General features: G+C 54.0%; 1 protein-coding gene across 9 annotated transcripts; it reads right to left on the bottom strand.

The window, feature by feature from the left end:
• Positions 1-2,142: 2,142 nt before the first annotated feature.
• On the bottom strand, positions 2,143-53,485 carry BRD1 (bromodomain containing 1). Of its 9 annotated transcripts, XR_011235730.1 has the most exons (14): positions 53,108-53,485; positions 48,482-49,862; positions 30,983-31,139; positions 25,931-26,062; positions 25,422-25,550; positions 24,620-24,932; positions 21,445-21,702; positions 14,878-15,185; positions 14,691-14,795; positions 6,806-6,941; positions 5,914-6,041; positions 4,643-4,752; positions 4,332-4,486; positions 2,143-3,315 (listed from the first exon to the last, which is right to left on the bottom strand). XR_011235730.1 is itself a non-coding variant. In XM_069490741.1 (13 exons), the coding sequence occupies exons 2-13, from the start codon at positions 49,846-49,848 to the stop codon at positions 3,132-3,134; spliced, it is 3,543 nt and encodes a 1,180-aa protein (XP_069346842.1). In that variant the 5' UTR covers positions 49,849-49,862; positions 53,108-53,485; the 3' UTR covers positions 2,143-3,131. The 9 variants fall into 9 exon arrangements, 8 of the variants coding, with proteins under 8 accessions (XP_069346842.1, XP_069346840.1, XP_069346841.1 ...); XM_069490741.1 differs by having other exon boundaries at positions 14,691-15,185; positions 25,437-25,544; XM_069490739.1 differs by having other exon boundaries at positions 14,691-15,185; positions 25,422-25,544.
• Between the last annotated feature and the right edge of the window lie 17,489 nt (positions 53,486-70,974).

Genomic DNA, 70,974 nt, shown 5'->3' on the forward strand with positions numbered 1-70,974 from the left:
CCCACCCTCCTCGGCCCGGCACCTTCAGAGCCCACCCCACACACGCCCCAGTCTCTGGCGGTGGGTGTCAGCAAAGCCGTGTATTCTGCGGCGTGTATGCAGGCTGCCTCCTCACGAATACTGCGCACCTGACCCCCAGCACACGCGGAGCCCGGCCGCTGTGGATCCGTGGCAGCGAGGGGAGAGCGTGGCGGGTCTCGGGGGAAGGCGCCCTGCAAGGACGCCTGCCGGGGCAGGTCACGCAGGCTTCGCAAGCAGCCTCAGCGGGCTCCAGCGGCAACACTCCACACTGGGAGCCCAGAGAGACTCAGAGGTCCCACTTCTGTCTTCTGTGTGTCCGAGCCGAGTCCCATCCCCGGGGTCAGGGTCCTGCCCTTTCCCAGCTAACGCCCTCGCTTTCGCGTGAGGAACCCGAGTGGTTGGGTTTTGATTCCCAGCGATCGGAGCCCCAGAACTACAAGAAATAGGCGCGTTTAGGGCCCCGACTGGGGCTCTCTGGTTCTCAGATCTTGAACTGAGCTGCGAGGTGAAAGAGCTGGCCTTGCCGTTTTCTTCCCATGAGCACCCAGATCCCTCAGGAAGGTCCCACCTGCCACCAGGGCAAGTGCGACAGCTACCTGGGCTCCCAAGACACCTGCCTCCCGGGGCACACGGTCACGGCAGGGGAAGACTCAAGATGCCACCTCGAGCCACGAGCACTAGCATCCGGCTTCCCGCTGGCCAGGCGTCATGCACTGCGCTTGTGCCCAAGGTCACGACCGTCCCCACACTCTGTTTAAGGGTCTGCCCCCTGGGGCCAATGCACTGTCTCTCAGGGTGCAGCCCAGAGAAGACAACCACACAACCGTTCGACTGGGAAGTCGTCATAGCTGACTAGTCAGTGGTGGCTAAACCCTGACAGGGGCAGCAGAGAACCCCGACGGGTACTTAGTAACTTCCGGAAACAGGTCTGAGCCCTGGGGCCGAGGAAGCCCGAACCCGCAGGAGCTCGGCCCAGAGGAGGCCGAGACCCGGCCTTGAAGGCTGTGTCTGCGCAGGAGCCACTCGCCGGGGGCAGAACAACGGCAGAGGCTACACCTCGAAGACCACCCGGCGGGAAGCAGCAGCTCCTTCCTCCCGCTGTGGCCTGGCCGCCTGCCTCCAGCGGGCAAAGCCCACGGCTGCACCGGCCGCCGAGCGGACATGTCTGCAGGGCCCAGCCCCTGTGCCGCAGAGCAGGTGGACATGGAGTCCCCAGGACACAAAGTGAGGCAGGGACCCCCTTGCCGAGGTTCGCCCACAGGTACACCCGTGCCAGCCAGAGCCACAGCCGGCGACCGCGTGCCGAGCTGGAGGCCGGCGAGGAAACTTCCCCTCCCCCACCCATCCTGAGCATCTCCTGGGGAAGCCCCAGTGGGCGCCAGGCTGGCCAGGCTCTGGAATCCCCCAGAACACACCTGTGGTGGGGTCCAGGGCAGGGCCGAATCCAAGCCAGAGGTCAAGGGCCCGGTGACGGCCAGGACAACAGCCTCCAACCCCAGGCCAGCTGCCCCAGTGACCCTCCCAGAACCAGTGGGATCCCGCTGAGCTTCTCGCCTGCAGCCCCAGGCACCCCCCAAGCCACTCTGACCCCCGCAGCCCGTCCCAGGACATGACGCACTGGAAGTCAGAAATCAGCTGTAGCCCACGCCAGGAACAAGCAGCCCCACGCTGGACATCCCCCTCTGCTCAGACCCGGTCACGGCCGAGTCCTCCCACTGCAGCGCGACCCGCATCCTACCCACAGCCATGCTCAGCCGCAGCGGAGAGGTCCACCCCGCGCCTGCGGCCCGGCACCGCCAGTCCCTGCTCCCTCCTTCCCTGGGGACCAGGCCCAGCGTCAGCCAACCTGAGGCTGCCTCGGCCTCACCGGCCTTTCCCGGTGGGGAGAGGGCGGCGGGAAGGGGACCAGGGGACAGGAAGCGTCTGCCAAACACAGGACCAAACTACCAAAGGAAGACTTTATTTGCAGGTTTCTATGGAGATATTACAACAATGTAGTCTTAAAAGAAAAACATTTAAAATTTTTTGTGTGACTATAACTTTAAAATAAAAATACGATCAGGTGGAATAATAAATAATGCCACCGCACGACAGCTTCTGAGAGAAAGGCGTGTCCGCCGGTCAGGCGCCCCGTCCCCCGGGCCTTCTGGTGATGTAGGAATGAAATGGCCACACCGTCCAAATCTTCACTTTATTTTTAATATAAAAAATGCAAATTTGGAAACCCACCCTACTTTTCCCCCCTAACATAATGCTTTACCTCTTAAAAATAAAAATAAAGTACTAATTCTATATACATCACATGTACCATACAAAAATGTATCCAAAGTTTCTATTGCTACCAAAGTGTTCTAAATTAAAACGAGTTACAGAAAGCCCCTCATTGTAAACAAAAGATTACAAGTTACAAAATCAAAGGACGCACAGGCCGGGGCCACACACGGCGCAGCACGCCCGCCCCCCGAGCTGATCCGCAGGTGCCTGTATAAAAACGCGTATCGATATACCTTTGCAAGTTTATTTCTCATTATAAAGCAATGAATACACTTTCTACAATAAATAACCCGCTGGGGCGCCGTGGGCCTGGGGCGGGCGGGCCGCAGGCGTGAGGAGGCGCCGCCCGCCCGCCCGCACGGCGGTGTTTTTGGTGACCGGCAAGTGACGCACACAGCACAGGCTCACTCAGCTCCTTCCACAAAGTACCATCAAAATAATGTCATCTTCTTTCTTAAAATACACATTTGTCATTGTAAATGTACATCCCGTCTTATTAAATAAGTGGTACTCTGTGTAAAGAGTATGATTTACAAAATTATTAAACATTCAAAAGTCTTTTTAAAAAAAGCTACAAATCAAAGAAAGTGACACAGCAGCACCCCCTGTGGCGTGCGCCCCTCCGCGCGGCCGGACACAGCCACCCACTCGCACAGTGCGGAGACGAGACGGTCTCGTAGAAACTGGGAAATAACCTCCCCCCTCCCCCGGGGAAAAAGAATTAAAGAACTACGACTGAAAATCAGAATAAGTTAAGTTTGGAACCATATACAACTATGTACAGTTTATCCACACTATGGACAGGACCGAGGCCCGGGGCTGCTCCCAGACCCGCGTCAGTCAATGTCACTGAGGTCGCTGGCCGGCTCCCCGTGGACGCGGCTCAGGTGATTCATGGCACGGTCGAAGGCAACACGCACGGCCTTCCGGATGCTGGAGTTCCTCCCCTCCATCATCTTTAACTTGTCTATCGTTTCATCAATACCCAGGGGAACCATTTTGGACTTGGGAAGCCATTGCCTTTTAAAAAGGAAAAAAATGGGAAGTAAGAATCGCACATCATGCTTCAACACGGTCCACGTGATCATCACACGGACTGAGAGCTCCTCCTGGCGGGCGGAGCCCAGTGAGGCAGCACCGGGGCCAGTCGCAGGGGGGGGCTGGGGGGAGGGAGGCTCCTGCAGGGACAGACGGGAGGTGGACGACCCCCTCCCTGCACCTCTCCGGGCTCAGGTAAGGCACGAGCACCATCAATCCCTCCTCCTCCTCCTCCTCCTCCTCCTCCTCCAAAACATCTCCCCAGTGTCTGCCGAGTTCCAAGTCAGCCCCGCACATGAGCACAGGCACGTACGCACAGGCACAGACACACACCACACAGGGCCAGGGACGGTGGTCAGGGAGACCCTACAACAGGCCCTCGGGCGGTCAAGGCTGGTGTGAGCCCCTCAGGGCCTGACGAGGAGCAGCTGCCAAGTGGCCAGAGGTGTCGGGGTGAGGAAAAGAGACGGCAGGATGTCGGTGCCCACACCACCAGCCCTGCCTCGGGCACACCAAGAGCACCACCCCCGCCAGGCCCCAAGTGCACCAGGCAAAGGGCAAGTTCCAGGGACGGCAGCTCTGGGGACTGCGGCTCTGTGGGCAGCACAGCCAGGGGCCCCGTGGAGAGGCCGCACCCCAGCTGACAGCTCCTCCTGGCAGCACGGACTGCCACGCATGCCCCACACTCAGAGGGGCTGAACAGTAGCATACGGGGGTCCCCCGTGCTCTGGGCAAAAGCAGCCCCAATGGAGGTCTGAGCAGGCCTGGGTGGAGAAAAGGCAACCCCAGGTGACACCAGGCAGGGCACTCTGGGCAGGGACCTGAGGACTGCTGTGCACACAGCAAGGTAAGCAGCAGGGAGAAGAAACAGGGCGCAGCCACGAGCACCCTGCAAGGACCGGCAGACGCTGCTCGCCGAGAGGCCTTGCCACAGCTTCTACAGGCCACTCTCAGCCCCGCGCCTGCAGACCGCGCCCCTGACCCTGGACTCCACTCACCAACTTCGCTTATTATCAAAAAACAGAACGAGGAACAGCTTCTCGTCGGACTTGGTCTGCATGTGTTCTCCGATCTTCAGCACGTCCAGCGGCGGGGCTGGGATGGTGACTCCATTGTGGTGCCCAGGCACTCGTGGCATCTTGGGGTCGATGATCTGCCCAGGAAGGACATGCTCAGGTCACACGTGCATGCTCACACCCAGAGCCACTCGCCAAGCGTCCCCCGCCCCCGCCCCCTCCCGGCTGTACAGGCAGGCGCAGCCCCCTGGGCAGGGCACCTGCAGACCCCAGGCACGCACGCGGCCACTCACCAGTGCCGGGTAGGAGGGGTAGCCGCTGCACTTGGCCCACACCACCTTCAGGGGCTCCAGGACAGAGGCCGCCGCGTCGGTGGAAATCCACATGCTGTTCTGGCCCACCTCTGGGGAAGGAAGCGGCCGTCAGCAAGAGACCAGGCGTCCCAAGGCCCCTCGGCCACAGCATGGGGCTCCCGGGACTTCCTCCAACAGGACAGTCACATGCCCACCCACCCGAGGGCCTAGGAGGCAGAGAGCCACCTGCTGCCCCTCCCGTGGGGGTCCAGGACCTGTGCAGCCCCCCAGGCCCCACTTGCCTCTTGCTGACCTGCAGAATCTCACACCCTCCCCACTGGAAGGCCTCCGGCTCCAGGTCCCAACACCCGCCCACTTCTGAAGCCCCTCACTCCACAGACCCGGCTCCCCAGCATGTTCCTAACTCATTATTGAGTATGAAACTGACACCCCGCATTCAAAACCATAATCCTGGTTCCCCCCAGAGATACCAGCAGCTGTTCCCACCCATGCCCTGGCTCTCGGCCCACCCCTCCCTCTGCACACCCGGCCACAACACTCCTGGAAGCCACAGCTCTGTGGGGCCCCCAAGTCCAGACTGGCTGCTGGTGACAAGAGGTCCCCTTCAGCCCCGCACAGCAGCCACAGGCTCCCTCCAGGACACTCGTCAATCAGCCTGTCCCCACTGTGGCCCCCCTGGCCTGGCCTTGCCCCCCTGGCCTGGCCTCGCCCCCCACACCAGCCTCCCTGCTGCCCCTCAACCTTGGGGTTTCTGCCCTGAGGCCCCCCTCATGGCACAGCTGCCTTCCACACTGACCGGCCACACTGACCAGACCCCCAAAGTCCCCAGGGCTGGCAGGAACAGCCTGGCCAGTGCCAGCCCAGAGTGTCCCCTCCCCCTTCCCGGGGGGTCCGAAATCAGGGACCCACCACCCAGCAGCTGCAAATGACAAGTGAACCTAAACATTCCCAGGCAGCCTCCGAAAGACGCCACCTGCAGGACCTAGCCCGGCCTGTCCACGGCTCGGTGGGCCTGAGACCCCAGCCCCCCCCACCCCGGAGACGCAGCACCACCCCTCCCCAGGAGGGAGGCCCAGAAAGGGGCATAGGAAGAACGTGACCTTCACTCCACACACAACAGGGGCTCACAGCTCAGGGCCCGGTGCTACCTGGACAGGACTGTACTGTGGGAGCCCAGCCACCATGCACTACGTTCCAGAAACACTACCCGGGGCGTGGACACAACACGAGACGGAGCCCGAGAGACTCACCAGCCGCAATCCGGGCCGCCTTGGCGTAGTTCCCATTCTCAATGCAGGATATCAACTCGCTCCGGTCCTCCAGCGTGTGCCGGCGCACGAGGGCAGGCTTGCCGCGCCCACACTTGGGTGCGCTAAAACTGCAGGGGAGACCAAGGCGTCAACAGGCTGGAGTCAGGGCTCGATGCCCTGCCTGTCGATGGCCGCGCCCCGACCCAGGCGGTGTCCCACAGGGCCACTCGGGTCCTGCCTAACAACCCCGACAGCCCCAGGGCCAGGGCCAGGCCTGCCGTGCGGGGTCTGGGGGGAGCGAGCCTGTCTCGGCACTCGGGGCCGTCACGCGAGCTGTGCCCCCGCCATTCTGCTAAAGGCACACCTGTGAGGGAGAGACCCAGCGTGACGTTAACTGTAGATTCTACAATCGTGTCTGCAGGCAAGGACGGCGGGACCCCAGCACTGTGGGAGGCTGAGCCCAGGAGTTCAGGCCTGCAGTGACCTGTGACTGCGCCTCTGCACTCCAGCCTGGGCACAGAGCGAGACCTGCCTCTAAATAGACAGACGAGTACGAGTTCATCTTCACAGCCAGACACATACACAGACGTTCATCTTTCATGCAGTTTTCTTTCCTACTTCTGGTGAAACTATAAAGCAGATTATCATGTAACACAGGACACTGCCCCTCAAGGGCAGAAGGCAGCACACACACACACACACATGTGCACACACAGGCATATACGTGGGCACATGTGTGCACATGCATGCACACACACACGCACACCCCAGGGCAGCGCTCCTCACGAGGGCGCCGAGACGGGCGCAGTCTCCCGCTCCGTAAGGGCCAGGCAAGACACTGAGGGCGGGCAGGCGGGCGCCGGCTGCGGCTGGGACGGGGTCGGGTGCCCACCTAGAATCGCAGAGCGGGCTGTTGCTGGAGCAGATGCTGGACTCGGAGGCGCAGCGACGTCGGGGCGCGGCTTTCCTCCCGGGGCCGCTGCCCGGCTCCTGCTCGCTCCGCGCGCCCCCAAAGCCGTTGGTGAGACCTGGAACACAGGCAGGCAGGCCCTGAGCTCAGCTCCGCCAGAGCCGGTTGCGCCAACACGACTCACCCCAGCTTTACACGTGACTTTCTCCTTTAAACGCGGACCGTCTCACAAGGAGCACCTCGCGCTCGTGGCCAGACAGCGCCCTATTTTCACACCCACGTTCCTTAGCACCCAGCACAGTCCTCACAACACAGTAAACACAGGGGTCACTCGTCCAGTGAAATAAACATAAATCACAGTAAGTTCAAGTCGCAGTTTGATGAGCACTGTGTGAACAAGGTGCTTTTCTTAAAAAGTAAACGTCTTGATGTGGGGTCTCTGCAGGCAACGCACAGGGCGCTCCGCGCCAGGATTAGCCCATCAGACCTGCCGTGCGTGTGCGACCAAGGCCAGCGTGCACGCCTGGCCAGGACCCCTCGGAATCCCAGGCTAAGGGTGGGTCACCAGCAACACAAAGACACGTTCTCGCGAGCAGAGCTTCGAGGAGTAGTAAATGAAGTTAAAAACACCCACACGTAAAAATCTCGATCCAAAAGACAGGTGCTGACACAACCCTTGAACTGCAGACGAATACGCTAAAACTCACTGCGCTTCAGGTGCCCTAAATAGCTGAACAGAACACAACTGCATCATCTCGATATTTGGAAAGCTTTTTTAATAGAGCAAATCATCATATTTTTCTACTGAAAAAGGCTGACTGTGTCAGGAAACAGAAATCGCACTTGCCAAGGCCCCACCCACAAGGTCTCCCACAGGAGTCGGAACAAGAGCGGGTGGTGTCTCTGCCGGGTGCCCCCCCACCTCGCCCCGCGCCCTCTTGCTGTGACGGCTTTCCTGCCTACCTGATCCTCAAAAATTCAATTTAAAAATCTATTTCCAAAGGGAAATGTGTAAATCTGTAAACACAGCATTTCTTTAGAAGTCTGATGCTGCCCGGCAGTGGTGCCGTCGGGCTGGGCCACCGCACAGCACATCCAGACTCCAGCGCGTGCGGCCCCTGGCTGGGGGACGTCTTTCTGAGGGAGCGGCCACACTGCAGGGTTTCCGTCTGCTCGTGCACTTTCTCGTGTCCTCAGTGAGCACGACTCACTGTTAGATAAAGGCGGTGAGTCGCCCTGACAACAGCCAGGGGTGGCGACGCGGGGACTGAACCAGGTCTGCTGCTCCCGGCGGACCCAGCCCCAGGTGTCCCGTAAGTAACCTCACTGGACATGATGCTCCACTTTTGTTGGACTTAACAGTTACCACCAACTTTAAGAGAAGCTTAGTGTTTTTAATTTTAATCTAATTCACATGTATAAGCAGTAACTGCAAGTACTCAGGGGTGTTATAATCATCCTTGGCAGTTGGACATGTATAAGAATCTACAGGGCCGGGCGCGGTGGCTCACGCCTGTAATCCTGGCACTCTGGGAGGCCGAGGCGGGTGGATCGCTCGGGGTCAGGAGTTTGAGACCAGCCTGAGCAAGAGTGAGACCCCGTCTCTACTAAAAATAGAAAGAAATTATATGGACAACTAAAAATATATATATAGAAAAATTAGCCGGGCATAGTGGCGCATGCCTGTAGTCCCAGCTACTCGGGAGGCTGAGGCAGGAGGATCGCTTGAGCCCAGGAGTGTGAGGTTGCTGTGAGCTAGGCTGACGCCACGGCACTCACTCTAGCCTGGGCAACAAAGTGAGACTCTGTCTCAAAAAAAAAAAAAAAAAAAAAGAATCTACAGGACAGTCTTTAAAAAGTGGCCCCCAAAATGTGTGCTGAGCTAACAACGTGGGGCAAGTGGCCTCTTGTCCACCCCCAACATTCCTGGCAGAGGAGCCGGTGGCAGGTTAGGGGTCAGGGTCAGACCCCACGAACTCAAGCCCTGAAGGGTCTCAGGAGGGCGGAAAGCACCGCCCTGGCCCTTGGGGACGCCTGAGGAGCAGAGACCCCGCAGCCTCCCAGTCGAGGTCAGAGACGGCCCACCCAGCCGGGACGGACGGCTGGACGGACAGAGCCCAGTGCCCCAGGACACGGGTCTGAGAGGAGAGACTTCGAGCCAGGGCCATCTGCCATCACTGAGTCGCACGGGCCTGAGCGGGACCTGCTGATGTGACTCTACAGTCCTGAATGGGCAGGCCACTGTCACTGACAACGTCTAGCCAGAGAGCTTTGCGGCCACCACTGCCCACAGAAAGAAGCCCCAGGACATCACGGAGGGCGGCCAGCAACCCCAGGCCATTCGCTGACAGCACAGGGGACAAGGACACCGAGCCACAGGCCAGGTTCAAGTGAGAACCCGACGCTCCACCAGACCACGCCCCGTGACCAGGCACCTGCTGCACCGGCCGCACCCACCCCCCCACTCCCCAGGCGCAGGGCCCCTTCCAGGCAGACAGGGCTAAGCTCAGTGATCAGCTGGTCTCCCCACCTGTGCCACGTCCAGGGTCTGAGCTACGGCCAGCTAGTGCAGAGACCAGCACGGCCCTCCACAAAACCTGCCCGGCGATGCCGCCCGGGGGCCCGAGCACCTGAGCACAGCGGCGGCGGTGAGAGCTCCCTCGGCCGACCGGGTGTCTGCGGCCCCGGCACGGCAAAGCCGCACCTGCAACACTCCCAGCCTCAGCCCACAAGTCTGCCAGAGGGACGACTTGAGGCCCAGCCCTCAACTGACGCCTGAAGGGACAGGACTGGAACACAGGAAGAAGAGACTCCATCATCAAGTGCCCCCTCTTAATTGTCCTGAGCATTTAATTCGAGGACACATACCACCAAGGTGATACGTCATACGTACATACACTGGGAAACGCTGCCGAGCACCTGGGAAGCGGTGGGCAGTGCAGACACCTGGGACCCAGACGAGGCCGTGCACACAGGGAACAGGTGGCCTTCGCCTCAGGGGCACCAAGTGGCCAGGCCAGGCCCAGACACGTCCCAAGAGGCTGCTGCCTGGGGACGACAGAGCCCCATGGGAGTGGCTTCTCCAAGCACTGAGGCTGGCACAGCTCACCGGGGATCCCACCCTCAGCACCCCTGGGAGCACCTGAAACGACACTTGGCCCAGAAGGTTCTGGAGTCCCACGCCAGCCTCTGGGTGGTGCCAGCACGGGGAGCCCAAGGCCTGAGGTGCACAAAGACTGGCACCCTGCCCACGGGGCATCTGCAAACAGCAGGCGCTCACACAGGCCCAACCCTTTACATCACGTGGAGAGCAGGAGGGAACGTCCAGCAACTATTTCTGTACAAGTGTTTTTGCTAAATGACAAAGGTCAAGTCACTGACTATGAAACATGAGAGAGCAGAGGCTCTTGGGAAAGAGCTGCCACCCCCCAACCAGAGAGTCGGGGCCCCCACTGCTGCCCCACCCTTGAGTGGCCTTTATGACCTCCTAGGAGGCAGGAGAGAGACCAGACACGGAACCCGCACACCCTCCTCTGCCCGCTGGGCAGCGGCCCCCACCCCGGCCACTCTGATGACCCTGCGGCACCGAGGCTCTCCCTCCAGCCGGGCTTTTCCATGGCACACCCGGGGCTGCCCAGGGAGGGGGTCCGCAAAGGACCTCCTGAGACTGCCAGTCGCCTGTGGCTGGGAACCCCCTTCTCTGAACAGCCCCCACCTACGGGGCCTGCAGGAACCACAGGGCCGGTTCCTTTCTGGCCTCTGCCCTCCCAACCCACATGGATACCAAGAACCCTCCAGCTGCCCCTGCATGGGAACCCCAGGCTCCCCATCCCCAGGGCCAACGGCTGCCAGGACGTCTGAGGCCGGGGACAGGTACAGGCTCAGCCACGTGGGGTAGACACAAGCCCTCCTGTCCTGCGTCAGCACCCACATGGCCACCCTGCCTGCAGGCTCACAGGATGCTCGAGACATGTCCGCACACTGGGAAGTGAGCGCAGACAGCACGCAAGGGCGGCGGGTGGCGCCCAACATCCTCTGCTCATGTGATTTTCTACTGCCAAAAATATAGCGTTTCTGGTACATTTTTCAACTTTTCAGTAAAAACATCGCACATAGGAAGACCCCCATACCACGCTGCTCTTGCTGAGACCAGCTTGTGACAGGCCAAAGGCCCAGGCCAGATGCCCACCCGCACCCACGGCGCAGGGCCCATCCCCACGGTAGAACTTCTCAGGTGGCCACAGCAGGCGTTCAGGGTGGCGGCCAGCGAGACAGGCGACAATCTGCCGGCGACTGCCGGGAGGGAAGGAAAGCGAAGCAGAGGGAGACGGGAGATCGGGTAGAACACAAAGAAGAGGCGCTGCTGAGGCCACGTCTTCACATGGTGCCGTGCGTCCACCGCGAGGGCCACGCTGCGCCCCCGCGGGAGCCACAGGCCACATGGGCCAGCTCTGCGCATGCTCAGGGAGGGACTCGGTGTGGTCCGACGCTGTCAGCTGTGCTACCGCGAGCTCCCGGGCCAGGGCACCAGGCTCTCCTCTGCGTCCTCCATTAACCACCCACGCTCGGGAGGCCGACACGTCCTGCCAGCTCTCGGAGGCTCTGCCCTACAGAGGGTGGGCTGGGGGGCCGAGACCTCTCCAAGGGCCGGTGTTGTTTAGCGGCTGGACCGATGGTCGCAATGAGATCCGCGAGAACTAAGTGAATGCAAAGCGCAGGGGCCCTCTGTGTGCCGCGACGGCTCTCGGCACAGCTCCAGCCCGGCTGAGTTAAGGAACAGTGAGAGGGTCCAAAGAGTGAGCCACCCAGCACATTAGCAAAGTGAGAACTTGGGAAACAGTGAAAAGGCCATTTTGTCGGGCTGGAAGGGCAGAAGCAGCTCAGCTTCCCCCCAAACAGGCTGAGGACCAGCGCCCACGCGCTCACGCCCAGCACGCACGAGAATCTCGCAGCGGGAGTCTCAGGAGAGGAAGGACAGGTAAGCGCTGGCATGGCAGTCACTGCTGGACATAAATGAGCAGTCACAGAAGAAGGAAGCTATGAGCCAGGGATGGCGCCGAGGTGACGTCCAGAGAACTCAGCGCCCCTCGAGGCCTGGTGCACGCACGCCTGGCCCCAGGGGAGGAGTCTCAGAGCGAGCACATGTGTGCTCAAGCCAGCACGGCATGGTGCGGTGCACTGGAGAACACCAAGAACGCCCTGCAAGTTCAGAGCACGTGGAGGAATGTTTGGAAAAAATTCAGAAGGTTCCAAATATTTCAAGTCCTCAGACTGAAGAACTGCAAGTTGGAGCAAGAGATCCCAGGCGAGCGGCGGGACAGGGCAGGTGCAGAAGGCGCGGAGCCGGCAACAGACCAGGCCCGGCCCGCCCCGGCTGAGCAGGCGCAGCGGCAGACGCCCTGCGCTCCTGAGGGTCTGATCCCAGCGCTAAGGCTCTCGGCTGCCCAGGAGGGTGCTCAGGGGTTCACCACGCGGCCACTGAAATCTACTGCCACTCTGGAATAAGAAAGCAGAAATCTCCATTTCAGTCAGGGTCAAAGGGCACAAATATTCTTCAAGAGACGCGTGCTGTGGACCATGCTTACTAAAGGACTGTGGCAGGACTGCTTTAAGACTCACGGCTGCCACTGAACACCTGCGGATACTGCACTCAGACGTGGAAAAGTGGAACAGAGGGGACACATTATTTCCTGCAGAGGACATCTGACCGGCAAGTCTGAGAGGCTCCAAGCACCAGGAAAACCACACCCAGGGCTGGAGGCCCACAGGTGGCAAAGGCTTCAGTGGAGCCACCGGAGGAAAGCCACCAACTGAGCATCCGGAGAGGAGGGAGGGAGGCCGCTGCCTCTGACACCGGCCACTCGGCGGGGCCACTCGCACGGCACCCTGCACGGTGCCGCCAACAGACGCGAACCCCAGAGGAAACAGGGGCAAGGTCCGAGCTCCGCGTTCTGTGTGTGGTGTGGGCGCCCAAGACCAGGAGATCCTGCCGGCCGGGCCTGGCTCTGGGCACCCAGAGCACAGCGTGCGGACTCTGCTCATCACCACTGGGATTTGTCCGTGAGCTTTAGAAACCAGGTGAAAGTCTTCGTTAAATTTGGCTAAGAAAGGCCAAAGTATAGTTTTGGTTTCGTTCTTTTGAGACCAAGTCTTGCTCTGTCGCCCTGGAGTCGGGCTGGAGGTGCAGTGGTATGATCATAGCTCACTGCAGCCTTGAACTCCTGGGCTCGAGAGATCCTCCCGCCTCAGCCTCCTGAGTAGCTGAGACCACAGGCTGGTGCCACCACACCCAGCTAATTTTTCTTTCTTTTTTTTTTTTTTTAGAGAAGGGGTCTTGCTACGTTGCCCAGGCTGGTTTCAAACTCCTGGCCTCAAGCGATCCTCTTGCCTCAACCTCTCAAAGTGCTAGGATTACAGGTGTGAGCCGCCACGCCCTGCCAAAGTATAGTTAGGAGAAATTCTCAAGTACTGAGACAAGTTCGATCCATCTTTATCTGTATCATGTGAAACACTTAAATTGCCTCCTGTTACTTAAAAACTAAAAATAGGTTTTATCAAACTATTTTAAAAATCCCAATTTAACATCAGTCCATCAAAATAAACTTTCATGGGTAGATAATTTCTATTAAATTAATTTATGTGCAAAATTGTCATACAAATTAAAATGAAATATATAAGAAATGACTTTGGCAACAAGAGGCACCATCTGTCTGCAGGCCGGAAAGACCTAATGGAGTCTGGTCTCCTCAGGGACGCCGCAGAGCCGGGATGGAGGGGCTGGGCGCGGCCCTCGCAGGCAGGCCTCACCGCCGCCGCCCTGCTCCCTGCGCCAGCAAACAGCGCAATCCCCCCAGGCCACATTCCCACTGCCGAAATGTGTGAGATGTCACCCACACCCTGGCGCAGCCGAAAGAAAAAGCACTTCCCCTTACCCAGGTCTGACAGACAGACACACAGGAATCCAGCGCTGACTCAGGACACGGAACAAAAGGACAAACATGCCACAAACAGGGTCCAGATAGGAGATGCTGGAGATGTGACCTGGCACCGCCCAGGCACAGCCACCACTGAACGACAGTGGCTCTTCGTCTGTGGCTGTCCCCGAGGGGTCAGGGAGAGAGGCTGCCAGAGCAAAGGCCGAGTCCCTCCAGCCCCGCGGTCTCCCGAACACGCTATCCACGCTACTGACGCAACACACAGGGGACGTCTTGGGAAATTACTTAAGCAGACTGAAGTTACAAAAGCTGAGCAGTAAAGGAGAACCACGTCCAAGTGCTCTTTCAGCAGACAGTACCTCACCAAATACGCACTTAACAGAGTACAAAAAACTGAGGAAATATTAAAGTGCTTAAATCAACTGCAAAGTGGTGCATTTAGCATAAGGACAGACCCTGTCGGAGGCCCGGGACGAGCTGTCCTTAGGAAGGAAGGCCCGGGTTCTACTCCAGGGTCCAGCGAGCGCCAGGCACAGCCGCCCACGGCCACCGGTTTACCCAGATGTGCCCAGGCCAAGACGGCCAACTGCAGACTACACCCGGAGTCACTCCTGGTGCTGAGAAAACTCGGAGGGAAAGGGACGATGGGGCAGAGCAGGGAGCAGCCCTGGTCACGGCTCTGCAGGGCCCACCGGGAGGCCACACGGCCACTTGTGGCAGACGCCCCTCCAAGCCCCGAGAGGGCGCCAGCCTCAGATCTACAATCTGGGGCTTTTGAAAGAAAAACTGCACTGTCTTCTTCTCTGGAAATTAAGAGAATGCTGCAAAACACAAGCTCAGCACCTCACACGCTTCCTGCCCAGCTCCCTGGAGGTCGAACGCGTCTCAGCACAGTCGCGAGGGTGCTCTCGGCCAGCCACCGAGACATTTACCTGTGTCCAGGCGCTTTCCCGGGGACTCCTCCTCCACCTCGGAGTCTCCGCATGTGCTCCGCGACCTTTTCCTTGGCTGCAGAAGAGTCTCCAACCTCGGAAGGACTACAGACAAAAAGGTTTTGGTCCCTAGCTGAGGAGAAGTTGGCTGGGTTTCAGTGTTCGTGGCAGACTTTGGGGGGCTTACACTTTTCGGTTTGCAGAAGAGAACAGAAGTGCGTCTGTTTACATCGCTTGATGGCTCCGCCACCGCGGAGGCCGCCGCCGGCACATCGCCACTACTGGCGCGGGTGGGCTCTGGAGGGTGTCCGCTTACCAGTGCGCTCTGAGTGCAAGTGCTATGTGATTCATTATCAAATGTGACTCTTTTGAATAGTTTACTCTGCTCTGGGTTGAGTTCTACTGGTTTGAGGGTTGGTGGTTCTGAATTAGTCTCCGAGTTTGAAGGAAGAGGTAATGCATCTGATGGTTCAAGTTTAGGGGGAGATTTATCTCCTGAAAAAATTATAAATAAAGTGATTTTTGAAAACTGAAGATTATAAAATCTATTATAAAACTTACTATAAATGTGAAGTCCACCAAAATACTAATTCAATTAAGGAAACAAAGCATCCCAAATAACTGCCTGCTACGCAGGGAGCGGCCCCATGGGGCTCGGGCCACACTGTGTGCGCCTCCCTAAGGCCAAAGGCTGTGGGCCTGGCACCCTGGGCGCAGCGCCCGGTGCTCACTTACGTTCTGCAACAAACTGTGAAAGATTATTTCACAAAGGCCAATATCAAACACATCATTCACGTTCATGACAGTCTCTACAATCAACAGTTCACTTACCTTGAGGAAGAAAAGGTATTTCACATAACTAAGGGCCTTACACTGGCATTCCACAGAGCTCTACCCTGGACCACAACTTAGCAAACAAAAGGAGACAAACATTAACCTGAGCTCTGGTCAGGTTTGCTAAGTCAATGCCAAAAACCATGAGTGGTGAGTAGTTGTGCATGATTCTCAAGAAAAGCAATAAAAAAATCCCCACTCATCTCGGAACACACGACTTCTGTGCCGTATCTCTGAACACTGTTAACAGTAGTTTTTCCTTTTAAATCTCACTTCAAAAATAGAAACAGTCTTTGGAAGAAGACTATTTTAGTCTCTTTAAAACGGCTTTTGTAAAATTCCCAACGTAGCAATGAGAAGGCAGAGACCAGCGCTCGGGGCAGTGGGCGTGGCCGGGAGGCCACAGCGAGAGGCTCTGCCACGCTGGGCTGAGCCGAGCCACTGACGTTCCTTTCCAAGCAGGACTGATTTTAGCTACGGGAAGTGTAACGTAAAACCAAGAGTAACAATTTAAATAATCCTAAGTAGTATATATTATCAGTGGTGTAGTTTTTATTAAGCCTGCAAACTTTCCAAAAACCATTTGAAATACATACGGTTAATATTTTAATCAAAAAAGTCATTCTGAAAATGAAGCACTACACCACTTATAAGCTTCACTGACGTCTCTGAGCCACCAGATTAACTCAGACAAATGTTCAAGAAGGATACCAAAAAAGTCCTCCCCGAGACGGGGCAGCAAACCGCCGGTGCAGAGGGGCCGGCCCTGCTCTGGCACAGCCCGGCGGGGCTCTGGGCTACAGGCGCCTCCGTTGCCTCGGGGTTGCAGCCCTCACAGGGAGTCAAACACCAACGGGGAAAGTGTTACCTCAACAAAAAGCCTTTTGTTTAAAAAGGCCTTTTATTACAAAGTTTGAGAGGAAACAAGCTTATCTAGCACCTAAAACTGATGCCCCAGAGGCAGAAGCACCCATTTGGAGAGCAGGACACGGTGGCCCGCTCAGACTCCTGACAGGTCTCGGACAGATTTATAGAACACAGGGGACACTGGCTGGGTGGAAACTCAGTTGTCAATAACTGCTACGTCCTTGTCCCGAGCTTCCGCATTTCCCTCCAGCCTCCAGGGCCAGCAGGTGTCTGGGAGCACCGGCCGGAGGAGCCACAGGGACTCACCCTCACTCACTTCCTGCCTCCTCTTCCTCCTCGCCCTGTCCTTGCGCTGACCTTGCGCTGAGCTGCTCACTGTGATCCCTGTGGCCTGTGGGGCCGAAGCCAGCAGCCAGCCTCACTCAGTCTTGGCCTCGGCAGCACCGGGCAGTGGAAGATGGAACCTGAAGGAGCCTCATCCCAGCCGAGCACCGGGCACCCCCAGGGCCCTCCCCACGCCACCTCCGGCCACCTCTCCAAAGCTAGGGAACCTCAGACCCGCCTCCCAGTCCTGCCGGGCAGCAGCCACGCACAGGAGCCCTCCTCCACCAGGGTCCACACCCCTCCCACCTCGAGCTCTTGGCCCAACCAAGACGCCCCAAGCCAGACCCCCGACCGTCTCCGCACCACAGGGACGGCCTAATCTTACTGCCCAACCAGGAGTCGCCCCCGGTACTGCCTCGGCCAAGCACACTCGTCCCCAGCCTGTCCTGCGCCCGCCCCGCGCTCAGCCCTGTCCCCGCCCTTGCCTGGCCCGAGGGTTCCAGGCCCATCCCCACCCTGCGCTGAGCCCCGCGCATCCTGTCCCCAGCTGTCCCCGCCCTGCGGTCAGCTCCACGTACAGACCAGGCTGCTGGCCCCAGCACGAGGCTCACAGGACGCGCTCCCGAGGGCTGACCGAAGCACCCAGGAGGGCAGTGGTCAAAGGCAAAGGCCACTCAGACGTCCAGGGGCAAACCCACCCCCACCAGCCTGAACCCACACGCAGGCCACTGAACCTCCTGTGCCTCACTCTCCTCGCCCACAAAGAGAGAACACAGCGGCTGTGCCGGGCAGCGCGGCACCCCAGACCCGCCCCAGCGGAGCCAGCCTGACAGAGCAGCTGCCCAGCTCTGTCCCGTGAGCGGAAGTCGTTTTGCACGTTAACACGAAGCTATGAGAATTCCTTGAGGCAGCTCCTTGCCTACTAACCATTCTGTGTTTTATTAACTGCATATGAGAGATGCTCAGTTAACTTCCAGAACAATCTGTGTAACAATCAAATGTAAGACAGTCTCAGACCTTGCAAATATAAAAGTCAGTATCCTAGAGTTCCACTCATTGGTATTTATCACACCTACAAACAGCAAAAAGGTTAACCATACAGTGGTCTCCCACACAGGCTGCCGGATCTAAACTAGCTACTCTGCAAAACCCGAAAGGCCCAGGGAGCGTGCGGGACAGTTCCACGGTGTTTCCCCGCCAGGCCACCCGCCCACCACACAATCAAATGTTGCCTTACCAAAGCCACGCAGGCTTCGGAAAGTCACAATGCAGTGCACAGGGACACTTTCAGCACAGGACTAGCAACCTCACCGCCCCTACCGCCATCCTGCCTGGCAATTCTGAAGGGATAAAGCCACAGACACGGTACATTTTAAGAGCAAAAATACAAAATCCTTTCATGACCAACAGGACAGCGTGTTCTGCTGTGCACACAGCCGTGCCCCACGGAGCTGCACTCGACTACAGGGGACTCTCTGGAGCCTTAGGCAAGGGGGAGGCCTGTCCCCCGTGACTTGAGATCCCGACAACTTGACATGCAAGCCCCGCTCACCAGCACACCGTGGAGACTCTCCTCCCAGACACCTGCCTTCGAGACTGCGCACCTGTTAGTCCACTGAAGGCAAAGCTCGAGCACAGGGCGGACCAAGAGCTCAGCAAACCAACTCCTGCAACTCGCATCAGCGACTCCCCTTCGGCTCGGCCCTCGCCCTGCGCGTGCTCAGTCGCCAGGCGTCGGCAGGGCAGGGCCAGCTGATGAGAGCAGCCCGAACCCCGGCGCTAAGCAGACTGAGTCACAGCGACAGCACAGCCCTAGGGGTCCCGAGGACAGTGGGGACCACTGCCATCTGACAACCCAGGGACGTCTCCTTCCTTCAGAAACCAGAGCCTCGGGGCCAGGCTCCCACAGCTATCCTTGTTCAAGCTGCTTCAAATGGAACAACATAAATGCTACATAAGCATCGTTAAATCACAACTTTAGTGAGACTCTGTATTGGTCATTAAGGAATTATGACTTTTTTAGGTGTGATAATATTGTAGTTATGTTTTTTGTTTTTTTTTTTTAGACAGAGTCTCACGCTGTTGCCTGGGCTAGAGTGCTGTGGCGTCAGCCTAGCTCACAGCAACCTCAAACTCCTGGGCTTAAGCGATCCTCCTGCCTCAGCCTCCCAAGTAGCTGGGACTACAGGCATGCGCCACTATGCCCGGCTAATTTTTTTCTACTATATATATTTTTAGTTGGCCAGCTAATTTCTTTCTATTTTTAGTAGAGACGGGGTCTCACTCTTGCTCAGGCTGGTCTTGAACTCCTGACCTCAAGCGATCCACCCGCCTCGGCCTCCCAGAGTGCTAGGATTACAGGCGTGAGCCACCGAGCCCGGCCTGTAGTTATGTTTAAGAAAAAGAAAGGGGCCATATGGCTTAGGAGAACGTGCCAAAACATTTTTTAAATGTCTGATTCTTGGTTTTTATCCCATAATAAGGGTCACGAGCTGACATTTCTGTACAACTAGCCAACGTGTGTGTGGCTGTCCCTGCCCTTCTCCAAGGGGCCCTGCCACTCCTGCCCCCAGAAGGGCTCTCAGCCCACCTGCCTTCCCGTCCACCTGCCTTCCCGTCCACCTGCCTTCCCGTCCACCTGCCTTCCCGTCCACCTGCCTTCCCGTCCACCTGCCCATCAGTGAGGGGAACCTCACTGTAAGCACAGTGTCAAGCCACTCCTTGCCATCTTTTGTCTCAGATCTCACTTTGTGTATGCTTTAAAATGACCTCAGGGCTACTTCCAAGGGGCCCAGCTGCTCCTGCCCACAGGGAGGGTGTGAGGAACCCACTCTCGCAGGGGCAGGCGGCCCACAAAGGGTCCTCAGCCCTGACGCCAGGGCCGCGGAGGCGGTGCTGGAACAACTGACAGAGAAACCTGCTGCTCTGCAGCTAAGAGGGCAGGGCTGCGTGGGGGCAGCTTTCCGGGATAGGGCGTTTTGATGATGGTGAACTGAGGACAAACCTCTTCCCCAGCTCGCCGAGCAGGGCAAGCAGCACACGAGCACAGTCCGCCTGAGGGACGCCCGCGGGTCCGAGGACCACGCACGGCCAGAGGACAGCTCAGGAGGTGGGAAGAAGATCTGCCACGGGCCGGAGGAAAGCAAAGGCCATGAGAACCAGGTAATGATGCCACCTGGACCCCCTGGGCACAAAGCGGGCAGCCCCAGGTCCCGGGTAGGCCAGAGGGCCAAGGGCTCCTGCAAGCAAATGCTCCTCAGAGAAAACACACCAGGATCCGCAAAGGCAGAGCCAGGGTCACGGGCTGGTGATGAAGGCTTTTCAGAGAGCAGACAGCAAGGGTGTTGCGCAGTGAAAAATAAAGCCTTTATTCTCTGGCCCTACTACCATTTAGATTACCCAAAAGAGAAGGTCTAGAGTCTGGGTCTTATGCTAAGGTGACCTAAACAAAAGACTCATAAAACTGAAACAAAAATGGGTATAAATGAGTGAAAAAATGGTACATGATGAATTCTTAGCTGTATACACAGGAGGTAAATTTCTAAAAGAAACAAAAACTTCACGGTTCTAGTTCTAGTTCTAGTTGCCTAACACGACAACGGGACAAAAAGAAGTCACAGGACAGGAAACGGTGCTGAGTTCAGAGGGATCAGAGGCTGTCATGCCAGGACCCACAGCACTGGCCACCGTGGCGCCTCCGGACAGGACACCGCGTGTCGCTGCAAGGACCGAGGCAGAACTGCGCGTGTGGACACACATGTCCGCCAGAGGTGGCAGTTTTTATTAAATAGTAAGTTAAGGAACAACTGCATGTGTGTCTTGCTTTAACTCTGCTCTTCGTGTCTGGATGTGCGGTAAGTCGGGGTAAGTCTAAGTCGGGAAGGTAAACCACCTGCTGGCTGGGGGGGTGGGGGGGAGGTCTGGGGCTCCAGAGAGCAAAATAAACCGGGCATCACTCTTTGCCAACTTCTCCATGCTTAATGTGAGTTTTCAGAATTTTCACCTGAAGTTCCCTTTTACAAACACGGACCTGCCACCTCTGCCCTCCGGCCCAGCCAAGACACACACAGGCAACTCCTCAGGGAACCAGCTCACCACTCAGGGTTCACGTTCTGCACTGGACCCCACTGGCTTCCCAGTGGGACATGATTTCTTCTCCTGTTTACTTCCTGTCTCACAACCATCCTACTGCCCAGCTCCATCCCCAGACAGTCTTCAGTTACTATGACAACAAGCCACCACCCAGGGACAGCTGTCCAGAGCTGCAGGCCTCAGCAGAGCCTCCCCACCCTCCACAGGCCAGGGAAGAGCAGTTAAATGACAACAGTTTAAAACGGCCCTTAACAAAGCTGCCTCAGGTAACCTAGTGCATAAATGGCTCTCCCTCAATTTACAAAGTACAAGAATACTTCTTACTCTCATCTACAATTTAACTCTTTAACACAGTGTAAGACCTAAGTCATTCTTTTCAAACAGTTTTTCAGGCTCAAGTTGAGAGAAAAAATTTTATTCTGTGCCCCAAACTTTGTGAACTATTTAACTGAAAACCCCAGCACAGGCATCCCCGCTGTGCCGCCTTTCTAAAGGGGAGTATTGAGCCGTGCACTCCGTGAACTCCACGTGCCTAGCGGTGAGCACGCGTGGCACGCACGGGGGGCCTGGGACGCCAGTGTCTGCGCCTCAGCCCTGACTGGCAGGGGGCGGGCGGCCTCACGCAGCAGCGGCTTACCTTCCTCGCCCGTCTCCAGCCCCAGCGGAGCACCGTCCTCTTCAAAGCTGCCAGTACCTGACCCCGCGGGGGGCTGGCTGTGCTGCTGGCTCAGCTTGTTTCGGAGAAGAGCGATTTCTTTTTTGAGCAGCTTTGCCCGCTTGCTCCGCGAGCCGCTGGACTTCATGGCGCAGGTGAGGTCGAGCATGTCCAGCAGCTCTCTCAGCTGCTCCTCCAGGCCCATGTGGGCTCTATTGACAGGGTCCAGCAACCTGTCCACTGAACCAAAAGACATGAGCGTCAGTCATCAAACCCCTGCTGCACCCGAGAACACCTCGCTAGTCCCACCTTTGAAATCACCCTTGGCCAAGGCCCCAGAGTGGCTGCTGAAGAGACACAGGCCCTCCCCCTCGCTCTAACCCACGACGGGGCCGCTGCTACAGAGAGACGTCAGGATGCACCTGATGGAGAATTGCTAGGCCAGCTAGGGGCACTGTGCAGACAGTGTCACTGCAGCAGGGGCATCGTCCAGGTGACACCTGCAACCTGTCCTGAAACACGACTCAACCAAGTCCTCCTGTGAAAACATCCTGACTGTTCGAGTGAGGGTGCAACACAAAGATCACCAGACATGTGCTCCACCACCCGGCAAAGCTCGAGATGGACCTGTGCTGATTCTGCAAACACCTGGCGATTTGCAAACGTGTTAACCTGGGGCTGTCTGCACATCATAAATGCCGTCTTAGCTGAAGTCTTCAGAGGTAGATCACTGTGTGGCTTTATTAAAACTGGGCTGCAAAATTCACAGATCATTCTGCATTTCAGGCATGTTTACTACAAAGTCCCTCGCAATTTCAATAAAACACTAAAATTTGTAAAGCACAAATAACCTTAAATTAGTAGAGAAGATGGCCAAGAAGCTACTCTTTAGAGCTACTTAAAGATAACACCAGAGCAAGAGAAAAGAAGGAGAGAAAAAAAAGACTGTCCAGACATTAACGAATTCACTTCCCTCTAGAAACAAACGTGCTACAGACAGCCCCTGTCTTTCTCATGAAGGCACAAGGCGCCAGCAAAGAGAAGTAAATATTAACACCTAAAACATGATCGTCCAAGACTTGCACTCACAACATCACTCTGAACAAACTTCACAGACACAGTATTTTTTAGAGACAGGGTCTTGCTCTGTGGCCCAGGCTGGAGCACGGCGGTGCCTCACAGCTCTCTCCCACCTCGGCCGCCCAAGGTGCTGGACCGCAGGCGTGAACCACTGTGCCCAGCCAAACTTCACAGACAACACCTTGAAAACACTCAAACAGAATTCACATCATTCGAAGCCCCAAAGAAAAAGCCTCCTGACATCTGGGTTTTGTTAGGCAGCCCAGAAGCCCCTGTGTCTGTGCCATGGGGCGCCGTCACCAGGGCTCAGGCGCTGGGAGGGGTGCGGGGCACCCTGGGGAGCAGCCCCGTGGAGGCACAGGGTAGCCCACTGACTCATCTGTTTACACCCCCTGTTTATTTCTACTGAGGGAGAAATAAATTGGTACTTCTCATCCTTTTCTGCTTAGCAAAAAGCCTGGGTGTAGAAATTTACCTGCCATCCATTATCTGAAAGGTGTCAACAACCAGAGGCCCCCAAGTCCTTTCTGTTCAAAGGCAGAGTGGCAGGAGCCGAGGGAGGGGCTGGGGAGCCAGGGGGCACAGGACTCCCCACCGAGCCCAGGCAGGATGCACGCTGGGTCTTCCCGCCTTTAAGGGCCGGCAACCAGCAGCCATCCTGAGCGCAGCCACGGCGCCAGTCGGCCTCCGAGAGCTGCTGGCCAGCAAGAGGTCCACGCTAGGCAGCGGCTGCTGAAGGCAGGACACTCTGGGAAAGAGTGAGCACATGGAGGCCATGGCTCGCTGTGAGGGGCTCTCAGCCTTGCGCCACTCAGGACCCCTAGAGATGTCTCAGAAAAGCCGGCTCTGATTGGACCAGCCTGGGGAGCACAGACACAGGACCTACAGCTCTACCTGGGTTCACTGAGAGCTGCCAATGGGTTTTGGGCTTGCACTTGTTTTCCAAATTTTTCCAAGAACAAGTGTTAATCTTAAAATCAGAGACAAAAAATAAAAATATATTCCCATTCCTTAAAAAAAGAGTACAACCTACCCTGCATGCTCTAGATGCCTGAGCTCTGGAGGGAGACAGTCCCACTGTGCTGGGCACAGGAGGCGGGAACTGCTGCCTGTGGGGGGAGCAGAGGGACTCCCACGGCCCCCAGCTCAGCCAAACCCCACGACCCACGCACACGGAGGGAGGGGCGGTGCGTCACCGAAGCACGGCTCATCCGGAGGAAGGTCAGGCCAAGAAATCAAGGACATGAGACCTTCGGATACATGAACCAGACACACCAGGACTTGTGCAAACAACTTTAAACTCAGGAAAACCATGCTTTGAGGGGCTCTGTCAACCCATCTGGACAGTTCACGCAATTCGACAAATGCTACCGCCAGCTTGACAAGCGAGGCACGGTGAGAGACAGCCCTGGTTTGCGAGGATCTGTCTACAGAAGGGAGGAGGTGGGTGCTCAGACAGCCACGTGTGTGCCGGGGCAGCCGAGATACCCAGGCCCAGGCTGGAGTCTGGGAGGGCTGTGGGCACAGCGCACGGAGGCCCCTTCTGCAGCTGGTGCAAACCAGGAGTGGAGAGGCCACAGGCACAGCCAGACCTCCTCTGGCTGCAAGTGGACCAAGGCCCGCTCTGGGGGCAAATCCCCAACCAAACTGCTTTCTTGGGCTGTGTGATGGAGACCTGGGCTGCCCCAGGACAGCCACTGGGCACATGGTCTTTTAAGCAGGCATGTGCGCTGTGGCTGGTCTGAAATGAGATACGCCACGAGCCAGACACACAGCAGGCAGCAAAGAGGACGAACACCAACAAAGCACACCCGCGGTGACTGTGACGTTGCTCTCAGGTTGAAATCACAATGCTTTGGACATACTGAGTTAAATAAGATACATTATTAATATAAACTTCACCTGTTTCTTTTCATCTTTTAGTGACGCTACTAGGAAATTTTAAATGACACATGTGGTTGGTGTTGTTTCTCCTGGACTGTGCCGACGCAGAGCTGGCGACACAAAGCAGGACAGAGCCGTCCTGCAGGGAGGAGCATGCTCCCGTCTCTCCTCGGACCCGGCGCCCAGTTCTTACCGTCTTCCCAGGAGAAAGGCCGCCGGGGGGCCGCAACGGGCCGCTCAGGCAGGTGCATCCCCGAGGCCTCTTCCAAGCCGATGCTGTCCACCTGGCGCCGGGCCTGCCTCAGAACAACACCGCCCTGATCACGCAGCCTCACTGCGGCTCTATAGAACACGGTGTCCCTGGCATTGTACTTCATGCAGTTATCTACAATGAGATCAAAATCCTCCTCAAACTCATGGAGGTTTTTATACCCTTGAGCTTCTAACCGTTTCCTCATTGTGGCAAAGTCCATGGGATGTTTAATGTGATCCAAATAATCTGGTACCTAATTTTAGGGAGGAAAAATAATCATTTACAAACTAAAAAGGACACGTAGCGTATTCTATATTTATTACTCCATATAACCAATAACCCACCCCTCCTAGTTGAGAGCCACACACGCGCACGCTCACACACACCGTACAGACTATCTCTCACAGCTAACGAGAGGCAGCAAGGAGGCCGGTCGGACAGGAAACCCACGTCCCTGCAGGGCCCTCCTGACCTAGGCTCCTTCCCAAAAGCAGGTAGCGGGGCGCTGGCGGGACAGCTGCTGAGGGCCCCGGCTGAAGGGAGCCTCCAACCCCTTACACTTCCAATATTTTACAATGAAAGATATCACTTTTATAATTAAAAAAAAATTTATTAAATAAAAATGAGAATTAAAAATAGAAGTAACATACTCTACTTAGTTACAGATTTACTAATCAAACAGCAGCACAAATCCACACTATCATACGTGCGAAGGGACAGCTGGGCAGCCGTGAACACCCACCTCCTTCAGACTCACGGGCTGGGCGAATATCTTTGCGGGGTCCTTCTCCTGCAACTGGTCCAGGACCGAGCGCAGCAGCACGGTCAGCGGGGTGAGCCGCAGCTCCATGGCCACCTGCTCCAGCTTCACCTGTGAGGACAGAGGAAGTGCCCAGCTGTAAAGAGCTGCACGTGAGCAGGCGCTGTGGCCACACAGAAGCTCGTGTCTAAGCGCCCCAGCCTCCCACAGGCACCTGTGCTTCTTTCAAGGCAGAGGCACTGCCGGCCTCCACGAAGGCCTCGCAATCCAGGACAGACGGTCAATGCGACCCTGGCCTGGAGCAAGGCACTCCCATGGGGTCAACAGTGGGGCGGGGACACGCAGGGAGGTGGGCAGCACTGAGGCAGACAGAGGGCAATGGGCAGGGCTGCAGGTGCCTGAGGGCGCACCTGCTCTGCCGAGAGCTGCTCAGGGCATTTCTACCTCGTCTCGGAGACCAACGGAGGCCTCGGTGCCCTCCAGGGCCTCACCTGCTCACGCTTGAGCTTTTCCCGCTTGCGCAGGAGCTCGATCAGCAGGCGGGCACGCTCCAGGTCGTGCCGCAGCCGCTGCCAGTACTTCAGCTTCTCTTTGGCGGCTTGCATCTCCTCATCGTTTTCTCTCTGAGAAAATTAATTGAAAGCTTTCCTCAGTCAAACCGAGAGGCTCTCCCTACAAAGGGCCTCAGATACCTGCACAGGTGAGAGAGACCCCGGGAGTCTGTGCATGTCGGAGCATCGCAGCATGGGGTCCCACAGGCCTACCCTGGAGAGGACATGGACTGCCCCTCAACAGACGTCCCCCAAGACAGCACCGTGGCGGAGGGGACGGAGAGGAAAGCTGGGAGCTGGCCCCAGGGCACAGGATTCGCCCTCCAGAGCAGGAGACTCTGCAAGCAGGGAGGGGCGGGGCCAGGTCAGGAGAGTGGGGCAGGACTGGGGGCGGGGCCAGGTCAGGAGGGCGGGGCCAGGTCAGGAGAGCGGGGCCGAGACACGAGGAAGCTAGGATGGACCTCTAGGATCCTGAATGAAGGGAGCAGCCGGGAAGACGCCAGGGCTGAGCCCACCGTGGCGTGGACGGCGCTGGCGGGCCAGTCTGAGTCCCTCGCCCCTGAGCGGCGGACGTGGCTGTCACAATCGGCAGCACGTTTTTCCCTTCCGCGGGGTCAGAGAGCATGCCCCACAGCACAGGCCCCGCCCCACAGCCCGCAACCAGCCACTTCCACTACAAAGAAAACCTAGCCCTGTGACCACACGGAAGGTGGTGGGAGGCGGCCAGGGCTGCAGGACCGATCGGTCCCGCCTTGGCCCACCCCCGCTCCCGCGCCTCCCAGGACCTGGGCGGGTCGAGGAACCTGCCCCACAATGCGGGACCATTCCTGCCCCAGGCGTCCCTCTCCATGTCCCCTCACAACCTCGGGAAACACGCTGGCCATCTGCAGCCCTGGCCCAGCCACTGCCAGGGGTTTCCTAAACACCCTCCACACTCCAGACTGCTCTGCCCCGGGGGGTCCCACCCGCCCCTGCCCCAGGCCGCAGCAGCCGTCTAGGGCCCAGGCCGCAGGTGTGCTTTGAAAGATTGAGACTCCGAAAGCAGAGTCGCTGTCGCGGAGCCTCACACAGCAATGAGAGGAGCACAGATGACGGAGGAGAGGGAGGCACAGGGGCTAAAAAGGGCCTGGGGAGCCGAGCCCTGCGTCCCCACCTCCCCAGATCGGGCTTCACCACGCCAGGCGGCTGCAGCATCCACTGCAGTACAAATCGCCCAGCTGATCTTAAACGTTACTGAGAACTCAGGCACGAAATCTGGGCTAACAGTAGTATCATCCACACACACAGCAGTAAATACATAAAAAGGTGGATTCAAAAACCAAATTCCCAGGCAGGGTGCAGGGGCTCACATCTGTAGTCCCAGCACTTTGGGAGGCTGAAGCAGGAGGATCTCTTGAGCCCAGGAGTGTGAGCTGCAGGGAGCCGAGATGCTGCTGCTGCTCTCCAGCCTGGGGGACAGAGCAAGACCCCGTCTGTTTAAAAAAAAAAATGCCCTGGAACATGTGAAAATCACTTTGTCCATCTGTTTGAAATAGACGCTTCTGAAAACATCCACCAGAAGGTGTCTGGCCTGGGAATCTCGTGGGAAGTGGAAGAAACCTGGTAACACCAACAAGCCGCCTTTGCTGACAGCAAACTTGCTGCTCCCTGACCTGGCTGCAGGGGCCCCGCACTCCTCCTCCCGCACGTGGCTGCTCCGTGACAAAAGGACCCCAGAAACAGGCAGCCTCATCCACTCGAAAGCACCAGGTTTCCTTCCTCTGCCCTGGAGTGCTCGTTATTTCCCACATAAACATCAGTTCTGGAAGATTCCTACAGCAGGACAGAGGTGAAGTGATCTCTAAGAAGGGAAAGCGCAGAAGCGGTCGCCCAACGCCAGGAATAAACGCGAGCGCCATGGTGCTTCTGCTCCACACACACAGGGAGGAGACGCAGTGCTGGGATGAGGGTGGTCAGAATTCTGCAGTCAGATGAGACCCCCTGTGCGGCAGGGACAGGCCACTCGGGGTGAGGGCTCTCAGGGTGCCCACTCGGGTCCTGGGACGCTGCCAAGAGCATAACACCCCAAGGGCAGCAGGTCCAGCACCCCCAGCCCCAGGCCTCCCAGCAACAGGGCCAGGCTCCTCTGCTGAGCCCAGTGCCATCTGCAGGAGTGCCGGACGGGCAGAGGCCGTACAAGCCGCACAGCAGCACCCCACACTGCTCCAAGGACAGACACCCCAAAAGCGAGCTGGGGGATACACTCCCAGGACAGGAAGGCAGGACGAAGGCAGCAGGCACGGGAGAGGTGCCACCCTGCGTGTGCAGGCAGACACACCGCCACACGCCCAGAGCTCGTGCCACACCCCCACGGTGCACCCGCAGTGCCCGCCACATGCAGCGGCGCGAAGGCCCTAGGAAAGAGCCTGCCTTCACCGACTCAGAGCCTGTGGAGACCCTGCCCACACAGCCAGGACAGAGTGCTGCCGGGGGTGGCACCTGCCTACCCCCAGTCACCAGGGGAAGGGGCCTTGCTTGTCCTCTTCAGGGCTTGGCTGAGGGTGACGCGCGCGCGCACACACACACACACACACACACACACACGTGAATCAAATGCTGACATCACGTATTTCTAAAGTTTAAAAACCTTGAAACCACACCAAGCCTTGAAAGTCCCTCGCTGGGCTGATGGAAAAGCATAGTCTCTCCCCTCCCCCGACGCCCCTGCCAACCCAGGGGCACCTTCGGGGCCCGTGGGCTCAGCCGTCTTTGCGAGGCCCTCGCCCTCTGCAAGGCAAGCTGCCCCTGCTCCCTGCTCTCACGCCCCTGTGTGCGGCTGCAGCTCCCGGCTGCTGCAAGGCCCTCAGGCTGGGTCTGCTCAGCGCCCGGCCCTCACAGCCATGCCCACTGGCCCAAGAACTCTGCTGCAGAAGACCTTGGCCTGCACTGCTCCAGTGAGCCCCCCAGATGGACAACCCCTGTAGGGCCACTGTCACTTTACACAGACTCTGCCTTTTGTGGCTCATCCCATGGCATCAGCCCCAGGCGAGCTGAGGTCTGGATTCTCCATTCCTCCCAGCACAGCCCTCTCTTCCACTTCCCACCACTGCAGTGAAGACTAAAGCCCCCAGCCCACCATGCCCCCTCCCCCCACACTGCTCATCACGTCCAAACCTCACGTCTTAAAGCCCCTTTTCCCATGTGCCTGAGGCCCTGGGGGGCTGCAGTGTGAAAGGGATGGCAGAGAGATGACCAGCGACCGACGTCTCACACCATGGGATGCAAAACGTAGCTGACTCATTCAACCACAAAGTATTCACCCAAGCCTCTACTCTGCGCCAGGCACTTTTAAACAAAGCCTTCTCACTCAGTAGGGGCCGATCTACAAACCTGAGCAGCCTCCCAAGCAGTAGATTCCCCCGGACAGACGTGCCACGGTCAGCCCCGCAGAACACAGTGGAGAGGTGACCTAGGGGCTGGACGCCCGGGAGGCCCCAGAACACTCCATGGCCAAACACTTGTGGCACTGAGAAGTCACTGCCCCAAGGTCCCTGTGGGAAATGAGGACTCCACCACCAGAATGGGACCCACAAGCTGCACCCTGCTGGACCCAGACAGCAGCCCACAGTTCACTCACGACTGCTAGAGAGCAGGCCTGGTGACCCCACGGAGGACAGCAGCGGCCCCAGGGGCTTAACCGAGCTCACTTCGGGCACCAGAACCCGGTGCTGGTTCTGCAGCAGCGCCTCTGAGACAGAAGCCCCGGCAGCCACACGGGATCCAACTGTGAACACTGCAGGCCGCGGCTTCTCTCAGAACGAGAGTCACCGTTCTGTAGCAGTTTGCCAAATCTGTTTTGTGCCCAAGGTTGTAGTAAAAACGGAGTCCACAGGCTCTGCCGAGTCCTCCCAGTCCCCAGACCCCAGATCCTGGAGGTGCCCCCCGCAGTGCACTGCAGGGGAGGGAGGCCACAGGACCAGCCATTCCCTACAAAAACCAGTGAGCAGTGTGAAAAAGACCCACTTTTGTTTTCAATTTATTTTTGTGACATCTCATAGTAGCCAATTCTTTCCTTTCTGAATCCACCCTTTCAGAACTGTTTTACCGTATCAGGTGATTCTGTAAACCCAAATTGACTACTCAGACTACTAAAATGTGCGGTTGTTTGGGTTTGTTGTTTTAAAAAGGAAGATTCCAGGCCGGACACAGTGGCTCATGCCTGTAATCCCAGCACTCTGGGAGGCCAAGGCAGGTGGATTGTTTGAGCTCAGGAGTTTGAAACCAGCCTGAGCAAGAGCAAGACCCCCGTCTCTTCTAAAAATAGAAAGAAATTAGCTGAACAACTAAAAATATATAGAAAAAATTAGCCGGGCATGGTGGCGCATGCCTGTAATCCCAGCTACTGGGGAGGCTGAGGCAGGAGGATCGCTTGAGCCCAGGAGTTGGAGGTTGTTGTGAGCTAGGCTGACACCACGGCACTCTAGCCCAGGCAACAGAATGAGACTCTGTCTCAAAAAAAAAAGGAAGATTCCAGCTCCTCCTTGTCCATCTCGGCTCTCACGGCCCCTCCCTACCCACTGTTTCAAGGCTCAACCAGCCCTCAGGGTAAGGCCCTAAAAATAAATCATTCCTTGTGGTTCCAAAACCCAAACCCTGGGTCTGGCACACAGACCCCGCCCATCAGACCCCACCTCCTGCTGGCCCCAGCCTGAATGACCAAAGTGGCAGTGGCATCCATGGGCATCCCCTCTGTCCCCAGAGCTGGCACAGTGCCAGGCACAGGGAGGAAGGACCCAGCCCCAGGCAGTGAGCACAGCTCAGAGGCCTGCACAGCGTAGTTCACAGCCAGGCCACATGAACCACTCCTGCAATTCTGGGCCCTGGGCCCAGGTGTCAGGGCCCATCGGCCTGCCCCAGGCACCCTCTCCCTGGAGGTGCCACGTCGGGTCAGTGGGTCAGGAGGATGTCGGGAGGGCGAGAGATGGAGAGGTCTACGGAGGCCGCGCCACATACCTGCTGCGTGTTTCTCTGGGACTGCAGGCTGGACTGGAGCCGCCGCAGCAGGGGGGCGCCATTCCTAGACAGCCTTTTGAGCAACCAGTAGCTGTGGGCTCGCTCCACAAACTGCTTCTTCCGCTGAATGGACACCTGATTCGCAATCCTATTTAATCTAAAACATGGAAAAACTCAGAGTTTAGCTATGAAGCAGTATGTTAAAATGTTTTCATCATGGAAACGAGAAATAACAGTGTTACTTTTAACAAAACCATGTGTTCACTTTATTTTTCTCCCTAAGCCATGACACATAATTTCTATTATCCCTGGTACTGCTGAAACAAAGTTCACAATCTCCAATTATTTAAAGATTTCATCCGCTTTTAAGTCACTAAAACATTTATCAGATAAATATGTAGAAAGAAAGTATGCTGAGCAAAGCTTTAAATATTTTTTTAATTCCTTCCGCGTCATCCTACCTGCACAGCTGACCTCCACTGTCTAACAAGAGCTCCCTCGGCTCCAGCGTGACCAAATCCCAGACCACTGCCCACCCTCGGGAGGGACAGAGAAGTGGGCACTGGTTCCCCTCGTCACCTCCAAGACGAAAAGAGACAACTCGGGGCAGAGGCAGCAACGGGGCAGAGCGGAGGCGAGAGCGGCTGATCCGCAAGTCTCACCATCCTTTTGGGGACTACAAAGTGCAAAGTGGTAAAAACATTTGCATGAGGGGAAAAGATGACAATTTTAAAACCCTTCAAGACTAATCAGAAACCTTTCGTGTCACTGTTATTGTCCTTCCTGCTGAAACAAAAAATGATTCATCACCTTGCCTCACAAGGACACTGAAAATTAACACAAATTCGATCATAAACCAAAACTTTAAGAGAACAAAAACACAAAATGCAAGAACGAGTCATTGCTTCTTTTGCACCAAATTTCAAAATTTCAGAACAAAAATTAAGGGATTTTAAGATCAAATTTTTAAAAGAATGCCAATCAGAAGTTTTACAGAATAATCAATGAACAAAAACGCCAGCCCTGACAATTCCAGCTTGTCCCCAAGATTTGCTCCAAACAAGGGGCTGTCAGCTCCTGGCTGAGTTCTTCTGCAGGAGATGCTGCCCTCAGGGGCACATGGAGCCTGCCTGGGGCCACCAAGACGTGGGCCTGCAGGTCTGCATGCTCGAGGCCAGACACCTGCCCACGAGGCCACCTCCCAATGGCCAACCGATGACGGAGGGGCGCAGGGCGGGCTCCAGCAGAAACAAGCTGGGCACACCCGGCTGTGACCAAAGCCCCCGCACAAGGCTGCTCCTCTGCAGGTCAGGCTGGCTGGACCTGATTATCTCTGGGGCTGCTGGTTTTGGAGTGCAGCGTAACTCATGGGCAGTAAACTACACAAACCTTTACACATACGGTTCCGTACATTTTAACAAGAATACAGATTCTTTTCATGCTTATGTACACACTCCGGGTTATTTCAATGATCAAATGAGGCAACACAGATATAACTATCTTCTAACAATTTGAAAATCCAAAGAAATGCTATGGCAATAAGCTTATAGAGAAAGACTCTGACCTCATAAAAGAAGACACCTTCTTTCCCAGAGTCAGAATTTCTGGACATGTGAACAGCCCACAGATTATAAGCAACAAGGCTCTGATAAAAATACTTTAAAAATTTAGAGCCAGGCACAGTGGTGCAGGCCTACAGTCCCAGCTACTCAACAGGCTAAGGCATAAGGATCGCTTGAGCCCAGGAGCTCGAGACCAGCCTGGGCAACACAGCAAGACCTCATCTCAAAAAAAACAAAAACAAAAACAAATGGTAGTGCCAAGAGTATATTGAAGATTTGCTCAAGCCTTTCTGAATACATGTAATAAACAAGGTACATTCAAAGATTCATAGGCACAACTGAAATACACATGGTAAGATTTGGTGACAAATCCTTTGGAGATACATCAGACATGGAAACACCAAATCACTGGCAATGCCAGGTTATTCTATCAGGTCATTAAATACGACATGTCCGATTTCGAATCAGAAGTGTAGTTTATTAAATCTCAAACAAGAAGCAGTACAGTTAATCAAAGTATGCGCCTAAACTAATAACACAGTTTTGCCTTCTTAACAGTAGCTTGTTAATGCCAGCAGTGAAGAAGCCTGGAGAGCGAGTGGTGATGAAATCATGAAAGGCGTTTTCCACAGCTTGTGGAGAACTGAATACTTTTCCTTGCAAGAAGTGGTCCAAAGCCTGGAAGAAGTGGTGGTCAGCTGGTGCAAGGTCTGGTGAACACGGTGGATGACAGAGAGTTTCCAAGTGCAGCTTCTTTGGTTTGAGCAGTGTTTGTGTGACATGTGTTGAGTGTTGTCTTGCAAGAGGATTGGCCTGTCTCTATGGACCAATCTCAGCTGATTAATCACAAGCATCCTCATCATTTCATCCAACTGGTTGCAGTAAACATCCCCTGTAATTGACTGACCAGGTTTCATGAAGCTGTAGTGGGTAATACCAGCGCTGGACCACCAGACAGACACCAGTAGCTTTTTTTGATGAATATTTGGTTTTGGACTGTGTTCCAGCACTTCATCTTTATCCAACCATTGTGCCCAACATTTGTGATTGTCAAAAAGAATCCATTTTTCATCACATGTAACAATACAGTGTAGAAATGGTTTGCCTTTATGTCGTGACAGCAAAGAAAAGCAAGCTTCGAGATGACACTTGTTTAATTGACGCGAAACCCATCTATCCAGCTTCTTTACCTTGCCCAGTTGTTTCCAATGGTCCAATATTGTCAGAATAGTAACGTCAAACCTTGCTGCTAATTCAGGTGTAAGCTGAGATGGATTCGCTTCCATGACAGCTTTCAGCTCGTCATTATCACCTTGGTCTCAGGTCACCTACGTGGCTCATTTTCAAAATCAAAATCACCAGAACAGAACTTCTCAAACCATCAACGTCCTGTGCATTCATTAGCCACATCCTTCCCAGACACTTCGTTATTTTGAGTTGTCTGCACAGCACTGCTTCCATGACACAACTAATATTCAAAAATAATACAAATTTTTTATTTCATTTATCCATGGTTTTACAAAAACTGCTCTGAAAAAATTTTTGAAAGGTAATTACAAGCCAAAACATGCATTTAAAAGACTGAGGAAGCACCTTCACAATAAACATAAAACAAGACGTGCCAAACTGAAATGTCAGAGATATCAACTGTCCAACTTAGCACTTAAGAAAACTGGACATTTCATACTTAATAACCTAATAACTTTTCTACAAGCCTGAGACTGCCCATTTTTAGCTTCCGGCAAAATTTAAGGAGGATCAAGCTGGAGATCAGATGATAAACATGAGTTTGGGATTTTTGGTATAACTTGGAAGGAAATTTAAAAATTGAATACATTGTTACAACAAAACTGCTTACACAGTCTACTTACATATGTAATGAACTTTCCAGAATTTAGGCCTAAAATTCTAAAAATGTTATTAGAAAACATAGGGCCAGGTGTGGTGGCTCACGCCTGTAATCTCAGCACTCTGGAAGGCCGAGGCAGGAGGATCCCCCAAGGTCAGGAGTTCAAGACCAGATGCAGCAAGAACAAGCCTCCATCTCTACAAAAAATAGAAAACTTAGTGGGGCATGGTGGCACACGCCTATAGTCCCAGCTACTCAGGAGTCCAAGGCAGGAGGATCACGTGGGCCCAGGAGTTGGAGGTTGCAGTGAGCTATAATGATGCCACTGCACTACAGCCAGAGCAACAGAGTGAGACTCTGTCTCAAAAAAAAAGACAGTATCAGCAAAATAAAAGGCAACCCACAAAATAAGAGAAAATATTTGCAATCATGTATCTGATAAGGGATTAATGTCCAGAATATACAGAGAACAACTAAAACTTAACAAAAAATAAACCCAATTCAAAAACGGGCAGAAGACCTGAACAATTCTCCAAAGACGACATATAAATAGTAAATAAACACATGAAAATACGGTCAACATCAATAATCATTAGAGAAATGCAAATCAAAACCATGAGATACCACCTACACTCATCAGGATAGCTACTATCAAAAAGTAAAACAAAGACAGTAACTGCTGGCCAGGACGTGGAAAACGGGAACCCGGTGCCCTGGTGGTGGGACTGTGACGGGGTGCGGCCACCATGGGCAACAGTATGGTGGCTCCTCAGAAAATTAAGCTAGAACGGCCATCATGATCCAGCAACTCTACTTCGGGGTGCACACCCAAAAGAAATGAGAACAGGAAAGCAAACAGGTACTTACACACCCGTGTTCATAACACCAGTATTCACGATAGCTAAAACGGGAAGCAACCCACATGCCCATCGGTGGACGGATGGAAAAGCAAATGTGATGGATGCAATGGACTAGTATTCAGCCTTGAAAGGGAAGGAAATTCCAGTACATGCTACAACATGGGTAAATCCTAAAAAAGTGCTCAGGGAAATAAGCCAGTTGCAAAAGGACACTGTTTATTCCAGGTACACTAGGGACCTGCAGTGACCAAATTCACAGAAACAGAATGTGGCATGGGGGAGGGGAAGCGGGGAGTTGGTGTTCAGTTGGGACAGTCTGTTTGAGGTTATGAGGAAGTTCTGGGGACGGACGGTGGTGACGGTTGCACAACTGTGTGATGAATATGCTTAATGCCAGTGGACCGTGCAGTTAAAAATGGTTAAGATGGTAAATGTTACACATATTTTACAATAAAATATTGAAAAATTTTGAAACTAAAAAGTTTAAATGGAATGTATACCTTCCAAATCAGTAAAAGAGGAAAAATGTCCCTACTCCAGAAAAGAAAAAACATCTGAAACAATACATCAGGAAAAAAAAGAGTTATAGAAATAAATCCAAATATATCAGTAGTCTGGTAAAAGTTAATGGATAAACTCGCTAATTAAGAGAATTTGTCAAATTGAAAACAATTCATTTTACCAGACCACAGAAAAGCTGAAGCGGACGGGGAGACGCCGGGTGTGTGGGAGCAGAGGTCCGTGTGTCCCACCGTCCCACCGACTGAGCAGGAGCTGAGCCAGGGCAGCCTCGTCACCAAGTCCAGAGGGTCCCTACACAGTGACAGAGGAATTCACCAAATTCCAAATTTTTATGGACCATCCAATAGGAAATCTTCAAGACATCAGATGTAAAACCTCGAGGAACTACAATGAGAATTGTTAAACCCACAACTCTAATGAAACCCATAAGCAAAAAATAAATTAAGGGCCAGGCGCGGTGACTCACGCCTGTAATTCTAGCACTCTGGGAGGCCAAGGCGGGAGGATCACTCAAGGTCACCAGTTTGAGACCAGCTGAGCAAGAGCGAGACCCTGTCTCTACTAAAAATCAAAAGAAATGATCTGGACAGCTAAAAATATATATAGAAAAAAATTAGCCAGGCATGGTGGCACGTGCCTGTAGTCCTAGGTGTTCGGGAGGCTGAGGCAGTAGGATTGCTTGAGCCCAGGAGTTTGAGGTTGCTGTGAGCTAGGCTGACGCCACGGCACTCCAGCCCGGGCAACAGAGCGAGACTCTGTCTCAAAAAAAAAGATTAATATCACAAGTATCTTTATACTAATAAATCTGAAAACTTAAGATGTAAAACAAATCTATAGAAAGATATAATTTACCAAAATTGAGAAACAGAATCAATACTTTAAATTCTACGCCCACCCCCAAAAGAACAATGAAAGAGATGACTCTGTAGAGGAGGGTGACCATGAGACGTCTGTCAGCCCAGACTCACACCCACAGCTGCACAGACAGGGGAGACGCAGCCCAGCTCCTGGTGAAGCCAGTGTCCCACCCCGTGGGGAGAGGGTGGCATGCACGCAGGGCTTGTGAGACCAAGTGATCAGGACACACCTGACCAAGGGGACCAGGAACACAGCGTGGTCTCAATACTGCACAGTCTGTGAACAGACCTCTGCACCTCAAACTGTGAGGACAAAGGAGCAGGGGAAGGGTCCCAGAGAAGCTTCTTGAGACTGCAGGGGCATTCTACCAATGTGCCAACAGACGGAGAAGTGACAACACTACCGAATGACAATAAAGAGAGTCCAAGTGGAGACACTTAGATTGAAACAGTGTTAGAGAAAGACAAAATATTGTAAATACATAAATTATCTCAAATTCGTCTGTAGAGTCCATGGAATTTCCAAATTCCCAAGAGAGTTTGTCAAGAAAGTTGACAAGATGACTCCAAAATTCGTAACTAAGAGCCCCGGTCCACACCTGCCACACACGTGGCAGGACTCGCCCTAGCAGACGCGGACACGGCTCAGATGCGCAGTGCAGAGCGGCAGTGTCGGGCCTGCGTGGACACAGAGCCACCCACACGGGGAACTGAGAGGTTAGGGGTCTCCAGGGAGCAGAGAAACTGCTCAGTGAATGACACTAGAACAAATGGCAAGCCACAGTAAAAAAAATAAAACTGTCCTCTTCCTCGTGACAATCCTGCCCCGCTACGGGGACTGAAGACTTGAATGTGAGCAATTTCCACCAACAGTGACTACTGGGCACTTCCGATGGCAGGACTGGGCGTGAGGCACCGCGACCCTTCCAGGAGCAAGCAGAGACCCCAGCCCAGGGGGCTTCCCCTCCACTGGGGAGCAGCCACGGCAAGGACTCCAGGGACCAGATGGTCAGCAAGGCGGGGGTGGGGGGGGGGCAGAGCCCAGGGGAGGGAGGGGCCAAACAAAAGCTTTAGCAGAAAATCTTCAGGCCCTCAAAGAAGGATTAAACAAGATATGACAAGCACTAACCATAAAATAAAACACCAGCAATCAGACTGAAATTTTAAATTGTCTTTGAAAGACAGAACCCTAACAAGACGGTGGAAGACGACATTAGCGGCACCCAGTGTCCAACGGGCAAGCGTGATCCTCGAGCAGCCGTCCTTCAGTTGCACCTCACACCGCCCAGGAGGGTGCCACCGTGACCTCCACGCACAGACAGGGACACTGAGGCCCAAAACGGTCACAGAGCAGGAAAGCAGCCAGACCAGGAGTCCAACCCGGCTGTCTGGCTCCGGCCACGACCCACGTCACAGCCAGGCTGGCTCAGAGGAAAGACAGCCACCCGGCAGAAACCACAGGACACCAACAGCCGGTGAATACACGAAAAGCTGTGCGTCCTTTCTGCATCCCGGGAAATGCTGTTTAAGACCACAGTGAAACGCCACTGTAGCCCCACCAGGTTAGCAAACTTGAAAGTCTGACGACACACAGCACTGGCAAGGCCACGGGGCCTCAGGAGCACGGCCTGGCGGGGGTGTGGGCGGCACAACATGTGGCCGAGGAGAAGGCAGGTGCTCCTACTGCCAGCTGTGCCCAACACTCACACCATGAAAACACAAAGTTGCTCCTCATGAGGACAGGAAGGAAGTGGTGTGCGTTCAGACAGATGAGGCTCTGCGAGCCTGGGAGAGCCCCGGCACGACTTGCTGCCAAACCTCAACGCTCCGGGGAAGTGCACAAGTGCCCATTAAATGACCTGGGTTGGGCAAAGCCTTCTTAGACGTGACACAAGCACGACCACGCAGAGGGACAGATGAACTGGACTCCAGCAGAACTAAGAGCTTCTGTGCTTCAAAGGGCACCACACATCAGATGAAAAGACAAGCCACAGAATGGGTGGAAATATCTGCAAATCACATGTCTTATTAGTGAGTCCAGGAGCCAGAAAATATAATGAACTCTTATAACAGCAAGAAGTAGTCAGATAATAATGAAAAAATGAAAAAGGCTCTGAATAGACTTTTCTCCAAAGAAGATACACAAACAGCCAGGACAATGTGCACAAAGATGCTCAACATCTCGGCTATCAGGGAACCTCAAATCAAAACCACACGAGTTATCGCTCTGCAGCACAGGGCGGCCACGGGAGATGCAACATGGCGCAGCTGCCCTGGCAAACACAGAGCTGCCCTTCGGCCCAGCAGCTCCACTCCTAGGAATGTGTCCAAGAGAACCGAAAACACACATTCGCCTAAAACTGTTACACCAGTGCTCAGAGCAGCGTTATGCAGTAATAGCCAAAAAGCAGAGACAGCCCAAACATCCACCAACAGAAGAGTAGATTTGTTTAAATGGGGTCCACCCTACGAAGGAATCTCATTCGGCCATAACAAGGCACGAAGCGCTGACAAACGCCACGCCACGCCACGGATGGACCTTGAAACCATGCTGCACTAAAGACATCAGTACAAACAAACGTTGCACGATTCCATCCACATGAATGCCCAGACCAGGCAAATCCACGGGGACAGAAAGCAGATCAGTGGCTGCCAGGGGCAGGAGAGTGAGAAGGTGGGAGGTCAGGGGGCAGTGGTTATGGGGTATGTGGTGTCTTTCCGGGATGATGGAAATGTTCTAAAATTGGTTGTGGTGATAAACGCACAGCTCTGTGAACACACTAAAATCCACTGACGTGTACACTCCACATGGTAAATTTTACGGCGTGTGGATTACAGCAGTCTCTCCAACCAAGGGCGAGGTCCATTCCAAGCCCCCCAGGGGATGCCTGAAACCTTGGTACCAAACACTAGCAGGGTTGTCGGAACTGGCAACTAAGTGACTTGCAGGCAGGGAGCGTCTACACCCCTGGACGGGGGGTGACCCACATCCCAGGCATGCAGGACGACTTCAGAGTTCCTCACACTACTCAGAACAGTATGCAATTTAAAACTTACCAATTGCTTATTCCTGAAAGTCTCCATTTAATATTTTCAGACCACAACTGACCACAGGTAACTGAGAACTCAGAAAGCAAAACCGTGGGCTAGGGGGAGGGCACAACTTCGTATCTTAGAAAAGCTGTTACACAAACGAAAAAACCTACGAAATTCTCCCACTGGCAGCTAGAGTGGGGGCCGGACGGGGCCCGCAGGCACAGCAGGGTGCTGGGTCTCCTACTCTGAGGTTGTGGGTGGGCCGTGGGTGCCACTTGGTATCATTATTTACATCCATGGTGCACACATTATTTGGTGTGTATCAACCTATCAGTTTTGAAATATGTTAAAACCTACCATGTTAATGTATTAAAAATTCCTCTCAAAAACACAGATTATTCAAAAAATGTAAAATACATTAATATTAAAAACTACTGGAGAGACAGAAATAAGAGCCTTTACAAAATCCTACACAAGCAGCACGCTGAGCTCTGAAGCCCAGTGGCGATCCCTCAAATCGCCAGGACCAAGGCAAGGATGTCGCCGTCACCCTCCAGATGAACCCCGGCCAGCAGGCCCAGTCTGAGCTCAGTTTTGAGAAGAAAAACAGAAAGATTTAAAAAGTCCACCCAAACTGTCATTTTTCACAGATACTGTGCTCAAAAATCCAAGAGAATCCTACAATGTATTATGCACTCTGAAACAAGAACAAAAACTTGTATCTATATAAACAGCTAAAAAAAAAAGGTCGATTTTTTGAAAGATTAATTTAACAAAATAAGTTACCTAGAAATAAATCTTTAACAAAATAAGTTACCTAGAAATAAATCTTTAACAAAATAAGTTACCTAGAAATAAATCTAATAAATTGTTATGGAGAAAATCATGACTTTTATTGCAACACTGCAGACGTCTCTGCGTGCGCCTGGAGGCTGAGGCAGGAGGCTGCAGTGCACACGCCGGGAAACCCCAAACCCCGCAGTGCGCAGAGCGCCAAGCCACTGCCCACCCTGCAGAGAAGCCAGGACAACTGCAGAGCCAGGCACTGCCCTGCCACAGACTTAGGCTCGCTCAGGGCAGCCACCGTGTGGCCCTGAGCAGGTGGCCAGAGGTCCAGGGATGGGCCACCCACCAGGCAGCCCGATGGTCAGGGCTGGCCCTGCAAGCAGCACAAACTGTGTGACGTGCGTAGGGGCTCATGAGGTCAGACCCAGCTCACGCACCCACGGTCAACGCCAGGAGGACGAAGGACCGGGGGAGCGCGAGGGAAGCTCTATGAGCTCAGGGGAGGGCGGGTGTCTTAAACCAGACCCAAGATGTACACAACGTAGGTAACCTGGTAACCCTGACTAGTTCACCGGACGCTATAAAACTGTGGTTGTTTTTAAGACTCTTTATACACTGCCACATTTATGGACAGAATTGCATGATGGGGACTCGCTTCAAACAAGGAAAGGCAGGAGCAGGTGAAGGAAGACCGGCCAGGTGGCTTCTCTCTATTTTAAAGATTTCTGATCCAAAAAAGAATTTTTTAAAGATATCAGGAAAAAGGAAACAATAAGCCAACCCGAGGGAACAAGCTGCACCGAGCACAAGGCCAGCAGGCGGGAGGAGGCACCCAGAGTGCCCGCAGCGCACGACACACACAAACTCATGCCAGGCTGGACCCGTCACTCCAGCCGACCGTGCAAAGTCCCCCTGACTTCCACCTGGGGACTCCCACGCTAGAGGCAGGGGCGCCACCCACCCATCACCAGGGACACCCGCTTTCTGCACACGCTGGGCTCACAGATGCCAGAACAAGCTAGAGCCGCAGAGCCAGCGACAAGAAGTGTGCCGCGGAGGGAGCTGCCGTGCGTGTGCACACGCAGAAGAACCGGAGGGACGTGGGTGCGATGACCCCGGCCCAAATGTGTGAGGACACAGTGGGCTCCTGAGCTGGAAGGTCCAACAGTGAGGTGGGGTTCGATTATCACTGTTCCTTTAAACAAAACTGTTACATTTGGTAACTCTGAGTAGGTCAATCTCTAGTTTATTTTAAAGCTTCTTATATAAAAATCATGAAAAATAGAAAAACGCCATTAAAAAACATTTCTACCTACACATGTGCACGGACTGGAAGAAAGCTCCCATAATGTCCCCAGAAGTCACTTCTAGGTGGTGGGACCTCAGAAAAGGTCCTCCTTCCTTTCTAGGGCTTCCCGCGCTGTCTGGTCGTTGTACCGGACAGGACTCACTTCCGACCTCTCAGGTCATATATGCACCAGTCTTGTCCCACAGGACGTCACGTCTTACCCTCGGAGCCTGAAAAGCCCGGAGTGTGCGCCAGACCACACGCTCACTTCTGGTCCACAGAGACGTCCACGTGGTCCTCGGCATCACCACGGTAGCCATGCTCACCACGAGGTGGCGGGCAGGTTCAGCGCCCCCACCAGCTGTCTTGGGGCTCTTGCCACAGGTAACTGACCAGGAGCCGGGACAGAGGGGGACAGCCCAGCCTGGCAGAGTGCAAACAGCATAAATCCTACTGCACTGAGGGCCTGGACCTCTCCCTGCAAGCTGGTGAGAAGCGACTGGTCCAGACCCCCAGACCTCCCCGCCTGCCCGTGCCCTGCTGCGGTGACAACTCTCAAAAGCAGGCCTTCCTGGCCTACACCACTGACGGACAGACCCACACAAGGGTAGGACAAGGGACAGACCCCAGACAGAAAAGCTGGAGATGGTCACTGCTCTTCTAAACCTTTCCGGAAAGCCTGACAAAGCAGGAAGCACCCACCACAGTCTGGGCCGACTCTGAGCAGCAGGGACCGCGGTCCTGAGTCTCCAAGGCCACCGGAACGCGAACAGCGGAGACACCCGCAACATGGTCAACGCCAGCAAGGGCGGCTGTCGCGAGCTTCCAGGAGCCCAGGTGAGTGAGGGAGACACACGGCGCCCACCCCACACCCACGCAACCTCAGTGAGCCGCAAGGAAACACCAGACAAGCCAAAACAAAGGACAATACATAGCAAAGAGGAGGAAGGGCTGTCTCCTTCTCAATCACTAGCGTCACAGCAGACAAAGCTCCAGAAACATCCAGATGTGAGAAGCTCAAGAACAAAACGGGACAGTCACCAGCAACAGGAGGCCTGGGTCCCAGGCGGGAAGAAGGGAAGGCTACAGAGGGTGCCCTGGTCCCTCCTGCTCGCTGCCAGGGTGCCGTGCCTGTGACTGGGCACATGCCCCGACACGTGTCAGCAAGGGCCACATGCGTGTGCTGAATACACAAGTGGGATAAAACGTCAGTGACAGGTGATTCGATAAAGAGTCGCTTGCGTGTTCTGTGTTCTCCTATTTTTGCAACACTGCATAAATTTGAAGTTATTTCCAACTAAAAACTTACAATCAAGCTCCCTGCCACCCACGCTGGGTCTCAGCACGTGCCCACAGAGGTGTCCCTGGAGGTGCTCTCAAGACACCCACAGCCTCAGCAGCTCTGGAAACAGCCTCTGCCCCCCGGTCACTCCAGGTGCAAGCACAGGGCGTGCAGCAGGGACGCTGTGTGCGGTGACAATCTGCACAGTCAAGTTCAAATAATGTTCAGCTCGACCTCTGCCAAACGTAAGTACGGTGACAGTGAACAGAAACAGTAAAAGTCAGCTACGCTGGCAGAGTCTCCCCACTCCTAAGGGCCTGCTCTGCGCACCTGGGATGCTCCAGGGCAGAGACCCCGGCCCAGGGGACGGCACCCTGGAAGCCGGGGGTGAGGGTGAGGGGGTGGGGTGTCCAAGGTGGCAGAGCTGTGCAGACGTCCCACAGCGCGGCACTCTGAACACTGATTTGGTTTGATCAATGCACACACCCTGTAGGAGAGTCCGAGAGCGCACGGAACACCACGCTGACTACGCAGTGAGGCATCCGCCCTGTGGGCACCCAGATTTTCTTCCCAGCACTATTTTTATTTGCTTCAGCTCCTTCAATCCAAACCGATCCGCTCCCCAGATGTAGTGCGCCCCGCCTCACGAGAGGAGGGTCCTTCCCGGCCGTGGAGCCCGGAGCACAGGCGCCTGTCCTGTGCCAGGAAGGGCTCCACGCCGAGGAGCCCACTCATCCCGTGCCACGGCCTCACTAAAACAGAGAAACCCCCACAGGCTCAGGGGGCAGGACAGAGTGGCACGTCAGGTAGCACTCAGGGTGGTCTCTCTAAAGGCGGCTTCGGTCACGTGTCCAAGTGACGGAGACAAGAATCTGGCAGGAGGCACAGCACTGGCCCTGCCTTTCCACGTGACAGCATTTCGAAACCTGCAGTTTTTACTTTTCAATCTGTCCTGGTGCCTCCTTCCAAAGTAGCCGCTATTTTGGACCCAACACAGGTGCTTCTGCGGCCGAGCACAGGCAGAGCTGCCGCCGCGGAGCTCCCGAGACGCTGTCCAGCCCGTCCATAGGAGCAAGCCCACGGACCACGCCCATCGAGGAGCCCAGGGCAAGACTCCCACCCAGGAGGACCCAGCCAGTACCTCCCGTTTTGCCAATCCATGGCAGATGAAAACTTTTATAAAATAGTAAAATTAACTGCCAGAAACATAGAGAAAAAGATATAAAACACAAGCCAGAACTTTTTATTGTTATAGTCAACAAACATAAAAGCACTCTTTCCAGTGGGATGGCTACTAGGCACCCCACTCCATTTCAGAGCCTCCCTGGTGGCCGGACAGAGGCCCCCACTGCTGACAGCACTGCCCTTGGGGACTCCACCCCATGGCTTCCCAGGCAACCCCCGCTACTCAGGCAGCTGCACCGCACACCCTACACCTCAGCCACCACGCCACCACCTTGCTGCGTCAGAGGTCGCCCCCCAAGCAAGCGCACGACGGCCCATGAGCAGACCGGACGCGGTGGGAACCTGGATCTGAAGGGGCCAGAAACATAAATGCAACTGCACACACTAAAGGTTGACTTTTCTTGGAAGGAAAAAAAAGGCGGGAAAGGAAATTTTCTTTCTTCTTTAGACTTTCTTTCACATAACTTCCTCAATTTTTTTTTTTCTTTTTTTCTCTTCTCCCCTCCCTACCAGAAAACTTCCTCAATTTTAAACGTGCTATTTCTCTGTTGGAAAACTTTTTTCTCAGAAGTATGTAAGGGAAAGAAGACGGAAATGAATGGGCCCTGCTCTGAGACACGGGAACCGTGTGGGACAGGCCGAGCAGACCACGTCGGGGCCGTGGCGAGGGCCCCAGGGAAACAGCGCCCTGCACTGCCTGGGGAGCTCCCTAGTCAGCCTGCACCACACGCCACAGCAGAGCCCCTGGCAGTGACCCCAGAGAGAGTTCCAGAATGCCCACTTCTCTACTCCACAGCCCGTCACTCAGAGAAATAAAAAGCAATCTTTAGGGTTTAAAAATACTAAATACTAAAAAGTTAAACATACTGCCCCCCTCTCTCATTAAGAACAGATTATGCCCTTAGAATTGTCTTTTTCACTTGAAAACCTAAGTTCTTAAACCACTCAAATTATAAAAGCAGTCACAGTCCCTGAAAGCAGATTTTGTTCTCTCCACAGGGAGTGAGGGGGTCCTCTCTTTCTCAATCTCCAAAATAATTGTTCAGATGGGCCCGTGTCCCTCCTCCAGTGTAACCGGCCGGCTCCCGAGCTGGCCTGGAGCGTCCTGTTGTGGCAGATGGCCGAGAAGGTCCACAGGCCGGGGTCAGTGCACAGCCTGAACAACTGCACGTCCAGCATCCCCACCAAGGGTTGAGCAGCCAGAAGCTTCACTCCAATCTACACGCAATTCAGACACCCTCTGCAGGCACCCAAGGGTGGTGCCCTGGGCCTAAGCGTGGGGCTGCCGGGTCAGCTGCATCTAGGGCCACAGCAGGACTGTGAACCAGCTTCTGGCAGCAGCCAGTGAGCCCTGGCCTCTGACCACACCCAGCACACTAAAGAGCCTGCCCCTCACAACAGCTCCGCGAGGTGGGACCAACACCACGCAGCCCGCAGGCCAAGGGTTGTGGGAGCTCTTTCCCGGTGGCAAACACCGGGGTCTTTCAGAGACTGTGGGAAGCCCTCAGTGTAAAGACTGGGGCCAAGAACACCTGTCCAGGAGTGCTTCTTTCATCTCTACTCAAAGCTGAAATAACAGTTTATTCCTAAATTAGAAAAAGAAAAAAATGAACATAGGCCAGACTATACCTTTAGTAAGTGGTTTAGCTACATCACCTGCTTTGAAATATTTAGGCCCAAAGCACAAGTCTTCTCAGTCACCCCTGGCCACCGCTCGCCGCTCCAATGCCTGTGTTTTCCACAGGCAAATGCCTCCTCGGCAAACAGTGCTGCCACCAACACCGGGAACCACAGATGGGGCACGGGATCCCAGCCAGGCCCTGCCCTCACCTAGAGCAGGTGCTCACCCGGTGCTGGCCACAGAGAAGGGAGTACTTTATTTAGATTTTTGGCTTTTCCATTTGTTAGATCACATTTTTTGTTTAATTTGCTTCAATTTCAGTAAAGCTGAAATTTTTAGGCCTCTTAGAAGCTTTTGATACAAATCCCACACTTTTTGATTCATAGGTAGCAATCCAAGTGAAACCATCTTTTAAAAGTCAGGTCGGGCACGGCGCGGTGGCTCACGCCTACAGTCCCAGCACTCTGGGAGGCCAAGGCAGGAGGATCGCTTGAGCCCAGGAGTTGGAGGTTGCAGCGAGCTACGATGACTCCACTGCACTCCAGCCAGGGCGACTGAGTGAGACCCTGTCTCAAAAAAAAAAAACAAACCAATTTTTGGTCAGGTTGATTTGCAAAGACAGACACCTTAGTTTTGACAGAGGCTTTTCTGTTTTCTGTGAATGAGGAAAATTCTGAGCACTTTTTGTTCATTTTCTCTGAGTTTACTAATTCTGTAATGAATACGTGTAAAGAAACTAGATTTCATTTTGAGGAAAAAAGCAAAATAAAATAACATTTACAGAAATCATTTTAAACTTCTAATTCTTAATACAAAGTCCGTGCTCACTCCTCTTCGGATAAAACCCATCTTCTAAGTGGCGGACCTCGCCATGCTCACAGCTGGCCAGCGAGCTTGCTGTAAACTTGTGACACATTAAGACCCAACTCTATCATCTAATCACGTGTCTGGAAGTATGAATCATTCCAAGTCACAAATATACAGTCCCCAATGTAATGATGGCTCAATTTAATTTTTTGACTTTATGATGGTACAAAAGCCATAGAAGTTCAGTAGAAACTGTACTTTAAGTACCCATACAACCATTCTCTTTCTCACTTTCAGTATTCAATAAATTATGTGAGATATTCAACACTTTATTATAAAGGAAGTTTTGTGTTAGATGGTTTGCCCAACTGTGGGCTAATGAAGGTAAGTGTTCTGAGCACATCTAAGGTGGGCTGGGCTGAGCAATGATGTTCAGAAGGGCAGGTGCATTAAACTCATTTTCAACTTAGGATATTTTCAACTTACAATGGGTGGGTTTATCGGGCTCTAACCCCATCATAAATCAAGGAGCTTCTGTACAGGGAAATGATACAAAAGGCTAGTATCCAATATGTTGAAGATAATTTTTACTCTTTTTTTTTGACACAGGGTCTCACTGTTGCCCCAGCTGGAGTGCAGTGGCGTCATCACAGCCCACTGCAACCTCCAATTCCTGGCCTCAAGTGATCCTCCCACCTCAGCCTCCCAGAGTGCTAGGATAACTGGTGTGCGCCACCACGCCTGGCAATTTTTACTCTTTAATAATAAAAATATCCTGAAAGTCTGTCATCTACTTAATTCATAAAACAAGTACAGTCTTATTAATAAGCGAATCACTTCAAATTACAAAATAATCCCTATAACAACGATACCGCACAAACTGGACTCGGGGCAGACGCCCATTCCATCTTCACCTCGTCTCGAGGCTTCACTTACTTGACGAAACTGTTTTAAAGTTCCACATCCCACATGTAAAGTGTGTCAGTCTCTCAAACATTAAGGAAGGGTCCCGTGGACAGAAGAGGAGCTGGTTAACCTGGAAAAGGAGTGTTTACTCGGCACTCACAGGCCCTGGTGTGAAAATTCATCGTCATTTACCTCAGAGTCTTAAAAAGGCAAGGAGTATTTTCAAAGATAATAAAACAAAAGAGCAAGTCAGTGGTTAAAAGGAACAGGCCAACAAGAGGACAAGGGTTAAGGGATGGGAACAGACCCAAGGTGGCTCAATAACCCACAGCAGCACCCACTCGCGCCACTCCTGACACAGGCTGGGTCCGAGGGCCTTACGCACACAGGCAGCGCCTGCGCGACTAAGGAGACCATCAGAAAAACGAGAAGGGCTGCAACAGGGCAGGAAGGAGGTCACACCTCCCTCCCCGAGGCTCCCACCTTAGCTTCTCTTACTGAGCCACAGGAGTTCAGTTTTCCAAATTACTTTTTAAAAATCCTACAAGGTTCCAAAACTTGGTTGGGAGGCAAGGCAAGGAAGAGCATTTTATCGTGTTAAAGATGGCAACAAAACCGGGACGCTGAGCCCTGGAGACCCCGGTTAAGTGAGCACTCGTGTGGCTGCAGTGACCCTGACAGTGTCTGGCCTACCCTGGGAGGCCGAGGTAGGCATTGAGGAAACCATAAATTGTCACAATCTGTAGACTAAAACCTTTTACAATGCTGTGCCCCCAAGAGATGTGGAGACAAACAGGACCACATCTTGGGGAACGTCAGGAGCTGCATGAACAGGAAACGCAGTGAGGACCTAGCGTGACTCCCTGCAGGCAGGCCCCGTCCTCCCCGTGTCCCTCGCTCCGCCTGGTCCTCCACCCCCGCCTGCACACGCTGCTTACCTCTGCGGAGGAATGTACGGAGCACACACGGCCGGCAGGACGGCGCACGGCTCGGCCAGCGCTTTCTTAGCCTTTTTTGCTTTCTTCCTGACCTTGGATGCGGACCTGACTGCTTTGACTGAGCTCTCTTTCCGACAAACACCGTTTTTCATCTCAACGTCCCCGTAAATGTTCAGCGGCCTCCGGGTGCAGCCCGGAGGCGTGTGCACGTCACAGTAGGCGGTCTTCCTGACAGAGAAGGTGGTGCTGCCACCACTCAGCTCCTTCACGGGCTCCATCTTCATGTAGAGGCCGGCCCTCTGGGCGCACGTCACGTGGAAGGCTGTGTAGCAGTTGGCCTTGTGGCACTGGATGCAGGCGCCCACGCCCTTCTGCTTACAGAGGTAGCACGTCAGTTTCCACCGGGCGGGGGGGATGTTCCTCACACCGTCAATGGGCTCGATGAAGACCGTGTTGGCAAAGCCAACCTCCGGGATCCACAGGGCACACACCACATGGCCCCAGCGGTCATCGTCTGTCTTTTTGAAGGCACCGCCCTTGTTGGGGCACAGCACGCAGTCCGCCGGCCGGGCCCGGGACTGCAGGCAATGGCGGCAGAGCCACTGGCCCTCAGGGATGTAGGGCACCCCATAGCACTCCTGGTGCACGGCCAGGTTGCACATGTCGCAGAAGAGGATCACATTGCTGTTCTGACACTCCCCGTCCATGCAGATGCAGCACACGGCGTCCTCATCGATCAGGGACTGCTGCTCACCCTGCTTCTGGTTCTCACAGTACGACTCCTTCTCAAAGCGGTCCATCAGGAACTCAAACATGCTCTGCGACACCGCAGAGACACAGTCGCCTTTGCGCTTTTCGTTGACGATCTCGAGCCAGGCGTAGTCCTCCTCGTCCATGTCATACTCCACCTCATTGTCCAGCTCCTCGGCCGACTTCTCGATGAATTTGTAATACATCGGGGGCCTCCTGGGGGCGGAGGGAGGGCTGTACTCCACGATGCGCACCTTGGGCTCGGGGAGGGCACTGGCTGAGGCCGGCGTGCCATGGGCACTGGGGAGAGCTTCATTTTTCTTTTTGACTCTGTTGTTTTTGTGACGCTTAGTTCTTAAGCAAACAGGTGGCCTCTCACTATTTTCCTTATTGCTGTTGCATTCACTCATTTCTTGAGCAGTGAGGTCATCTTCTAATATGATCTCCAGGGGATCAAAAATACTGATCCTATGCAAGCGCCCTTCAATTTCTATCTCAACCATCCTCTGAGCTTGAGCGTACGTTAATGTTTCTCGAGTGGGGGAGTGTTTAACACTGCACGGGGAAGAGGGGTGCCTTGCTGCAGAGCCTCGATGACATCGTCCTTTCCTCCTCATTTGGTAATGATTACCTAAAACAAAGTCAAAGATAGAGTTAATGCCGGTCAGAATGACAAAAGACTTGACAAAACCATGAAAGTACACTTGGGCAGAGTCAACTACTCAACTCATGGCTCAATCAAAACGAAACTCACAGTTAACACATTTCTGAGGTTTCGAAAACCACTCATCCCAGGACCCACGATCATGTCCAACAACCCTCTGGCAGCGCACCGTCACCATCGCCAGGCCTTGGACTGACCCCAGGACCAGAGGAGAGAGAGCGGCACCAGAGGTGGGTGCGGGGCAGCCATCTGGGCCTCTGCTGACACGAGTCCCCGCAGGGCACCAGGACCCCACCAGTCACCTTTCAGATCACCCCAATAGGCTACGGAGCCAACAGCAACACCCCTCCAGCGTGGGGCTCCCAGCCTGAACCCACCATCGCAGGGCTGCTTTCCTGGCATGCAGAAGGTCCTCCAGGAAGCCCATACACAGGGCTGTGTCTGTGAGGCAGGCACGCTCAGTGGCCACTTGGTTCTGCCAAACACTCCCCCCAAACCCACTCTTTCCCCTCCCCGCTGCGACCCAGGGCAGTGCCCCGTGAGCCCCAGCACAGTCCCTGCTGCACTGCTGTTGGGCCAACAAGCAAGGAGGAAGAAACAGACCACAGCCTGTGCATCCTCTCTGTGAACACATCCTCTGTATGCACACCAAGGCACGGAGTCACCAGCCACACCAGGACCAAGCCCTGGACTGGTCTCGGGCGACGTCTCCACCCCAACAGGACCCAACCCAGCTTCTGCAGAGCCTTAGCAGTGACCACCACGGAAACCTCACGGGCCAAGCCTGCTTGCCTCTTCCCCTCAAGGGCATCCCTCAGCCCTGGCTGGACCACTGTGCTGGCCATGTCCTCCTCAAAACAAACCCAGGGGCGTGCAACACACCAAAGGGCACCTCTGCTCTCTCCCTGGCACACTTGGAGGTAAGATGCTCCTTTCTTGCTCCACAGTTAGGGCCGAGCCCCTAGGAGCCCCACACTGCCTGCAGAGCTCCTGGCTGTGAAGGTGGCCAGCACTGGCTCGGATGCCCGAAAACCTAGCCACAGAGATCTACGAGAATGCGCTCTTTTCGGAATTGGGCAAAACCAGTGAGCTAACAGCCCATCCCGCCACCTCCTTGTGGCGGAGACCTCCACTGTCCGAACATCACTGATTACGTCTATTGTCAGTTTTCCCTGGAGTGGCTTGGTGTCTCGGAACCTCACGTGAAGACCTGCCAACTCTGGACCACCACCCACCACCCACCAAGGCAGCACCTTAGGCAGCAACAATGAGGACACCTCAGCTCCTCCCTCCAAAGAACCACGTTTTACTGACAAGGAGCAAAGTGATTTTTTAAGAGTGACTCACAAGCAAATATTCCAAGCTGAAGCCCAAGGCCCACTGTGGCGTGTGGCCCTGCCATGTCAGGGAACCCTGGCCTCAGCCCTGGGGTGAGCGGCACACCCACAGGAGCCCGGATTCACAGCCACACACTGACCTACTGGTCTTCAGGAAGCCCTCCAAGAGCAGGCTTCACCCGGAAAGTTCCAAAAGGAAATCCCAGCAGATCCCATGTGCACTTTTTAAGACAGACCCTTCAGATTGTGTTTTTCTCTTTCAGAGTCAAATAGAAATTCATACATCACGCTGAAATTAGCAATTCCCTATACAGAGGAACATGGGAGAAAATGTGGTCAACCAAACCCCAACTCACCTGCATCTCAGGGGCCTCCAGGAGCCCCCTCAACCCTGGATTCCAGGGGAGCCATCCGCAAAGCCACCACCCAGCTGGCCCTGGACTAGCAGCAGCCCTGCAATCCCTCCTGAGGTGAGGAGGGCGCAGCCCCCAGGGGGTCAGCACTGCAGCCTGCAGGGAGGCGACCCTAATGCACCCAAGGACAGTTTCGCATGTTATTACTGAGGTGGGGCAGAAGCAACAGCTGGTTACTCACCAGATTAAAGACAAACATATAATTTTCCCCTCTACAGCAAAGTACCAAGAGCTCTAACTATAACCAGCCCTTCAAAACCCACTCTCCCAGGGAGCACTGACGCTATCTGACCGTCTTCTACAAGGGGAAGACTCTACCCTGATACTTAATGGTCACAGCAGCTCTGTAATTTGAAAGTGTACTTGTGCCGGGGAAAGAGGGCATTGAGCAGCGCTGTCCTGCACAGTGACCAACAGCCTCTTCTGCCGCATCATTTCCCTACACCAGCCAGCTCCGTACTTGGCCCTCTGGACAGGGACAAGCATCTCCACGGGGAGGGAGCAGCAAGGGCAACATGCACGCAAAGAATGTTGTTAAACACATCCTAAAAAGCTTTGTGGGCCACACTAATGACCAGCTACGTTTTCAAATCAGTTCATTTCCTGCCTGGCTTTGGACGAGCCAATGAAACTCTCACCACTGTTAAGTGCATGGGAAAATGACACACCTCTCCCGTAGGCAGCCAGGACAGTGCCAGGCAGAGCAGGTGCCAGCCAGGTAACTAAATATTACCCCAGTCCCATACCTACGTGATACCTGACCACCGGCAGGGGTGAGCTTCCTGGGGTAATGGGAATGTTTTCGAATAGAGGGAGGGTTGTTTCTGGGTGTATATAAATTTGCCAAAACTCAACGTACACCGACAGGAGTTGCACTTTCTGTAAATCACACCTCAGTGAAGTTACTTCTTATGAAAAGGCCCGGGAAAGCCAGACTCACGCACTCCAGGGCCCGGCCGCGCTGCCGGCAACCCTCCCGAGCACGTCCCCGCTCACGGGGAGTTTCTAGTCTCAAAACAAATCGCGCCAGTTACATAAGGCGACGACTCAAGCCCGGCACAGGCTGCCCCGGTCCCGAGCGCGGGCTCCGGGCGGGACCCCGGCCCAGGCGCCGCCCGAGACCTGCGGCTGCGGCCCGGCTCCGCCGCGGCCCAGGCGGGCGGCTCCAGGCCCGGGTCCCGCCCGCCCGCCCGCCCCCCGTGCGGCCTCCGGTCTTCCTGCTTTCCCGGCCCAGCCGCCTCCCCGGCCTCCCCGCCCGGCTCCCGCCCGGCCTTCCCGTCTCCCCGGTCTTGCCGGTTTCCCGGCCTCCCCGCCCGGCCCGCGGACAATGCGGAGCCGCCGCCGCCGCTGCCAAACATGGCGTCGGCACCACAACCCCGAGAGGCCGGGCCGAGGCGGCGGCGCCGGGTGGCCCACGAGGCGGCGGGGAGGCTGCCCGCCCGGCCGGCCCCCGCCCACTCACCTTCGGGGCGCCGCGGCCGCGGGAGCCCGGCGGGCGGGCGGGCGCGGGGGCCGGCGCGGCCGAGGCGGCGCTAATGGCGCCCGCGGCTCCTCCGCCAACGGCCGCGCAGGCCGGGCCCCGCCGCCGCTCCTGGGCGCGGGCTCCTGTCGGCCGCGGCGGCTCCCGGCCCAGCAGCGGCGGCCGCAGGCTCTCTGGCGGCGGCTCGCGCGGCGCGGGCTCAGGGCCCGGCTGGAGGCCCGGCTCCGGGGGCCCGGCCGGCGAACGCGGGCGCGGGCGCGGGCGCGGGCGGCGGGCGGCGGGCGGCGGGCGCGGAGCGCGGGTCTGGCTCGGACGCCCGGGCCGGGTCGCTCGCTCGCTCCCCAGCGAAGCAAACAATGCGGCGAGCGCTCCGCCCGGCGCGCTGCGTGCGAGACGCGCCCCGCCCGCCGCCGCCATGACGCGCGGGCTCCACCGCCTCGGCCGCGCGCGGGGGAGGGGACCCTGCGGGGGCCTGAGGGAGGGGGACGCGAGTGGGGGCCCTGAGGGGGGGAGGGGGGACGGGAGTGGGGGCCTGAAGGGGCGAGCGGCGACTGGAGTTGGGGGCCTGAGGGAGGAGGGGGGACGGGAGTGGGGGGCCTGAGAGGGGAGAGGGGCCTGAGGGAAGGGGGATGGGAGTGGGGGGCCTGAGGGAGGGGGACGCGAGTGGGGGGCCTGAGGCAGGAGGGGGGACGGGAGTAGGGGGAACCTGAGGGAGGAGGGGGACCGGAGTGGGGGGCCTGAGAGGGGAGTGGGGGGCCTGAGGGAGGGGGACGCGAGTGGGGGGCCTGAGGCAGGAGGGGGGACGGGAGTAGGGGGAACCTGAGGGAGGAGGGGGACCGGAGTGGGGGGCCTGAGAGGGGAGTGGGGGGCCTGAGGGAGGGGGACGCGAGTGGGGGGCCTGAGGCAGGAGGGGGGACGGGAGTAGGGGGAACCTGAGGGAGGAGGGGGACCGGAGTGGGGGGCCTGAGAGGGGAGAGGGGCCTGAGGGAGGAGGGGGACCGGAGTGGGGGGCCTGAGAGGGGAGAGGGGCCTGAGGGAGGAGGGGGACCGGAGTGGGGGGCCTGAGAGGGGAGAGGGGCCTGAGGGAGGAGGGGGACCGGAGTGGGGGGGCCTGAGAGGGGAGAGGGGCCTGAGGGAAGGGGGATGGGAGTGGGGAGCCTGAGGGAAGGGGGACGGGAGTGAGGGGCCTGAGGCAGGAGGGGGGACGGGAGTGGGGGGCCTGAGGCAGGAGGGGGGACGGGAGTGGGGGGCCTGAGGCAGGAGGGGGGACGGGAGTGGGGGGCCTGAGGGAGAGAGGGGGGACGGGAGTGGGGGGCCTGAGGGAGAGAGGGGGACCGGAGTGGGGGGCCTGAGAGGGGAGTGGGGGGCCTGAGGGAGGGGGACGCGAGTGGGGGGCCTGAGGCAGGAGGGGGGACGGGAGTAGGGGGAACCTGAGGGAGGAGGGGGACCGGAGTGGGGGGCCTGAGAGGGGAGAGGGGCCTGAGGGAGGAGGGGGACCGGAGTGGGGGGCCTGAGAGGGGAGAGGGGCCTGAGGGAGGAGGGGGACCGGAGTGGGGGGCCTGAGAGGGGAGAGGGGCCTGAGGGAGGAGGGGGACCGGAGTGGGGGGGCCTGAGAGGGGAGAGGGGCCTGAGGGAAGGGGGATGGGAGTGGGGAGCCTGAGGGAAGGGGGACGGGAGTGAGGGGCCTGAGGCAGGAGGGGGGACGGGAGTGGGGGGCCTGAGGCAGGAGGGGGGACGGGAGTGGGGGGCCTGAGGCAGGAGGGGGGACGGGAGTGGGGGGCCTGAGGGAGAGAGGGGGGACGGGAGTGGGGGGCCTGAGGGAGAGAGGGGGACCGGAGTGGGGGGCCTGAGAGGGGAGTGGGGGGCCTGAGGGAGGGGGACGCGAGTGGGGGGCCTGAGGCAGGAGGGGGGACGGGAGTAGGGGGAACCTGAGGGAGGAGGGGGACCGGAGTGGGGGGCCTGAGAGGGGAGAGGGGCCTGAGGGAGGAGGGGGACCGGAGTGGGGGGCCTGAGAGGGGAGAGGGGCCTGAGGGAGGAGGGGGACCGGAGTGGGGGGCCTGAGAGGGGAGAGGGGCCTGAGGGAGGAGGGGGACCGGAGTGGGGGGGCCTGAGAGGGGAGAGGGGCCTGAGGGAAGGGGGATGGGAGTGGGGGGGCCTGAGGCAGGAGGGGGGACGGGAGTGGGGGGCCTGAGGGAGGAGGGAACCGGAATTCAGGGCCCGAAGAGAAAGGGGAGACCCGGCCAGGAATGCAGGCCCCTTAGGGAGCTGGAGGAACCAGAGTGTGGACCCTGAGGGGTCCAGGGGGACTGGAATAGGGGTCTTGAGGGGTCTGGAGGACCAGAGTGGGGTCCCTGAGGAAGGGGGACTGGGCTGGGCATGGGGGGGGTCCTATGGGATGAGGGGAGGACCAGAATGGGGACCCTGAGGAAGGAGGGACTGGGCAGAAGTGGGGGGTCCTGAGTGGCCAGCATGGGCACCCTGAGGGGGCCGGGGCGGGAGTGGGGGACCATGGTGGAGGGTGACAGAACTGAGAGTGGGAGACCTAAGAGGGCAGAGGGACCTGGAGTAGGGGGCCCTGGGGGGACACTGGAAGGGCTGGGGGTACAGGGCAGGAGTGGAGGGTGCACTGGATGGGGACAGGAGGAAAGGGGGCACCTGACCAGTGTGGGGGCCCTGCGGAGGCATGGGGGCAGCCCAGTCCCAGGGTGTACCCCCAGCTGAGAACCTGCTCTTTCAAGTGTTATACACGTAGGACAGGGGTAATTAGGTCCTGAGCACCCTACCTGCGCTCAAGGTCAAACAGATACCACTTAAGGTTCTAGAAAAGGGCCCTGTGGGCAGGAGTTCAGAGACCTGAGTCTTACTCTCAGAGAACCGCTTCCACTTTGGCCTTTTGTTTAAACTCAAAAATCCAGAAGTGTCATGACAATTTTTACTCCAAGTCCCAAATGTTTTAAGATGAGGACAAGGCTAGATATTTCCTTGGTTTCCTTTTGAGGACTTGTGATCAGTACAGTGGCGATGAAGGAGCCCCTAGCGGTGTGGGCAGGCCCCTCAGGAAGAGACGCTGTCCACCCCAGGACAGAGTCAGGTCCTTCTGAGCTGGGGAGACCTTCGTCCATGTGGGCAGGCAGGGCAGGCCCACTGCTCGAGATCCTCCTGCAAACGCCCTACTGGGAGTGGGGCAGCCTTGCTCATGCGAGTCCCAGGTGGGGCCAGAGCCCCACAGGCCTTTTTCCTGGCCAGTGCTCGTGCCCCACTGCACCCAGTGTATGTGTTGGGAAGTGAAGACTTTGGATGGAGGGTGGGTGAGGACCACAACCAAGGTCTCACCTTGAAGCTGGTTTTCCCTCCAGACGTACCCTTCAGTCATGGTGTGACAGGCCCGGCCCCAGCACTGCAGCCCTGACCACACCTGCACCAGGCCCCAGAGGTGCAAATGTCACCTCCACTCTATAAATGTCTGTTTCTCCAAGTCCAAGTGTGCCAGGGCAGCCGGCAGTGGAAGGCAAGCAAGCTGAACCGCATCCTTCTCTCCTCCACCGTGGGGAAACCAGACAAGCTCGAGGCTCTCCCACAGCACAGCAGAAGTAAGACAGTCTCGAAACTCTTCTCCACAGAGCAGGAGGAAGATGGGACGATGCCCTCTCAAACGGTGGAAGTGACGCTCAGGAATGAAGAAGAAAGTCCACATACAGGCATGTCAGAGTGACATCTGGAATTCCAGGGGTGAAGGGACTAGTTTAAAAGCCTTCAGAGAGGAGGGGACTTCATTAGAGTTATCAGACTGCACGTGCAAGGGCGACATTGCCAAAATTCCGAGACAACTGACCCAGAATTCACACACAGTGAAACTAGCATTCAAGTGAGACGGCAAAATAAAGGTGTTTTTATGGCCTATAAACGTCCAAGTTTACCACGCACAAAGTCTCTAAAAAATTATTAAAAGATACTTTAACAAAATGAATCAAAGAGTAAGACGTGGATGCCAGCAAAGAACCCAGTTTGGACTGTTAAAAGGCAATCAGACAACAACCGGAGAGAAATTCAGGCGAACAGCATGACCTGTGGCCAGGAGAGGGGTGGCAGGAAGGGAAAGTGCACTAAAGTTCTTGTATTGTTTGGTGAGAAGATTTTAGAACCAATAGAAAAAAAGGTTTAAAGTGTTAAAATATCAGAAAGTTTACACTAGAAAGATGGAAGTAGGATTTACAACCTTCAAAACAGCTGAGGAAAAGGTGAAATGAAAAAATTGACAGCACCAACTAAAAACAGGAATGAGAAGATAGAAGTGTGACAAATAAGGAACATACGATGAGTTGGCAGGACTAAGTTCAAATATTCGAGTAATCAGAGAAATGTAACTGAATTAAGTTCATCTATTAAAGGAGCCTCTCTGATTGTAATATAAATGTTAAATACTGTTAAAAGAAATATATCTGAAAAATACCACAGAGATTAAAAACAAAAGGATGGAAAGTATGCATCATATTTTTGTTCCTCACAAGACACCATAAAGAGAATAGAGGACAAAAACCAGAAGATATTTGCAATGTATATACCTTGCAAATTATTAATATTCAGAATTTACAAAGAACCCTTTCAATGCATTAGAAAGAGGCAAACACGCCGATAGAATTATGGGCAAAACCCATGTTCAGCAAAGAAGCCAGTTTTGTTACAGGCTCCTTGCGAGAAGAACATGGAACGGACCAGTAACCTTACCAGTAATTTTGGAAATGCAAACTAAAACCATACCAGATTGGCACAAATGTTAAAGTGTGACAACAATCGGTGATGGCAAGATGACAGAGCAACTGGAATATGCATTCCCTGCTGGCCAGAGTGTCAAGTGGTACAATCATCCTGGAAAATAATATGGCGCTATGGCACCACCCAGTGAAGTTGAGTATATGCATAATAAGCCACTCCCAAAACTCTGTAGCTCAAAACAACCACCGTCATTCCTTTTGCTCATGGATCTGCTATCTGGGCAGGACTCAGCACACACAGCTGGACGGCTCCATGGAGCAGCAGCTGGAGCACCTCCACAGGGGCTGGAAGATCCACTTCCAAGACGGTGCACTCACGTGGCTGGTAGCTCGGCTCAGGCTGTGGGCTGAGGGGCTTGGGGGCTTCCTTGAGGGATGGTGGCCATGTTCCAAGAGCAAGAGTCCCAAGAGAACCAGGTGGGACCTGTATCACTTTCCATGTCCTAGCCTCAAAAGTCATACAGCACCACTTCTGCCATAGTGACAGCCTCTCCAGATTCTAGGGATGGGGGAACACAAACTCCACCTCTTGTCGGGAGAAGTGTCAGAATCACATCTTAAGAGGAGCATGTGTATGAGAGAATTTGCTGTGGCCACTTTGGGAAAATGCAAGCTGCCATACCCATTCCCAGCCTCAGGGTTCAGTCAATATACGTTCCTAGACACATTTCAGGCCGACATGTGTTCCTGAGAAACTTGTGCTTGTTCCTCAGGAGACATACGCATGAATGTTCAAAGCAATAATACTGGGGAAAAACCTCAAATGTCCAAGTAAAATGGATATATAAAGTGAGGTATCTCCATACAATGGAATAGCACACAGCACGAAAATGAATGAATCGCACACCCCCCCCCTTTTGTTTTTGAGACAGTGTCTCGCTCTGTCGCCCAGGCTAGAGTGCGGTGACATCATGGTAGCTCACTGCAACCTCAAACTCCTGGGCTCAAACAATCCTCCTGCCTCAGCCTCCCAAACAGCAGGCTTAACACAATGCCCAGTTGTTTTGTTTTCTTTTGTTTTCATTTTTGGTTTTTGGTAGACACAGGGTCTCGCTATTGCCCAGGCTGATCTCAAACTCCTGGGCTCAAGCCATCTTCCTGCCTCGACCTCCCAGAGTGCTGGGATTACAGGTGTGTGTGAGACACAGCACCTAGCCTTGATATTTTTTTTTACTATCTTTTAACACACCTTGAGTTCCTACTGGTATCTGTAACCTCCAATGCCAACCTGACATGGAGTTCGTTCTATCCTCCGCTCTTTATAACTAACTTTCGATAGTGAGAAACTTCTGTGCATTCGCTTGGTAACTCAGTCCCCCCGTAGGTAACTATCTCTGGGCCACAGCAGACAAAAACCGGGCCCCAGACACAACCACTGTCCCCCATTTATGCACCAGTCAAGAGCTCAGCTCTGGTGACAGCGCTGTCCCCAGAACTCTTGTATCTGCCGGCTGAAAGCACAGCCCAACAAAGGGCAACAGGGAGGGTGTCAGTGGTTTTTTAATGTTCTTTTTTCTGACAGGAATAAAATAAAGCCCTTTTTCTTCTTAATCTGTCTCTCACCTTTAATTTAGTAGACTATCCTTTCACAGACAAAACATTCCTTAAATGGTATGTTTCTCACTTCAGAATTCAGGAAAAATAGTTTTTGCTGAACTTTACTTTTAATGGAAATCTAATGATTTGCATAGTTTTAATAGAAATCAGTCCTCTTTTTCCCCAGGATGTAATTACCCAAATTGATTGTGTAACCAAGGCCTTATTTAAGTGTCATAGCTGAGGATAAATTTCGTGTGATTTGGCATGACACACCCAAGGTTGCAGAACGTGTGTTGAGCCGGACGTCCACACGGCCCTCAGACCCGCACTGGGTGGCCCCTGTACCCCGGAACACAAGGTCTCAGCCTCACAGGTAGTGGGAAGACACTTCCCGGCAAGCCAAGGACCGTGGCAGACCCCGGGGTCCCCTAGAAGTTGGAGATTCGCACGTGCACGAGTCCTTGCTGGGGAAGGCGGGCTGGGTTCACCGTCTTGGCCTAGGAGTGAAAGAGCACACAAGAAAAATAAAAGAACCCTCAGGTGTAAGGTAGGCTCAACCCTACATTCCTTACAATGACATCTCCAGACAGAAGTGGATTTTCCGGCCTTGCTCGTTGCGTCACTCGAACAAGGAGGCCGTGCGTGTTAATCACCACTTCTCACGGGGCCCATGTCGGTGAGTCGTCAGAGCACAAGACTGGCTTTCTGTGGTCCGGAATCCCTGTGGGGATTACTCGTCATCACAGAGGGAACAAGTAAGGAAAGTTTCCCAAAATTTAGGAAGGGACAGAAGGACAGTAGGGCGTCCTTTCCACGTCAGGCCGAGTGTCCTCCCACGTCAGGCCGAGTGTCTCCGGCAGGCCTGCCCGGGGGACTGTCTGATTCTCGGGGGCGTGCACCTGTTTAACTTGCCATTTACTGTTGACTGTGATATTTTACAACTCAGCAAGGGTAGGTTTTAACTGACGGAAAGCAGATGGCAAAGTAAAATGATTCTTGCAGACAGCCATGCCAGCGAATTTTGCCCAGTAGCAAGTGACAGAAATTATTTCTCTCTGGTAGAAAAGATTACAGATAGAAAAGCTTGCACTTTTATGGCCCTATAGGACATTAGCCAATTTTTTTTAATGCAAAAAGCTTACTCAAGCAAGCTTTTTTTCAGTGACTACAAATACTATAATTCCCTCTTTCCAATGTTTTGCATTTAGATCTATGCTGTGTTGCCCACGGTGGCTTTGAACTCCTGGGCTCCAGTGATCCTCCTGCCTCAGCCTCCTGAGTAGCTGGGACTACAGGCGCCACCACCATGCCTGGCTACTTTTTCTATTTTTGTGGCGTCCAAGAAGGAGAGGAGAAAGAGTATGGAGCTGAGAAAACATCTGAAGGATAAACTGCAGAATCTTCCCAAATTTGGCAAAAGACATAAACCCACGCATTCAAGAAGCTCAGAGGACCCCAAATAAGATAAACCCAAATAAATCTATGCCACACACATCACAACTAAACTTCTGAAAACTAATGACAAAGAAAAAATCTTGAAAGCAGACGTAGAGAAATGACACACTGCCTATGGGGAGGAACCTCGGATTTCTTAGAAACCACGGAGACCAGAAAGAAGTGGTCCGGCATCTCCCAGGTAGTGAAGGAGCTGCCCGCCACGCGTTCTACACCGAGTGAGAATGTTCTTCAGGAATGAAGGAGAAATAAAGACATTCTCAGGCCAAGGAAAAGTAAAAGACTCTGTCACTAGCAGAACTACCCTTAAAGAACAGCTAAAGGAAGCCCTTCAAATAGAAAAGAAACGGTAACAGATGGCTTGAAACTTTAGAAAGGAAAGAAAAACATGGACTGGGAAAAACGTAAGTAAATATAATAGGTTGTCCTCATCATGAGTTTCTTACATCAATATGGGTGGTTGAAGCAAAAATTATAACCCCAACGTGGTACCAAATGTGTACACAGGAAATACTCAGACAATCGTTTTTAATGGGAAGGGTAAAGGGAGCTAATGGAAGTGAGGTTTCTACACGTCGCTCAACGTGCTAAAATGTCAGCATAAGTAGACTGTGATAACCTCGGTATGTATGTTTTAACATCCAGAGAACCACTGGGAAAAGTATACAGAGTTTTATACTCAAAAACACTATAAAAAATCAAAATGGAATTCTAAGCAATGTCAAGCAGCCCACAGGAAGGCAAGAGAAGAGAAGGGAGGAATGGGAAAGGGAGGGACACACAAAACAAGCAACAAATAGCGGACTTAAGCCTTAACATACCAGTAATTACGTCAAATGTAAATGGCCTAAATACACTGATTAAAACACGCAGATTAGGCCAGGCGTGGTGGCTCACGCCTGTAATCCTAGCACTCTGGGAGGCCGAGACGGGAGGATCGCTCAAGGTCAGGAGTTCGAGACCAGCCTGAACAAGAGCGAGACCCCATCTCTACTAAAAATAGAAAGAAATTATATGGACAGCTAAAAATATATATAGAAAAAATTAGCCGGGCATGGTGGCACATGCCTGTAGTCCCAGCTACTTGGGAGGCTGAGGCAGAAGGATTGCTTAAGCCCAGGAGTTTGAGGTTGCTGTGAGCTAAAATGACGCCACAGCACTCTAGCCCAGGCAACAGAGCAACACTGTCTCCAAAAAAAAAAACAATAAAAAAAACATGCAGATTGTCAGAGTGGATTAAGAAAACCACAACACAACTATATGCTATCCACAGGAAACTTACTTCACACATAATGACACAGGTGAGTTAAACATAATGCAAACATTAATCAAAAAAGTAGAGATGACTATGTTATAAAATTAGTTATTCCATATTATAATATATAATACACATATTGTTTATTATATACATAATCATATAAAGTAGACTTCAGAGCAAAGAAAATCACCAGGGACAAAGAAGAACATCACATAAGGATAAACGGAGCAACGCACCTGGAAGACATATGATCTGAAGTGTGTCTACACCAAACAGCAGACCTTAAAAATACCTGAAGCAAAAAACTCATAGTGCTGAAAGGAGAAACAGAGAAATCCAGAATTATAGTTGGGGACTTCTATGCCCCACTCTCAGCAATTGATAGAACCATGGGACAGAAAGTCAACAAACACCACCATCAACCGCAGGATCTGAACAACATTTATAGAACACTCCACCAAAAATTAGCAGAATACACATTCTTTTCAAGAACCAACCCACGGAAGATTAACCAAACAAACCTCAACAAATTTAAAAGAATTGAAATCACACAGAATATGTTATCTGATCAAAATAGAATCAAAGTAGAAACCATTAATAGAAAGACCAGAAGAAAGTCTCCAAAAACTTGGAAACTAAACAATGAACTTCTAAATAATTCATGTGCTATGCTTTGAATATTTGTCTCCTCCAATACCCATGTTGAAATTTGATCCCCAATGTGGCAGTATTGAGAGGTGGAGTCCTTAAGAGGTGACTGGGTCAGCGCTCTTGAACGGATTAATAGGTGATCACAGGAGTGGGACTGGTGACTTTATGAAAAGAGAGAGGCTCGAGGGGCACGGTCATCCCCTTGTCATGTGATGTCCGGGGCCACCTCAGGACTGCAGAGAGTCTCCACTAGCAAGACGGTCCTCACCAGATGCGGCCCCTCGACCTTGGACTTTTCAGCCTCCATAACTTTAAGAAATAAATTCTTTTTATCTATAAATTGCCCTGTCTCCAGTATTCTGTTACAAGCAACAGAAAATGGACTAAGATACCACAGATCTAAGAGGAAGGTGTGGGAAAATTAAAAAATATTGAATTGAATGAAAATTAAAATACAATGTATCAAAAATTCTGGATCACAGCTAAAGCAGTGCCAAGAGGGAAAGCTATATAACTGCATATCTTATAAAAAAGGAAACGTCTCAAATCAATAATCTAAGCTCCCACCTTAAGAACCCAGAAAAAGAATAGCAAAATGAACCCAAAGCAAGCAGAAGAAAGGAAAATTATGGATAAAAGCAGAAATCAATGGAATTGAAAACAACAACAATAGAGAAAAATCAATAAAACAAAGAGCTGGTTCTTCTAATAGATCAGTAAAATGGACACACCCTGGGCCAGACTAACAAAGAAAAGAGAAGACAAAATTACCAATATCGGGAATGAAACAGGAGACATCGCTACAGACTCTACAGACAGCAAAAGGCTAACAAGGGAAATGTGTCAACTTGGCTGGGTCACAGTACTCAGATATTGGTCAAATATCATTCTGGATGTTTCCATAAGGGTGTTTTTGGATGAGATTTACGTTTAAATTGGTGGACTTCTGGTAAAGCCCAATGCCCTCCACTATGTGTGTGGGCCTCCACCAATCAGCTAAAGGCCCAAACAGAACAAAAGGCTGAGGTGCCCGGCAGGAAGGAATTCTGCAGACTGTCTTCAACGCCCTCTGCAGTCCTGGCTCTATAGCGGAAGGACAGATGGATGGCGGCCTTTGGATGGCACCTTCAACTCCTTCCCGAGTCTCCAGCCTCCCAGCTGCCCTAGGAGATTTTGGACCCATCAAGACTCCACAATGGCTTAGGCCAATTCCTTAAAACAAGTCTCTCTTCCTCACTCTGTCTCTGTCTCTCTGCAGATAGAGATATAGACCTATACACACGCATACACACACACATACATATATGAGAACCAACGGGATGTGATACATGTGTGTGTGTATACACACAACATATACTGGTTCTATTTCTCTGAAGAACCTTGAATAATAAAAAGGAAAAAGAGAAGACAAATTACTAATGTGGGCATGAAACGGGACATGACTACAGACCTCACAGACAGTGAAAGGGTAATAGAGGAATTCTATGAAAAACTCTACATGTAAATTTGACAACTTAGATGAAATGAACCAATCCTTCAAAACCCATAAACTACCATGACTCACTCAAAACAAAATAGATAGAGAGCCATATAACTATTAAGTAAACTGAACTAATAATTTTGAAACTCAGAAAGAAGGAAAAGAAAGAAAAGAAGGCCGGGCGCGGTGGCTCATGCCTGTAATCCTAGCACTCTGGGAGGCCGAGGTGGGCGGATCGTTTGAGCTCAGGAGTTCGAGACCAGCCTGAGCAAGAGCGAGACCCCATCTCTACTAAAAATAGAAAGAAATTATATGGACAGCTAAAAATATATATAGAAAAAATTAGCCGGGCATGGTGGCGCATGCCTGTAGTCCCAGCTACTCGGGAGGCTGAGACAGGAGGATTGCTTGAGCCCAGGAGTTTGAGGTTGCTGTGAGCTAGGCTGACGCCACGGCACTCACTCTAGCCTGGGCAACAGAGTGAGACTCTGTCTCAAAAAAAAAAAAAAAAAGAAAAAAGAGAAGAGAAGAGGAGAGGAGGGGAGGGGAGGGGAGGGGAGGGGAAAAAAAGGGAAGTTAAGTTCAGGCCCAGATGGTTTCCTTGGAGACTTTTTCCAAATGTTTAAATAAGAATTAACACCAATTCTACAAAATCCTTCCAGAAAATAGAAAGAAGGGAACACTTTCTAACGCACTTTATGAAGCGAGTATTATCCTGATACCAAAACCAAAGACAGTACCAAAAAAGAAAACTATAAGCCAACATCACTCATGAATATAGACACAAAAATCCTTAACAAAGTATCAGTAAATAGAATTCAGCAATACATAAAAAGAATTATTCACTATAACTAAGTGGGATTTATTCCAAGGCTGCAAGGGTGGTTCAATATTCAAAAATAAGTTAATATAATTCACCATATTAACAGTCTAAAGTAGAAAAATCACATGATCATATCAATTGATGCAGAAAAGACATCTGACAAAATTCAACACCCATTCATGATAAAAAAAATAAAATAAAATAAAATAAAAACTTTCAGAAAAATAGGAATGGAGGGAATTACCTCAACCTGATGAAGAGCATCCACACACAGTCCATGGCTAACGTTATACCACATGGTGAAAGAATGAATCCCCCCGCTATGATCAGGAGTAGGGTAAAGATTTCACCCTCACCACTGTCATTTGCCAAAGTTCTAGAAGTGGTAGCCAATGCAACAGGCAAGGGAAAAAAGGCATTTTATCTGAAACGAAGAAATAAAACTGTCTCTATTTGTAAATGACATGATTACATACACAGAGTAGCCCACAGAGTCTACCAATAGAACTCCTAAAACAAATAAATGAGCTCAACACAGTCTCAGGACACAAGATAATTTTTTTTTTTTTTTTTTAGAGACAGGGTCTCACTGTGTCAGCCAGGCTGGAGTGCAGTGATGTGATCATAGCTCACTGCAGCCTTGAATTCTTGGGCACAGTGATCCTCTGGCCTCTAGCCAAAGTACTGGGATTGCAGGGGTGAGCTACCGCTCCCAGCAAGATACATGATTTTAAAAACTCGATTGTATTTCTACCTACCAGCAATGAACACAGAGACATGGAAGTGAAATACAACACAAGTTACAATGGCTCAAAATAGGTGTAAATTTAATGAAACATGTATAGAATTTATATGCTGAAAACTATAAAATGCTGATGAAAAAATCAAAGGTCCAAATAAATGGAGAAATACATCATCTTCATGAATTGGAAGACTCAAAGAGTAAAAATGCCAGTTTTCTCCAAATTGTTATACAAGTTTAACCCAATTCCTACCAAAATCCCAGCAAGAATTTTTGTAGATACACACAAGATTGTTCTAAAATTTATATGGAATTTGAGGAACTATAATAGCCAAAAGCATTTTGAAAACGGAGAATAAAGTAGGAAAAATCAATCTACCTGATGTATCAGGACTCTGGCCATCCAGACTGCATGGCCCTGCAGAGGGACAGGCACGCAGGTGAGCAGAACAGGTGCCCAGAAAGAGACCCATATAGGTATGTCCCGCTGAGCTCTTACAAACATGCAGAAGCATTTCTATGGACAAGGGTAGCCTTTTTTTTTTTTTTTTTTTTTTTTTTTTTTGAGACAGAGTCTCACTCTGTTGCCCAGGCTAGAGTGAGTGCCGTGGCGTCAGCCTAGCTCACAGCAACCTCAAACTCCTGAGCTCAAGCGATCCTCCTGTCTCAGCCTCCCGAGTAGCTGGGACTACAGGCATGCACCACCATGCCCGGCTAATTTTTTCTCTATATATTTTTAGCTGTCCATATAATTTCTTTCTATTTTTAGTAGAGATGGGGTCTCGTTCTTGCTCAGGCTGGTCTCGAACTCCTGAGCTCAAACGATCCGCCCACCTCGGCCTCCCAGAGTGCTAGGATTACAGGCGTGAGCCACCGCGCCCGGCCTAGGGTAGCCTTTTCATCAAACTGCTGCAGCAATTAGACATCCACAGGTGAAGAGGAAGGGGAGGAGGAAAAAAAGAGGGAGAGAGATGGAAAACAACCTCAACATAAGTGTCCCACATCTTATACAAAAATTAACTCAAAATGGATCATGAATTTAAATGGAAAACTACAAAACTTTTTGGAAACCATAGGGAAAAATATTTGGGATCTAGAGCTAGGCAAAAAGTTCTCAGACTTGACATTAAAAGCATGAGCCATAAAAGAAAATATTGATAAATGGGACCTCTTTAAAGACCTGCTCTGCAAAAGACCCTGTTCAGATGAACAGACAAGCCACAAACTGAGAGAAGATATTTGCACGCCACCTGTCTGACAAAGAACTGGTGTAAAACATATGTAAAAACTCTCAAAGTCAACAGTAAAAAAATAAGCAATCCGATTTAAAAATTAGCAACAGATATGAAGAGACATTTCCACAGAGAGGCTATGCAGAGTCAGCACATGCAAAGCAGCTCCATGTCATCAGCCACTGGGGACATGCACACTAAGAGCACAGCGAGATGTCACACCTGTTGGAATGACTAAAGTAAAAAGCGGTGACACCAAACACTACCAAAGCTGCGGAGAAACTCAATCACCCCTACATTGCCGGTGGGAATGTGAAATGACACAGCCATTCTGGAAAACAGCCGGCCAGTTTCTTCCAAATTGTGCTCCTGGGCATTCATCCCGGAGAAATGACGACTTTTTTCACACCAAAACTTGTATGTGAATGTTCATGGCACCTATATTTGTAATAGACCCAAACTGGAATCAGCCCAGGCGTGCTGCGCTGGGTGAGCTGTTAAACCGTGGTACATCCACTCCATTCAATACCACTCAGCATTAAAAAGGAACAAACAGGCCAGGAGCAGAGGCTCACTCCTTAATCCCAGCACTTCGGGAAGCTAGTATGGAAGGACCGCTCGAGGCCAGGAGTTCAAGACCATCCTGGGGAACATAGTGACACCCTGTCTCTACAAAAAATAGAAAAATTAGCCGGGTGTAGTGGTGCGTGCCTGTAGTCCCAGCTACTCAAGAGGCTGAGGCAGGAGGATCACTTGAGCCCAGGAATTCAAGGTTACAGTGAGCTATGATCAAGCCACTGCACTCTAGCCCGGGTGGCAGAGCAAGACCCTGTCTCTAAAACAACAAACAAACAAAAGGAACAAACTATTGATTTATACAACAACTTGGATAAATCTCTAGGGAATTACACTGAGCAAAAATAGCCAATCCCAAAATGTTACTTACTATGTGACTATTTTTATGTAACACTTTTTCAATGACACAGTTTGAGAAAAGGAGGACAGATGAACGGTGGCCAACGATTACTGCCAGGGTGGGGGACAGGAGGAGGTGTTCCAAAAGGACAGCACCAGCAACCGTGTGCTGGGACTCTTCGTGCCCTGACTGTGGGTACACAACCCCACTGGGGTGAGACGGTTGTGCAGCATGGACTGTCCACACACAAATGGGGACAGGTGAAACTGGGGACACTGGAACCAGGCCAGGGGGTTGTGTCAGCAGCAATGTTCTGTCTGTGCTGTCCTACCACAGTTTTGTGACATGGTGCCATTGGGAAAGCCTGAGCAAACGGTACAAGAGATCTCTCTGTGTTAGTTCTTAGAACTGCATGTAAATCTACAACTATCTCAATAAAATTTTCAGCTCAAAAGTTTCACTGCCAGGAATTTTTTCTAAGGACGTACCCGGAAGGGTGTGTGTAGGTACAGAAACGATCGTGCTTCTCTGCGAGTGGTTTTTGACAAGGAAATGGACACCCTCAGATCCTGTCTAAAAGCAAACAACTGTTTTTCCTTTATTCTCTCGCACAGAACTGTTTTTCCTTTATTCTCTCGCACAGAACACTTTGCTTCTGAAACCAAGTCAGGGGGCCAGTTTTCTACATCGACCAATTCTACACGCTGGACACCAACTGGGTGTCCAACAACTTAATCCACGTGGGCCCACATTTGCCCAGCAGAACCCTCTGCTCCCGGGGGGGCCCCCTCCCAGGGCTCTGCGGCCCAGCCCCTCTGGCTTACCAAGGACCCTCCCTGGGTTTTCTCAGCTCTCTCCCAGGTTTTCTCAGCTCTCTCCCGCGGCAAGGTTCCCTCTTCACTGGGTTATTCTGTCAACCACCTCCCCCTCCTCTTAGAACCCATAACCATCTCCACACCCCCCGCCCCCAGTCCCTCACCACCTGGTCCCTCCCTCCTGCTCGCTGCGGCCCCAGCACAGGCCTTGCTCAGGGCAGGGCCTCTGCACTGAACGCCGCGAGCGCCCCTCCCAAGCACACCAGGCACCCACCGCAGCCACACAGCCCCTGCTCCGTTATGAACCCCCCCCTCCCCCCCGCTAGAGAGCTCACCTGAAACTTCCCCCATCGACATCCCTTACCAAGTGGTGTCCTTTTGCTCTCCTGAGTACCGCCGACTCCAGGCCTAGGGTTCTCTCCTGGAGGTCCCCTCACTGCCCCCAAAATTCCCCAACTCACTTTCAAACTCATCCTCTACCCCCGAGAAGGGGCCAGATTCCAGATGAGCACCCCAGCCCTTCCCAGCCCTTCTCTTGGGGCCTCTCTCCTCACCCCTTTCCTTTAGGAAAGTTGGCCGGTTGGCGGGTCCCACCCTCCGGGCCTCTACCCGGACAGAGGCGCACAGTCTGGAGGTGTGCAGGGCCTGGCCAGTGCATTCCCTGTAGACCTGCCCCTGCCACTGTCCTCACCCTCCCTTGCCCAGAGATGGTGGCGTTACCACCATCCCACTGCTTGAGGCTGGGGGTCGGTGGTAAACTAGGACCCCTGCCTGCCACGTGGTGCAGCCTGGGGCCAGGCGCACTACCGCCTACCGGCGCCTGCCTGCACGCGTTTGTGGCGGTTTCCGCAGTGCCCCAGGCTGGTGGCACGGTGACATCAAGAGGCTCCCCAGCTCTGATGGCCATCGGTCCACCGGTGCAGCTCGATGTCCAGGGCCGGCCGCGGCAGGCTCTCCAGCACGCTTCCGGGAAGGAGGGAAGCCGGTCCAGCCCCGAGCGCTGCGAAAGGTACACTCGGAGGACCTTCGCGCCACACGGGGCACTTGAGGACTGCTGCCTCCACCGGACCATTCCAGCGCGGATCCCCGGGACATGGGCGCCGTCTCCTGGCTCCCTCCACCCCCGGGGGCCGGAAAGGTTCTGGGACTGGCGGGGGGGGCGACCCACGGGGGCTGATGCTGAGTGGGGCGAGCTCCGGGTTCCCCCAGTGCCAGCGCGCAACACCCCCCTAGGGCCGTGGGCTCCGCGGGGTTTCCCTGAGCACGGGGCGCTGTTTTGGGTACCCGGCCCCGGGTCGTCCAGGGTCCCGCGGGCCGGGGGGCGGTCCCACGTCGGCCTTGGGGTCACAGCGCCCCGCTTCCGTCCCGGGCGCGCGCCCAGGCTTCACGTGGAGACGCGAACGCAGAGCGCCCGGGGGCCGCGGACAGGCGGGTGCCGCCCCAGGCCGACGGAGGAGCCGCCACCCAAGCTCGCCCGAGGCGGGCGCATGGTCCCCGGGGCGCAGGCGCAGTCCCAGCCTTCCCGGAGGCGCGGGCGCCGAGTCCTCCCACGCAAGCCTCGCCCTCCGCCCCTCGCGGCCGGCCTCCCCGGGCGAGGCAGGCGGAAGGAAGGAAGGAAGGGCGGGGCGAAGGGCTTCCGAGACCTCGAGCGCACCGGCTCCGCCCCTGTGGGGCTGTGACCGCAGTGCTTGCCTCACTTCTGCCTTCAGCGTGGGTGACGTGGATGAGGGGACGGCGTGGTGAGGTCCCCATCGTGGCGACTAGGGCATAGTGGGCGCTGAGGGTCCGGAGCCCTCTCCTGCGCCCCTCCCCCCGCAGGCGGATCCGCTGCACCCCTCCCCCCAACGCTGTCCTGAGGGGAAGGCAGGGACGGCAGGGACGACAGGCCCCAGACTGGAGAACGCGCCATGGGGCTCCGCCCACTGCACCTACTGTAGGGGACTGGTGGTGGCCACCCTCACCGCCATGGGCTCTCAGTATGGCCACTCTCCCTTCAGTCCTCGCCCTCAGGACCCTGGCACAGCGAGGTCTGTGCCTTTCCAGTGACCCGTGGTCACCAGGGTCAGGGGACCCAGCTGCTACAAGTGACACCATTCCCCCAGCTGGACTAGTAATCCTAATTCACAGCAGAGAAGCTCACCCTAGGTCACACTGTATCGGGTGAAC

This window comes from Eulemur rufifrons, chromosome 16 (assembly GCF_041146395.1).
Source record: "Eulemur rufifrons isolate Redbay chromosome 16, OSU_ERuf_1, whole genome shotgun sequence".
In the NCBI taxonomy this organism is placed as follows: Eukaryota; Metazoa; Chordata; class Mammalia; order Primates; family Lemuridae; genus Eulemur; species Eulemur rufifrons.

Bases quoted from the DNA above. Each gene is read 5' to 3' on its own strand.
- BRD1 (XM_069490738.1), bottom strand. From the start codon at position 49,848: ATGAGGAGGAAAGGACGATGTCATCGAGGCTCTGCAGCAAGGCACCCC. The intron at 24,933-25,421 runs GTGGGTGTTCAC...CCCTAAAATTAG, and splicing joins AGCCCGTGAGTCTGAAGGAG to GTACCAGATTATTTGGATCA. The intron at 15,186-21,444 runs GTAAGCCGCTGC...TAATTTTTTCAG, and splicing joins GCTGGAGACGGGCGAGGAAG to GAGATAAATCTCCCCCTAAA.